The sequence below is a fragment of the Mustela putorius genome, unplaced genomic scaffold (assembly GCF_011764305.1).
Source record: "Mustela putorius furo isolate JIRA1106 unplaced genomic scaffold, ASM1176430v1.1 tig00000127_pilon_pilon_pilon, whole genome shotgun sequence".
Taxonomy (NCBI): domain Eukaryota; kingdom Metazoa; phylum Chordata; class Mammalia; order Carnivora; family Mustelidae; genus Mustela; species Mustela putorius.
The window spans coordinates 2245148-2317236 of NW_025421288.1; the positions used below are offsets into that span (position 1 = coordinate 2245148).

A 72089-nucleotide genomic window follows, 5' to 3' on the forward strand; every position below is an offset into this window, starting at 1 on the left:
CCAAAGATACAGATGTCGTGAAAAGAAGGGCCATCTGTACCCCAATGTTCATAGCAGCAATGGCCACGGTCGCCAAACTGTGGAAAGAACCAAGATGCCCTTCAACGGACGAATGGATAAGGAAGATGTGGTCCATATACACTATGGAGTATTATGCCGCCATCAGAAAGGATGAATACCCAACTTTTGTAGCAATATGGACAGGACTGGAAGAGATTCTGCTGAGTGAAATAAGTCAAGCAGAGAGAGTCAATTACCATATGGTTTCACTTATTTGTGGAGCATAACAAATAGCATGGAGGACATGGGGAGATGGAGATGAGAAGGGAGTGAGGGAAATTGGAAGGGGAGGTGAACCATGAGAGACTATGGACTCTGAAAAACAATCTGAGGGGTTTGAAGTGGCGGGGGGGAGGTGTGAGGTTGGGGTACCAGGTGGTGGGTATTATAGAGGGCACGGATTGCATAGAGCACCAGGTGTGGTGCAAAAATAATGAATACTGTTATGCTGAAAATAAATAATTTTTTTAAAAAGAGGCCTTTAAAATGAATTTATTATGTAAATATCTGAACTTCCACTTTCATTTTCAGAGTCAGCTTTCTTTGATCCCACTAAGTAGTGAGACAGGTAGAACATGCCTGGGAGAAAATGTTTACTCTCACAACAGTTTTGCTTCTTTGTGTATAACTGCTATGACAATCTGCCCACTCCATCTCTGCTCTAACAGTTCCGGTAAGTTTCACCATCTTCATTATTTTTTTTCTGCTCTTTATACCTGTTTGGATGGTAACCCCAGACTGACTGCAGCTCTTGCATTTTACTTACATATTCTAAAAACACTTTCCATGCTTTTACCATCTTCCTTTAAATAAAATCTTGATATCTAACATCTTCTCTATAGTGACGTTTGCTGTGTTTCTTAAGCAACCTTTCTTTGAATCCTATGAAGCACGCAAAAAGGCCTTTCCTACATTTTTTTCTGTGGAAAATCTTTTTCAGATGTCTCTTTCCTTCCACTTACAAGCTTTGATATATCTGCCCATAACATAGTGTATATTTTTAATCAATAAAATTTATTTCTTTACAGCACCTTTAGGTTCACAACAAAACTGAGCAGAAAGTACAAAGATTTCCCATAATGCACCTCTCCCCACACACAGACAGCCTCTCTCACCAGAGTAATACATCCATTTCCATCAAGGAACCTATACTCACATGTCATTATCTCCCCAAATATTCTTTTCATTAGGCTTCACACTTGATGTAGTACATTTTATGGTTTTTCAATATACATAAAGACATGTATCCACAACTGTACTAAGATACAGATGTGCTTCTTGCTCTAAAAAATCCTCTGAGCTCTGTCTATTCATTCTACCCTCCACACCGACCTTTGGCAAACACTGATGTCGATGTCTCCATTGTTTTGCCTTTTCCAGGATTCATATTGTTGCAATCACATCATAGGTAGCCTTTTCGAATTGGTTTCTTACACTTAATCATACACATTTAAGTTTCCTACTTATCATGTCATGCTTGATAGTTCATTTGGTTTTAGCTCTGAATAACAATGCATTGACCAGAAAATCACAATTTATTTCTTTGTTCACCAATGGAGACCTCTTGGTTGCTTCTAACGTTTGACAGTTATAAAAAAAAAAAAAAAAAAAAAAAACAACAAAAAAAACCCAGCTATAAACATCCATATGCAACCAAAATATGCTTGGAAAATGACATATGGCTTGCTTTTAGTGTTAGACCAAGTCTTAATCTGTCTTTTGCTGGGCTTTTGTTTCCACTTACTTATCAATTTTTACTTTATCAATTTTTTTTTCAGTCCCTTAAGATTTGGAAAAATGTTTTATATTCTGTTAAATAGGTGCAATAAGAAGCAATTATGATTTTACCATCCTCAGTTCTTGGTTCTTAGTCTCTCTTGACTCTTAGTCTCTCTATTTTTAATATGAATTCAGGAGAATTAACACCAGGAGCCACTTTAAGAGAGGTTTTGAAGAAAAAAAAAAAAAAAGAAAGAAAGAAGAAAGAAAGAAAGAAAGAGATTAAGCTGGTTCTATACAGTTTTTTTTTTTTTTTTGTTTTTTTAATTGCACAGCTGATTTCTGAATGCCACTACTGGAACAAGTGAATCTTCTATCATAAAGGTGCTCATGATGATTGGTATTATATGTAAGTAAGGAATTGTAGAACACTAATGAAAAACTAATTGTTGCACTGTATGTTGGCTAATGGAAAATGATGATAAAAAATAAGTAAGAAAAATAAAGTCATGGTTTTAATTTTAGATTTAAACTTCATCACTAGTGCAGAACGTGTATCACTATGTGGACTATAAGTCCAGGATGTTTATTAGAATTATCATTAAAATTGTCTTGACTTGATAATTTATTGATCAAATAATTTATTGATCAAAAGCAAATTACCTTGTTTGCTTTGGACAGGAGAGTTTTGTTTGTTGGTTTTGTTTGTTTGTTTATTTGTTTGTTTCCTGCAAATGACCCTATCCACATCTCATGAATACTCCATAAAATTAAGTTTTCAGTTAATTCTGGTATGGGGGAGTTAGGATTCACTTAGCTATTGCATTAAGTTTCTTTCTCATACCACTTCCTTTCATGCATTCCATTCATGTCAGTGATGGAATATAAAGACCATGAAATATTTCTTACCTCTCTTAGTCACACAAAGCCCATTTTTATATAAATGTGCTTAGTTATACGTTTCTTCACTATTCTTAATATTTGAAAATAATGTTTGACACCAAACTTTTCTCATGGCACTTTTCATCTCTGTATTTCTCAGCGTATAGATTAAGGGATTGAACATAGGAGCAACGATGGTATAAAATAGAGCAAATATTTTGTCCTCAGGGAAAGTGGTTGGAGGTCGAAGGTAGACAAAGATTGAAGGCCCAAAAAATAAGCTGACCACAGTGATATGAGACCCACAGGTGGAGAGAGCTTTGCGTCTTCCCTCAGCTGAGCGATGTCTTAGACTAAATAAAATAATGACATAAGAAATAAACAAGACAACAAAGGTAACTAAGGTGACCATACCTGAATTGGCAACCACAAGGATCCCAGTGATATAGGTGTCAGTGCAGGCAACTTTCAGCAGAGGGAAGATATCACAAAAGTAGTGATCGATTTCATTAGGACCACAAAAGGGCAACTGGATTGCCATCAATAATTGAGGAAAAGAATGGAGAGCCCCACCAGCCCACGCAGCCAAGACTAGGAGATGGCACCTTGTCCTGTCCATGATAATCACATAGTGGAGAGGTTTGCAGATCGCAACATAGCGATCAAAGGCCATGACTGTGAGGATAAAGACCTCAATACTCCCAAAGAAGTGCACAGCAAAAAAACCTGTAACATACAATTACCATAAGAGATGGTTTTTGTTCCCCTTAGTAAGTCACCAATGAATTTGGGTGTGACGGTAGAGGTGTAACAGATGTCCATAGAGGATAAGTGGCTGAGGAAGTAGTACATGGGTTGGTGCAAAAGAGGGCTGCATCGAATGGAGACAAGGATCAGAAGGTTTCCTGCCAACAAGGCAACATAACAGAATAAGAAGAGCACACAGCAAAATATTTGCATGTTCTGGTCATATGAAAGTCCTAAAAGTATGAATTCTGAGATGTTTCTCTGCTTCTCCATATACTTGAGTTTTCTCTATGTTACACACAAATGAGTTATATATCTGAAGGAAATAAACAGAAATTTGGTTTAAACTTAACATTATGAACACAATGATATACAATTTACAAAAACTAGATTGTCATGAATATCACATTAGTATAATCATTCTGGATTTCTTTCATCAGGCTGTTTTATTTTGTTTTAATTCTATAGAAGTATTGAGGAATAATTTTATAATGGGAATAATGGGAAAGATCATGTATGTTACTCAGTTTTACTGATAATGATTTCTAAATATTTAAAAGAAGATGTGGTCCATATACATGATGGAGTATTATGCCTCTATCAGAAAGGATGAATATCCAACTTTTGTAACAACATGGATGGGACTGGAAGAGATTGTGCTGAGTGAAATAAGTCAAGCAGAGAGAGTCAATTATCATATGGTTTCACTTATTTGTGGAGCATAACAAATAGCATGGAGGACATGGGGAGTTAGAGAGGAGAAGGGAGTTGGGGGAAATTGGAAGGGGAGGTGAACCATGAGAAACTATGGTCTCTAAAAAACAATCTGAGGGGTTTGAAGTGGCGGAGGGGGAGGTTGGGGTACCAGGGTATTATAGAGGGCACAGATTGCATGGAGCACTGGGTGTGGTGAAAAAATAATGAATACTGTTATGCCAAAAATAAATAAAAAATAAATTAAAAAAAATACTTGATAGAATTCATAGTGAAGGTATCTGGGCCTAGGTCTTTCTTTTTTGAGAAGTTTTCAATTACTATTTGAATTTCTTTCTTTAGGCTTATTCATGTTTAAAATACTAAATATCAATAGTTTATAACTCTCAGTGTGTCTATTTTATGTAACTTGTCTAATTATTTGACAGTTTATAATATCCCCTTAATTTATATATGTTTATAAAAAATAAAAAATTTAAAATAAAGATTACTCCTGTTTTGAAAAGAAATAAATGATGTTTTAAAATTAAAAACCATTCATTATTATAAATTATATTATTTAGGTAAAAAAAGAAGATTTTTAAAAATTGTCCCAAGTCAAAAAATGTTTTGCTGCCTATATCTTAAATCTGTGTGGGTAACACATGAGGTCAGCTTTCCTATTTTCACCATTTTCTGTTCAAATTCCGTGGATTATCTGGCAGGGAATCCTTGAGAAATGGACATATATCAGCCTGAATAGCTAATGGTTAATTTGTATATAGCACCCTCTTTTTTTGCTATGTGACCAAATATTGCAAATGGGTCACGCTAAACCAATGAATTCATTGTTATTTTTTTTTTTTTTAAAGTGAAGAACAGTGGAAAAGTATATGGAAAATAATGATGAGCTACAGAGTATTCAGCAGTTAATCTTAGCTAAAGACTATTGAAAAGCTTTCCGGAGATTGAATTCATTGATCTATTCCTACTCATTGCAAGTGATGCTGAAACTTTGTTAATGAGGTGGAAATATCGTTAATTTTCAGATACAGTTATTGACCTAAAACAATTTGGTTTAAAAAGAATTCTTATGCAAGAAAACTGCAAACAATTTAAAAGCAGAATTCACTTGACTAATCCAAAGCTTTGATTTTAAAAAGAGGAAACTCAGATCAAGAGATCTAAGGATTTTTTTTTCAAGATGAGGATATTATACACTGTGAATTATGGGACACAGAAATCCTGATTTCCCCCTCAATTTTGAATGAATTTTATGGGGGAGAGAGCTGAGAGGGATGATGATGAGTGTCATGAAGAAAACATGAAAAGTCTATTCTGAGCCCTCCTCTGAGTAGAAAATTACATGCAAGATAAGATGATGAATGGACACCCATTCTGTCTTCCTGAATATTTATGGAAATAAAGATATATGGACTATTTAACATTAATGTTGTCTGGAATTTTCTCATCCTAAAACATTTCAAATAATTTTCCTTCAGTTTTACCAACATGTATATAGCTTAAATAAAGATTCTTCCTTGTTTCTATACCATCATTGGCCTTGAATCCACAATAGTGCTACTTATCCTTCTCACCCTGCAACCTGAAGGGTCATTACACATGATCGGGGCAGGGAGCAGATGTAAATGGGAAAAAGAAAAGAATTCTTGTCATAGAAATAAGATTTTGATGGGAAAGATAGTATGGACCCCTCTTAGGTAGAAACTGAAGTCACAGTTGACTCATAAAAACATCAGGCAACCACTGAACCAGTGGTTAGAAGAGCACAGCACAGGAAGAGGGAGAAACATTGAGGTGTCTAAAGGAAACTGACCAATGCCATCCTTGAGTGAATTCCTTCATCTCTCTAAACTTCATTTTAATCCTTTTACAATGAAGATATCCTTACAAAATTCAGAATTTTAATGAGGAATACATGAGGTAATATGAAAAAGCCAGAGATGTGTGTGGTTCAAAACTGTCATTTTCCTTTTATAGTCTTTACTTTCTGAGTGATTCCTTTAGGACCACAGACTGTCATGTGTGTACACACCCACAATCAATGGGGAAATGAAGGAAATAAGAACATTCATAACAGGGATTTAGCAAATGTGATCATGGGAAACTCCAATTTAAAATCTGTTACAGAAACTCTTTTAATATCATCAATAATTGGTTATCTTAGCATGTTTTTAACACTGATCACTAATCTAATAATTTCTTCTCTAAAAAAGGCACTCAAATGATTACTTATTTTTTGCATTATTGAATAAAATTATGTGTATCTTTTGGATTATGCTGTTCATAAAAGAGTAGAAGCTCTTTTTATATATAATTGAAACACTTGGAAGCTAAAGACCACCCTGCTTAAGAATGTTTGTGGAACATAATCAATAACATGGAGGATATGGGGAGAAGGAGAGGAGAAGGGAGTTGAGGGAACCTGGAGGGGAGATGAACCATGAGAGACTGTGGACTCTGAAAAACAATCTGAGGGTTTTTGAAGGAGTGGGAGGTGGGAAGTTAGGTGAACCCAGTGGTGGGTATCATGGAGGGCACGTATTTGCATGGAGCACTGGGTGTGGTGCATAAACAATGAATTCAGGTACACTGAAAATAAATTAAAACAATAAAAAATTTAAAAAAAAAAGAATGTTTAGATCAACCAGAAAATCAAAGAAGAACTTAAAGAATTCATGAAAACCAATGAGAATGAAGACACTTTGGTCCAAAACCTATGGGATATGGCAAAGGTGTTTTAAGGGGGAAATACCTAGGCATCCAAGCCTCACTCAGAAAAAAATGCAAAAATCCGGTATACAACAGCTCTCTTTTCACCTTAAGCAACTGGTAAATCAACAATGAATTAAGCCAACCCCACACACAGAAAGGGAAATAATCAAGATTTGAACAGAGGTCAATGAGATAGAAACTAGAGATACAGTAGAACACATCAATGAAACCAGAAGCTGTTTTCTTGAAGGAATCAATAAGATCGATAAACCACTGGCCAAATGAAGAAAAAAGAGAGAGGACCCAAATTAATAAAATTATGAATGGAAAGGGAGAGATCACAGCTAACATCAAGGAAATAGAAACAATCATCAGAAATTATTATCAATACTTATATGCCAATAAGTTAAGCAATCTAGAAGAAATGAATGCATACCTGGAAAACTATAAACTTCCAAAACTGAAACAGGAAGAAACTGAAAACCTGAATAGACCAATATCTAGTAACTAGATTGAAGCAGTGATCAAAAATCTCCCAAAAAACAGGATGCCACAACCTAGAAGCTTTTACATGTAGATAGAAGTTTCTACCACAATTTCAAACTTTCAGTGTAACACAATATTCATGCATCAGAAAGTAAAAACACTTAGTGTAACAGAATGTAGGATTCTCAGATAAAAACTAGTCTATTTTTAAGATGCAGATGTTTTGAAATAGGAGAAAGTCTACATTATTGTACATATTCAAGCTTAAACTAGCCTGTTTCAAAATAGTTATATGGAAGACTGCCTGTATTCAACATCTGCGGTCACAGTGAAATTCAGTACCAACTTAAATATGGTTTATCTATCTCTACTATTTTTCTCTCCCCAAAAGGGAATTGTGTTTATAAATAATGTGCCATTAGTCTAAAGTATGGTAAAACACTTCTGTAGTAATTAAATTGTCATATGCTGCAAAAGAAGTTATAAGCTTTAGAATGAAATTACATAGAATACATATAAAGAACACACAAGCAGCCTAGCACATGTGTGGTGGGACCCTTCCCAAACCAAGGTGACAAGGGTAATTCACTAACCATAAGGTCTGAGTGGCTGTCTGGTTAGATTTGGGGCTGCATCAGGAAGCATTCCGTCTGCACATACTCACTCTGCCAGTTTGTGTCTAGTACCAAAACCTGGAGTCAAATGCAGAGAGGTACAATCCCAGAATTCAAACACACCCGGATGAATTCTCTGCAAATATTTTGACAATCTCAACACATCCTAAGCCTTCTACAGGTTATAAGGTTAGTGGCCTTCCAATATTCAGTAAGTCTTAGTGATGCAAGAAGTGGATCTTCATCCCTCAGGGAAGTAGCCTGGGAATTTCAAAAGTTGATTTAGCTTCTTAATAATAGTTCAGAAGAGGGGCACCTGGGTGGCTTAGTCAGTTAAGCCTCTACCTTCAGCTCAGGTCATGATCTCAGGGTCCTGGGATTGAGTCCCATATGGGGCTCTCTGCTCAGCAGGGAATCTGCTTCCCCCCCTTACCCTCTGCCCATCCCCACTGCTTATGCTCACTTGCTCTCTCTCTCAAGTAAGAAAATAAGATATTAAATAATAATAATAATAGTTCAGAAGAAAAAGTGAGAAAAGCATTTTTATATTCCTACAAATGCTTACACAGTTTTGAGTTCATTGGAAAGATCCATTTATATTATGCCTATCATTGACTCAGAGGAACAGAATAATACTTAATTGGTAATGATAGGAATTAATAGGTCTGTGAAATATATCTGTAATTATTTTCCCAAAGGCATTTCTAGACAGGCCATGGTCCAAGTGTTGCAAATTCACCAACAACAGTAATGTGCTTGATGATCTTGGGTATAAACTTTCCACATTCGCCTAACTGGAAAAAAAAAAAAATGACTCTTTTTTCCTAAAGGTGAAAAGGCTGTAGTGTGACTGTCATGTGCTCTTCCAGCTTTGGAATTGGAAGGAAATTGTAGCCTATAGTAGTATCAGGTTTGGGTTCAGGAACTCTAAGATGAAGCAGTAGAGGAAACACAAAAGATGACCACATAGAGTCCTTTTTTCTTTCTTTCTTTTCTTTTTCTTTTTTTTTTTTTGAAATTTTCAAGATCTTTGGTGTGCATGGTAGGTAGATAAATAAAATCAATGACTTGTGATACCATAATTAGAATGACCTCATTATTGATTAATGGCCTGTTGGAAAATGGGAGACAAGAAAAGAAAGGAATAAAGAACTCTCTCTCATTATGTGGGAGAGAGGAAAAGCAAATATTATAAGGGAAAATCAGAAGAAGGAAACAAAGTAGAGCAAGGCTTTTTTTTTTTTTAATTTTTATCTATTACATTAAAAAATACAACATATTCAGGAACTTAAAAAATGTAATCGCTCTATTCGATTACTTAGAAGCAATTATTTATGTATATTTTACAGATGTATCTGGTCAATATTTAGTGTTTTTCAGAGAGGATGATATATATTCTGCTTTATTGTGTCTCCACAATAAAACTGACAATATAATGAAAGATATATTGTTGTTTACAGTGGTTTACCCTCACACAGTACTTTCCAGTCTTCTTTTAAAATTTAAATTCAATTAGCCATGGTATAGTACATCATTAGTTCTTGATGTAATGTTCAATGATTCATTAGTTGAATATAACACCCAGTGCTCATCACATCATTTGCCTTCTTAACCTGTTTCCCATCTAATTTGTTCTCTGCTCACTGACTATTCACAGGTGATTTAGACTCAGCCTCATCTGCCTGATGATAAGCTGACCACAGTGATATGAGACCCACAGGTGGAGAGAGGGCTTTGTGTCTTTGCTCAGCTGAGCGATGTCATAGACTAAAGATAACAACATAAGAAACAAACAAGACAACAAAGGTAACTAAGATGACTGTACCTGAATTGGCAACCACAAGGACACCAGTGATGTAGGTATCAATGCAGGCAACTTTCAGTAGAAGTAAGATATCACAAAAGTAGTGATCAATTTCATTAGGACCACAAAAGGGTAACTGGATTGCCATCAATAATTGAGGAAACGAATGGAGAGCCCCACCAGCCCAAGCAGCCAAGACTAGGAGATGGCACCTTGTCCTATCCATGATAATCACATAGTAGAAAGGCAACAATCAAAGTCCATGACTATGGGAATAAAGACCTCGATACTCCCAAAGAAGTGCATGGCAAATAGTTGTAACATGTAATTATCATAGGAGATGGATTTTGTCTCCCCTAGTAGGTCACCAATGAATTTGGGTGTGACAGTAGAGGTATAACAGATATCCATAGAGGATAAGTGGTTGAGAGAATAGTAAATGGGTTGGTGAAAAAGAGGGCTGCATCGAATGGAGACAAGGAACAGAAGGTTTCCTGCCAACAAGGCAACATAATAGAATAAGAAGAGGGGATATAATATTAATCAGCCATTGAATTGTACCAATGTAATGGAAAGTTAGCAAAATGTGAAGAGAGAAATACACTTATTAAGTCAATGTACTTATCCATTAAAATTTAATTTATATATAAACTTATTTTAATTAAAATTTAATTTATATATAGATAGATATAAATCCACGTGTGTGTGTATATATGAGCTTTTTAAATTTGAAAGTCATGTTTGTTCAGTATATGTTGGTTGGATTTTTACTTACCAGGTGATGATCTCATTAGAAAAATTTCATTATCTCTGTGTAAACTCTGAGTAAATGGTGGCATCTGGTGTTTTCAATAGAGTCAAAATAAATGCTTAATTTTGTTACAGAAGATTAATGAATTACACCATTAAAGCAGTCATGTAAGTCCTGGTTCTGGGACTTTTCCTTATATCCCTTATAAAGAAAAGCTTTCTCTCTTGATTTTTGAAAATAAAAGGAAATAAAATCATCATTAGCATTTATTTTGAAAAATGCTTTTGTTTGTTTTCTACCCAAAAGTTGTATATTCATTGGTTTTAGTGTTGGAAATATATACAAGTGTTCTTTTTAATTTCCAGGTGTCATTTAAAGTACATGACCAGGGAGAATATAACCCCAAACCTCCCTCTCACTCTTTCTAAGGGATGAGACATTTCCCAAAAGAAAAGTTGGCCAATGTACAGCCACACAAGGCTTAGTTCCTTTCCAGTTCTTAAAAACATAGCTACGCCATGGTTAATAACTTTTATAGTCTGAGGAGTTGGAGCACAAACAAAGAGTTCACTTCTCTTAAATACTGATAGGTCATAAATCATGTGCTTCCTGTTGAAACAGATTCTGAGGAACAGTAAGGAACAATGTCTCAGCAGAGGTTAAACTATAAAATGCCAAAGATGCCTAAGGCCAGCTTTTGAAGTCTGTTTTAGCACAGAATAAATTAATCGAAGAGTGGGTGGCAAACTTCTATGTGCAACTTCATACCCCATTGGCCCTACTTCTTCCTCCAGCCCCCCACATCGGCAACCGGTTTCACAGACTTAACTCTGAGAGTGGTGTAAATTTATACACTCCCTCCTACAAACACCACAGTGAGGATTTTGTTCAATAAAATGAAGAAAATGTTCCCCTAAAAGAAATAAGATGTTTTTGTAATCCAGGCAAACCAATTACAAAGAGATATACAGTGGTAAACATGGTTAAAATAGCTAGATAGGGGCACATAAATGAGGGAAGCTATGAGTAGCACATGATAATACCATTGACCCTGGAACAGAATGGGCTATTCAAGGTGAATTGTGTTACATGTGGAATTTTTTCAATAAATACAGTACAGTACTACATTTTCACTTCCTTATGAGTTTCCTACTAACTAGTTTATTTTGTTATAAAAATACAGTATATAACACATATATCATGCACAACGTACAAAATATGTGTTAATCAACTGCTCATGTTATTGGTAGGGCTTCCAGTGAACAGTAGACGATTAGTAATGAGGTTTGGAGCAGGGCTCAAAAGTTATACATGCCCCTAATCCCCACATTGTTCAAGGATCACCTGCAGATTATAAAAGGTGCAACTGAGAGACTTTCTGACCTGAGTGAACAATATGAACAAAGACTTGAGGCAGACTGAGAATGTCTGAAAATGATGCGTCGGTTATGATCAGGACCAGATAAGGACAGAATGCGGACTCATTTGGGAGAGAAGTGAGGAATTTGGTTGTTACTAGGGCAACCATGGTCTAAATAGCATTGGAAACCATAGAGCTAGTTATTCCTCTATGCAGGAAAAATAAAAAAATTGTTATATGGAAAAATACGTAAGTTAGTAATTTGAGAGAAAACTCTTATAATGCTTGTCTATAAATATGTTGACCTTATTTTTGAAAGAACGCTTTTTTTTTCTATTTTCCACACAAAAAAATGTAATGATTTTCCACAAACAACATTGATGTGTTGGGATTTACAATGACTGTGGACCCTGAATGGTGCGTGGGCAACACACGGTTTTAAGGATTGTGAAGTGACTTTCTTCTGTTGGTGGCATCAATAAGCTAACATAAAGGATAAGGTAGTTACTACTTTGTCTACACAACTTCATGTAGACCATGAGGATGAGAGCCTTTCTACTGCAGTTCAGTTTCCAGAAGCCCAAACACAGACCCTGATGAAAATGAAGTCATGGGTTTGATCATAGACATGGGAGTACTGTAAAAGGAACAGAAAACACAGCCGCTGTGGTCTCTTATGGCAACAACAGAAACACACACACACACACAAAAGAAAGAAACAAATCCAAGATGATGAGGTTTAGGGTTGAATCTGAGAATTTTGAGAAGCCAAGTGCCATGAAGCCTCTGCACAAACAGAATCCCTTCCTCCATATTTCTAGAGAACAGATTTTCATGGTCTGGGGATGATATAATAGCATCACCTGAGTTATTTCCTTGCAAAACCATGCTTATTTTCTAAGGTCTGATAGGCTCAAGAAATTTTGATAAAATTCCTGCAAAACTATCTCCTTCCTCTCAGTCAACTCCTGTTGCTCTATAGGAAATTCGCTGAAGAGGAAATATATGATTGTATCTGTTTCTATTTAGTTCTTTCTGGCACCAACTGAAATAGAATGTTGTAGCATTAAAGCCCCAAATACGAAAGGACTAAAAAGGATGGGGCTTAAGGAAACTCTTTTTAACAAGCCTGGTAGGGGTATTAAGGAGGGCATGTATTGCATGGAGCACTGGGTGTGGTGCATAAACAATGAGTCTTGGTTCACTGAGAGAAAAAAAAAAAGTTTTTAAGATGTTGATAGACGTACAGAAATTAAATGGATGTCAACTTCAGAGAAATATATATATATATATCCATAATATTACATCAGGGCTATAACACTGCAGAAGTATTGAATCACTCACTAATAACTCTCACGAGATAAAGTAAAAAAAACCTCAAGCTTATCTATAGGACCTTATAAAAATATGGGCTTTATTTTTCAATTTATAACCACATATGCACTGGCCACTGTAAAATGCCTGTGGGAGATTTTCCCTCAGGTCCTTCTTATGCTTTTAATTCAAGGTATTCCCACTAACACTTTCCTGAAAGCTTCTTTAGTATGGAAGATTCACAGGAGAGTCAGGGACATTCCACATGTGTTTGCTATATTAGAGCACAGGCACAGAAATTAAAATAAAAACAACACAGTCTGAGAATCACCCTGACATTCCAAAAAGATTCAAAATCTCACAGAAGTGAGCATCCTGATTACTATGTATGTATGTGTGCATGTGTATAATGTAATGTATGTTTATATATTATGTATGTATATATACATAAGTATGTATGTTTAAATTGGGAGGAAATAACTAGGATATTTAACAATTTATTTTACATAAAAATCCGATCTTATTGAATCCTTATCTTTAAGTTTAAATTCTTCTGGAATAAATTTTCTTGTTGGTTATTTTCAAAAGAGGTCATTCAGGATATTCATGATAAAATCTTGATAATTTGAGAGCAAAGGGAAGGTTTAAAGCTTTTATTTATGAGAGGGTATTTAAGCAAAATGAATAAAGTATGAGCTTCCAAATAACATTGAAAAGGTTTAGATACAGACTGCCCCCTCATACTTGTGTAACCTTGGGTTCAAATTTCCTTATTTGCAAAACAGGGGCAATAGTACAACAATATACCTCATCAGGTCATAATGTAGACAAAATGGTTGCTAAATGAAAAGCATTTATTAAAATGCTTAAATATACTTAAATGCCTAAAATATATTATTATTTCCCATTCGGATTTTAAACATTTTAGTGTAAATGTGTCACATAACTGAGCCCATAAATTTCAATTTTACATTTTTCTTTATTATAGATTGATAAAGTTAATTTTATTTATTTGACAGAGAGAGACACAGCGAGAGAGGGAACACAAGCAGGGGGAGTGGGAGAGGGAGGAGCAGGCTGTCCACTGAGCAGGGAGGGAGACCAGTATGGGGCTCAATCCCAGGACTCTGGGATCATGACCTGAACCAAAGACAGATGCTTAAGAACTGAGCCACCCAGGTGCCCTGGATATAATAAATAGTTTTAAAAAGCCAGAAGGATCAGGACATCTGGGTGGCTCAGTCAGTTCAGGATCTGACTCTTACTTTCTATTCAAGTCACAATTTCAGGGCCTTGAAATCAAGCTCCGGGGCAGGCTCTGCATTCAGTGTGGAGTCTGCTTAAGATTCTCTTTCTCTTCTCCCTCTGCCCCTTCCCCTGCCTCTGCTTGCTTGTTCTCTCTCTCTCCCTCTCCCTAAAATAAATAAATAAATGAATGAATGAATGATTGAATATTTTTAAAAAGCCAGAAAAATCGTGTCAAATTGTCCTTGATGGATTTTTACACTATCCATAGATTCTCGTCTCCTCAGTCATAATTTCCATTTCCAAATAAGCTAATGAAACTTCTTTTCCTTTTAACCTGTAGTTAACCACGTTAGTGTGTATGCAAAGAATTCCTCATAAATTTTTCTCAAGTGATTTAAAATCTAAGGAGGTGTTCTTAAGAGAAATTCTTTAAATAAAAAAAGTATGTAAAAAGGTGAACTCTATATTTACTACAAAACCCCTGTTCATACATATATACAGTATGTGTGTGTATTTGTGTGTGTATGTGAGAGAGAGAGAGGGAGAGAAGAGAAACAGGATTTTTATTTAATGAATTAAATAATGACCAAAAAGAAAATGATTCAAATATGAACAGAGGATATTTATGCATAAAGCAACATTCCCAGAGAATTCTATGGTCACTGCTTTGCTACTTTGTAGAAAGTCATTTTTTTTTTTCCTATATGGGCTTATGTTTTCCCAACTAATGTTCAGTAACTGTAAACTGAGCAATACTGGATCAAATGTTGAGAGATGTTTAGTCTTACTCAGGATTTGAACTTGTTATACACTTTTGTTCTACAATTTTATTAAAAGTTGTCTGTAAGTTCATATATATCCTTTAACTTATCATAGTCTGCCACAGTTATCAAAACTGCTAAGTTTTGGGGTGCCTGGGTGGCTCAGTGGGTTAAACCACTGCCTTCGGCTCAGGTCATGATCTCAGGGTCCTGGGATCGAGTCCCGCATCGGGCTCTCTGCTCAGCGGGAGCCTGCTTCCTCCTCTCTCTCTGCCTGCCTCTCTGCCTACTTGTGGTCTCTCTCTGTCAAATAAATAAATAAAATCTTAAAAAAAAAAAAAAAAAAAAACTTAGCAGTTTATTTTTTTTTATTTTTTATTTTTTTAATTTTTTTTTAAAGATTTTATTTATTTATTTGACAGAGAGAGATCACAAGTAGGCAGAGAGGCAGGCAGAGAGAGAGGAGAAAGCCGGCTCCCCGCTGAGCAGAGAGCCCGGTGCGGGACTCGATCCCAGGACCCTGAGATCATGACCTGAGCCGAAGGCAGTGGCTTAACCCATTGAGCCACCCAGGTGCCCAAAACTGCTAAGTTTTGATAGTCTCAATTTATACATAAATAAATACATTGCTAAGCTTTGTTTTATTAATCCAGAACAAATTTATACTAACATCATTTTTTTTCTTTGCATTCAATGTATGTCTAACATGAGTTCTTCAACTATGCCATTGTGGAAGAACATAAAATCCATAGGTAAAGGCAACAAACTAATGTAAGTACTGATAACTATCTTCTTATACAACAACTTGTTCTTTCCATTTTGGGAAGCACTCTTCTTCAAACTTAATTATATCAGAATGATAAGTGTCTATGGTTTAATTCCCTAAAGGAACTTTATTTATTTTGACCTCAAAACAGGACAGACAGATCCAGTATGATTGGTTCCAATATCAGCTGAAGAAAGAAGATCAGGGAGAATGAATTACTCCATACTAGCAAGAGAAAGGTAACAAGACATAGGAGCTTGGACGCTCACCTTCATGATCATTAGACTAGAAATTTGTCCATTACATCATACTGTTCCTTCAGTGGCACCATTAAAGTAATTCATTGACATTAAGTCTTTTGGGCAAATTATGTCCACTTTGGCACACATTTTTTTACAGGTAAAAGGTGATGGCTCAACATAATCACTCTCTGCTCTGAGGTCTACTGCATCTTAGTGGCTATGCTGCTTAACTGCATGGTTAAACATGCAGGACATTCTTAAATTACCTTGGGTTCTTCAATATGTCAGTAGAAGGTAACTACGTCTCCACAGTGCTTCAAGCATTTTAAACAGCAACCTCAAAATTTTGTCTTTAAAATGATTAGAAAAAAGGGAAAGCTTGTATATAATAATAAGCTGCTATAATAGACTGGGGAACTTATATTCAGATTCCAGATTGTGTCCCAGTTCCTTTTACCCTGCCTCCCCGCATTCTGAATCGTGACCAAACCTGTCAAAAAGAAGACTCACTGAAACTATTATCAACTAATTATCGATTAATCTCTGCTAAGATTCAGAGCCTTGGTTTTGTCCTTATTTCAAGAATATATCATAAGTTCTACTGGATATGGATATATGGAAAATTTTGTGTGATTGGGATATTTTATATAAATTCCAAAATGTCCATTAACTGATGAATAGATAAAGAAGATGTGGCCTCTATGTTCAGTGGAATATTAGTCATTAGAAATAATAAAATCTTGGGACGCCTGGGTGGCTCAGTTGGTTGAGCAGCTGCCTTTGGCTCAGGTCATGATCCTAGGGTCCTGGGATCGAGTCCCACATCGGGCTCCTTGCTCAGCAAGGGAGCCTGCTTCTCACTCTGCCTCTGCCTGACTCTTTGTCTGCCTGTGCTCTCTCGCGCTCTCTCTCCCTCTATCTCTGGCAAATAAATAAATAAAAATCTTTAAAAAAATAAAATTAAATTAAATTAAAAAAAAAGAAATAATAAAATCTTGCCATTTGTAACAATGTGGATGAAGCTAGAGTGTATTATGGTAAGTGAAATAAGTCAGCCAGAAAAAGACAAATGCCATATGATCTCACTCCTTTGTGGAATTTAAGAAACAAAACAGATGAACATAGGAGAAGGGAAAAAAGAGAGAAGGAAGCAAGCCATAAGAGACTTTTTCCTACTGAGAACAAAATGAGGGCTGATGGTGGGAAGTTGGAGGGAGATGATCTAGATGGATGGGTAATTAGTATTAAGGAGCACACTAGTGATGAGCACTGAATGTTGTATGATAAGTAATGAATCACTAGATTCTGTACCTGAAACCAATTTTATCATATATGTCAATCAACTAGAGTTGGTGGGTATTATGGAGGCCATGTATTGCATGGAGCACTGGGGATGGTGCATAAATGATGAATTCTGGAACACTGAAAAGAATTTAAAAGATTGAAATAAAAAGGAAATATGACAACCACACGCAACAAACACAAATAAATGATATGTAGCATTGAGAAGGGATGGGACTTGTTTAAAGTCATATAGGTAGTTAATGGTAGGTAGAGATGGAGTAAGACCCTATTTTCTAAGATGGTGGAAAACAGCTGCAAGTCCATTGTTCAGTAGGTAATGTGGCATCAGTATTAATAGAATGGAAATAGCATCTGATACAGGTTCATATCTTAGGTTGCTACTTAATACCTTAATGATTTGGTGGAATTAACTGAAGCAATCTTTCAGTTTCCCCATATGTAAGGTGAGTATCAGAATAGTAACCATTGGGTTGCTATGAATTAACCATTTAGTATGAATTAACCCAATAGTAACCATTGGGTTGCTATGAATTAACTGCATGTAAAATGTTTATGATAGTTTCAGACATAAAACATGTTTTTATGAAATATAATTTGAAATATAATTGAAATATAATTTAAAATATTTTTTGATCTGAAAGGATTTTTTTTTTTAATTTTATTTATTTGATAGATACCCAGCCAGAGAGGGAACACAAGCAGGGCAAGTGTGAGAGGGAGAAGCAGGCTTTCTACTGAGTGGGGAACTAGATGTGGGACTCAATACCAGGACTCTGGGATCATGACTTAAGCTGAAGGCAGATGCATAATGACTGAGCCACGCAGGCACCCTCGATCTGAAAGGATTTAAAAGATTGTAACAAAGTCTCTATAATCTACATTTTTTTTTCAATATATAAATATTACACTTTAAAAAGCTATTGAAATGTCATGTTCTGTATTATTTCAGATAAATTAATTTTCTCTGGTGTCTCTGGAATTACCTCAACCTCATGGAATATCAGAACAATGTCACAGAATTTGTCTTCATGGGTCCATGGGGAAATAAGCAAATGGAGCTACTGTTCTTTTTCTTCTTCCTGCTTTGTTATTTGGTAATCTTAATGGGAAATTTTCTCATCTTACTCACGATCACCTGCAGCCATCTAATTGAACAACCAATGTACTATTTTCTCTGTCACCTTTCCCTCATGGATCTCTGCTACACATCCACGGTGGTCCCCAGGCTAATCAGGGACTTGGTCACAGCAAGAAAAAACATTTCCTATAACAACTGCATGACCCAGCTTTTCACTGTCCACTTGCTGGCGGGTGTGGAGATATTCATCTTGGTGTCCATGGCTTTAGACCGCTACGTTGCCATTGCCAAGCCCCTGCACTACTTGGTCCTCATGAACCGGCAGAGGTCTAACACGTTGGTCTTCATGGCCTGGGGTGTGGGTTTTTGGCACTCTGTCGCTCTACTGCTGGTTGTACTGCATTTACCTTTCTGTGGTCCTAATCAGATCGATCACTACATATGTGATGTGAAGCCTCTCTTAAAACTGGTGTGCAAAGACATTCATGTTGTTAATATCTTAATGATTGCAAACTCAGGAATGGTGGTGGTTGCTGTCTTTCTTGTCCTGGTGGCTTCTTACATTCTCATATTATATAATCTTAGGACACACTCCTCTGTAGGGAGGCGCAAAGCTCTTTCAACCTGCAGCTCTCATGTAATGGTTGCATTTTATTCTTTGTGCCTTGTATCTATATTATGTTCTACCTGCCGGGAGTGAGAACAAGGATAAGGAAGTCTCTGTGTTTTACACTGTGATTGCCCCCATGCTGAATCCTCTCATCTATACCCTGAGAAACATGGAGATGAAAATCGCCATGGGGAAGGTGTGGTCTAAAATGGCACATTCAAAATTCCTGTAGGGGTACCAGAGTGGCTCACTTGGCTCAGATCATGATCTCAGGGTTATGAGATCAAGCCCTGCATAGGACTTTCTACTCAGCAGGGAGTCTGCTACTCCCTCTGCCACTCCCCTTGCATGTACTCAGTGTGTCAAATAAAAAAATAAAATCTTTCATAGATTTGATGAGGTTCAGGAGTGTTCCCTCTATCCCTATACTTTGAAGCGTTTTAATCAAGAACGGATGCTGGATTTTGTCAAATGCTTTTTCTGCATCACTTGAGAGGACCATATGGTTCTTCTCTCTTCTCATATTAATTTGCTCTATCACATTGATTAATTTGCGAATGTTGAACCATCCTTGTAGCCCAGGAATGAATCCCACCTGGTCATGGTGGATAATCTTTTTAATGTGCTGTTGGATCCTGTTGGCTAGGATCTTGTCGAGAATCTTAGCATCCATATTCATCAGTGATATTGGTCTGAAATTCTCCTTTTTGGTAGGGTCTTAGCCTGGTTTGGGGATCAGGGTAATGCTGGCTTCATAAAAAGAGTCTGGAAGTTTTCCTTCTGCTTCAATTTTTTGAAACAGCTTCAGGAGAATAGGTGTTATTTCTTCTTTGAAGGTTTGGTAGAATTTCCCAGGCAATCCGTCAGGTCCTGGGCTCTTGTTTTTTGGTAGGTTTTTGATCACTGCTTCAATCTCATTATTAGATATCGGTCTATTCAGGTTGTCGATTTCTTCCTGGTTCAATTTTGGGAGTTTATATTTTTCCAGGAATGCATCCATTTCATCTAGGTTGCTAAGCTTATTGGCATATAACTGTTGATAACTTCTGATGAAATTCAGGTAATGATGATTTTTATTTACTTTTTACATTGTGTTCCCAGAGCATTTATTATTTGAGATGTTGTAGAAAATATATAGCTTTCTTTGGGGAGTTGGACTAAATGATCTCTAACATTTTAAGAAACAAAGAAGAAAGTTTCTGTAGTTCAGATTGCAATCTGCATGCTAAAGTTTCCCACTAGTGGCAGATGTGGTTGAATGGGTTTGAGGAATGCTAGAAATGTCTTTCTAAAACGCATGCCTAATCATAGTACAGCCCTCTCCAAAAATATAGATGGAACCCTATTTTCCTTGAATAAAATCTAAACTTCTCTCTTGCTTATCAAAATTGGTCCTGGCCAAATTTGCTAATCTCAGAAGGCATTACATTGGTGGAAATTATGGTGTTACAATGACAGGTTGGGGGGTCAGGGAGAACTGGGTGATTCTGACTCAGGTACATTTTCATTTTTGGGTCTTGGCTATTTACTTTAATTATATATTCATTCTCATTTTTCTAATATCTATGAAATGTGTAATATTGTACTTTATAAAGTTATAGCAGTACTTTGGCTAATACATGTGATGATTTTGCTAGGACATATGGCTACTGGAAACACGTTATATATCTTTCCTCTTTCCTTACCTTTCTTCATTTTTTTCCCCTTTGCTAGGATGCTTTCAACCAACTACCCCCAACTCCACATTCTTCAAACATACTCTAAAGTCTATCAGCTCTATGACTGTTTCTTCTAACTTTCCTGCTTATAATGCTATCCCCACTAAGCGTTAGAGTTCATGTCTTAAATGTAAGTTACACTCCTGATATTTTCTTTTTCCAAAAGTTTTTTTCCAATTCACAGATAGACCAGAAGCATTTCTGATTTTTCTCTGTTCTTTTGTTGTTATGAAACTGTACATTTACTCCATTTAAAATAATCCTCTGCCTCATATTAGTATTTTATCTTATGTTTTCCTGGTTTGAGACAACTCTGTCAAAGATGCACTATATCTTTATTTTTCTTTTATCCATTTTAAAGCAAAGAACCCACAGAAATTAAGAAATAAACAATTAATGAATTAAAGTCTATTACTCTATCTTCTCTTTTTATTAACTTTATAGTTTATTCTCACATATCCAGATATTCCCCTTACATTAAGAATTAAAATGAATTAGTAATAAAATATGCAGTGTCAGAAAGGTTAAAAACTCAACATATATTTCATGTAGCTATCAGGGAATGAATGAAAAGTGGCAGACTCGCAGCCACCTATTGCTTTTTTTTTTTACTTATTTTCTGCATTTGGAGGTGCTACTAGTTTATTTTTCATTTATCCCTTGTATTTTGAATCACATAATCCAGTCAGCTCTGTGTTTTGGTTCCCATTTGGGAAGACGTTTCTCTCTGCCAAAGCACTTGCCTTTTTTTTTTTTTTTTTTTTTTTTTTTTTTTTTTTTTAGCAGAATAATTGTATTGTCTCCACACACAGTTTTCTCAATTAAATTACTCTGCCCCACAACCAAGAGAAGTCTAGGTAAAACCATAAATGAGATAGTGCTTGTCTTTCATGTCAGAAAAGTTTCTTTTGGCATTTCTGATCTTAAAACTTTTTACAAATCTAGCTAATTACTTTTTTTTTCCTCCTTCATGGGTCTATGAAAACCTATGGAATATGAAGGGAAAACATTCTGCCTATTTCATAGGAAATTAAGTCTGTTTAGTATAGTTTGGTTTGACCTGGTTTAACCTATTAATTTTCCAAAAAATATTTGGATTATTTTAAAAGTATAGAATCACAATACTTGGTCCTTGTATGTGTGATCATTTTTGTCTTTGTCTGTGTGGTATGTGGGGTTTTGAGGGTTTTCAGGATGGGTCAAAGGAAATACTCTACCCATCAGAAACAATGCTACACAACAAATCCAAAATCTTTTTCTGATTTGTTTTCTTTTCCCAAGAATCTGTAAGATTTTTTTGGCAAAAAAATAAAAATATTATATAGTAAGCCCACCAAAAATATATTGAACCTGTATTAGTTATCCACTTGTAAGCTGTTCTCACTTTCCAGCCTATAGAACAATAACGAATATCTTCAAAAATACTTGAAATCTCAGTCTTGGAAGTAAGCTCATACAACCCATAAAACAAATGGTTTTAGAAGGGAATTAGAAAAGAATAAAAATATAACAAAATCGATTCTCAGAAGAGGAGTTAATATGAACTGAGAAAAATGCGGGATTGAGGTGATAAATGAGGTACTTGTACACATCTCTAAGGTGTATCCTGATATGTTTGTGTGTGTTATTGGTAGACTTATGACCAACTATTTCTGTGTATTGACACAAGGTCTGAATGAAGCTTGGTTAAAAGCACGCATTATGTTGAAATGAACAACCAGTAAAACAAGGAGTTCTGATATCCATCATTCTGAAGTACTAGAATCTCTTATTTCCTCAGGGTTGCTACACTTTCCAAGCTGGAGGCAAGTAGTAAATATATAAAAACCAACTTCTTTCACTCATAGAAGGCACACAGTTCTTTTCCTTATTCTCATTTAGTAGCTCTATGGGCAAATCTTTTTAACTTCTAGACGACTGTATTCTTATTGGAACCAGAGAACTAACATTACTTAACTCATAGGATGCACTATTGTGAGATGAAATGATACAATAAACTTAAAACACAAAATAATGTCTTGATAAATTTATCATTATTATTATTATTTTGCATCTATAAGATTCTATAAAAAATTGATCTCCTTAAGTTTAACATGTATAAAGGAAAGTTTTTAAAATATTTTATTTATTGAGTTAGCAGAGAGATCACAAGTAGGCAGAGAGGCAGGCAAAGAGAGAGGGGGAAGCAGGCTCCGCACTGAACAGGGAGCCCTACATGGGGCTCGATCCCAGGACCCTGAGATCATGACCTGAGCCGAAGGCAGAGGCCAAACCCACTGAGCCACCCAGGTGTCCCAAGGAAATTTTTTATATATCGATTTGTGTATGATGGAAAATCTGTTCCCTGAACGTCACTGTGTTACTTTTCTGGCTGAACCAAATAACCTGTACAAATGAACTTACATAGGGTCAGGACAAATGGTAAACAGAATTGCTGGGCACTGAGTGCTGATATCTCCTCAAATTCTATTATAGTCTCACTTACTGATATAACATTTTTACCCTAACACGTGTATCAAGAATGGATTATTTATTCTTTTATCTTTCCTTTTCTTCTGTCCTCCATTCCTCAGCCATCTATTTCATCACTGTTAGTCTCTAGCAATAAATAACTCAGGTTCCAGTCTTGATGGTGGGTCACTATTCTATTGTTCTATCTACTCTACCCATAAAGGTTACTTGAGATAATGATGCATATTGAACTGTATTGCAAGTGTTTGTTTCTTTTTGTATATTCTCATTTCAGAATTTTCTGAGGCTTATATAAAAGAAAATTTCCAAAATGGAGCAAGCAAGCCTTCTTAAGACAGTTTTTTTTTTTTTAATAGGATCAGGAGTTCATAAGTGAGAAATCATTTATGCATGGCCCCATTAGAGAACCCATGAAGATTTCTGAAACTTTCAGAGAACTGCAAGCCCCAGCCTGGACTTAACTTCCTCCTTGCCATGACAACTGAATCATTGCATCCTTCACTTATAAAGGAGCTCCAAACGCTCATTTGCATGTTACCCCAACCAATCCAATTAACCCTAATTCCAATCTCTGTTTTACATAGAGGGCCTGAATGAGAATTAGACTCATAGCCTTTCACCTGTATAACTCTGCTTCTCTTTGATTTCCTGGAAACACAATTTAGGTTTCTACCTGAACCTGTATCTCTCAAACAGTCATTTTAATTGCCCAAATAAATGTATGTTTTCAGTGAAGTAATTCTAAACCAGCACTACCCTAATGCTATTCCATGCTGTATTATTTTATTTATATATTTCTTTAATTTTTTTAAGTTTTTATAAACATATATTTTTATCCCCAGGGGTACAGGTCTGTGAATCACCAGGTTTACACACTTCACAGCACTCACCAAAGCACACACCCTCCCCAATGTCCATAATCCCACCCCGTTCTCCCAAACCCCCTCCCCCCAGCAACCCTCAGTTTGTTTTGTGAGATTAAGAGTCACTTATGGTTTGTCTCGCTCCCAATTCCATCTTGTTTCATTGATTCTTATTCTACCCACTTAAGCCCCCATGTTGCATCACCACTTCCTCATATCAGGGAGATCATATGATAGTTGTCTTTCTCTGCTTGACTTATTTCGCTAAGCATGCTGTATTATTTTAATTCAGAAAGCAAGATGAGTGCAAGTCAGGCAGAGTTTCTGAATTGCTCTTTCTGACTAGAGCATTATGGAGCCTCCTGAGAAAGTGCTTGACACAAGCCGACACAAACATGAAAAGTAAAGTTATATCTAGAAATTGCCCACAGGCACCCGAGTCAATACCATGGAGAGCAACACAAAGGCATTTGATGAAGATCTGTTCAGAAATGCCTCTGGGAATATAATTTCTTAGAGTTTCAAAGACCTATTAATTCTCGTATTGTCATATGTTATATTCTGCTCTTCTGAGTCAACTTTCCTCCAGCATTGGTATAAAATAAGTGACTCCTAGGAGTTAAAATGTATATCTGTTTTCGTAAGAATTTCAAAATACTTAATTTTTTCCTTCCTTTCTTCCTTTTCTTTTTCTTTCTTTCTTTCTCTCTCTGTCTCTCTCTTTCTTAAAACCCACTTCTTACATCCCTGATGGTTCAATGGATATTTAAGTTCTACTCCCCTTGCAAATATGTAAAGTGTTCTAAGATATGTTGAAATTTTCAAATTAATTTTTGAGAATTAACCTAAAATATGCTTGAATATTTGGTTTGTAAATCTCTGCATTTTATTTTATCTTTAGATACCGGAGAAGAATCAGCAGAGTGAGTACCTCAGGAGGGAGCTCCTCTGATTTCACCTAAAGCAATCTTACAGCCACTGAGATCTAATGATCCATGAATTAACCATGCCACTTTCATTCGAGAATGCTCCACCAACTGTGCTTTGGGGTGGTTATATGCTATTTAAATTTATTCCACTTAATTCCATCCTTAAACCATATTTTCTCTAGCAGCATAAGATAATGTGATTACACAAAATAATTTCATGAACTATAGTCTTATTGTGCATTATTCATGAGCAGAATTCCACTTGAGAACAAAAACAATTGAGTTGAACTTAATGAAATTTTTTAAGTTTCAGTGAAATTTATTGAGTCTCTTTTTGGTGCTTTTATATTTTCCATTATATTCTTAGGAAGGAATAGCCCAATTTATGATTGCATGTCCCAATGATGAGTAATTTTCTAACATTCAAAAAACTTGTCATTCTAAAATGGACTAGATTTATCTGATTGAATTAATGGAACTATCATGGGCCATATTCTGATATCATTAGGAGACAATCTGAACTTATGGTGGAAACTCTAACTATAAGAGCAATTATTCTTATTATCTAAATAGCATAATTAATACATAATGAAGAATATTTATACAATGCAACCAAAGAAATAAAATTATAATTTGATTTTATTTTTATAGTGCAGGGAAATTACAGGCCAGTGATTAGTATTAAAAAGTCCCCAACAACAAACAATTTTATAGATTAATTTTTACTTCTTTTTACTAACAGATTGCTCCAAACTGAAATTTATCATGGTCAACCCCATTAATATATATTGTGACATTTTGATTTTTTGTTTTGTTTAGATTTTTTCCATGTTGACTTGGTGACAGATGTGTACATGGCAATCTCAGAGACTGTTAACTTGAAAAAGTAAAAGGAAGCTAATATGTGGCTTTGAACTATGTACAACACTGGGGCATTTCACATTATTTTTGATATTCTTCAATATAGTCTGAATTATGTAATAATTTATGGATTCTATAAATGTGGACAATGAAGCTTTAAGCAGTTAGCGATAATCTCAACATTTATAAATGGTCTGGAAAGGGAGACAGTTAACTTTGTTTACTGAGTTCTTTTTAAATGTTATTGGTGTATGGGAAAAGAAGATGTTAAACAACGTTAAAGTGAAAAATGGGTATTGTTTTTGCTTAAACTGGGTAACTAACTTCTTATAGAACATTGGCCAGATTATTCAGATTTTAAACTTTATACATCTATTTTAAATAACCATAATTAAAGGGGAAGAAAGCATCTATAAGGACACATTTTACTTAATATCAAACCTCTGACCACTGGAAGTATTTAGGTGAATTGTTTTCCTTTTATATTTAGATTGTTACTGCTATCAAAAACAACTTGAAGCAAAACAGTTCACCGTTCAGTTATTATACTTCATGTTTCTATGTCTTTCTTGTTCCATGATTCCAACTAGAAAATGCATAAATCTCTTCATCACTTACAATTTCAATTACTTGACAAACTGAGAAAATATGGCCAAGGATATATTACATGTTTCAATCACAATAAATCTGTCATGGACTGCACTCACATTCACTTTTACTCAAGCTAACAGCAGTAATTATAATAGCATTTCCCACTCAGATATCAGGATGAGAGTATAAGAACTGCTATGGGTGAAACATTGGTGATAATCTAGAAAATGAGTCAGAATCTTACCAAAAGGAAGGCACATTGCTATAACCGATGAAAAATTATTTCAAAATTATTTGGAATCAAGAATGCTGGACCACATATTTATATTAACTGCAAAATATATTCCTTAAAATATTAATAAATGTAGATTAGGTGATCTGTAATCTGTTATCTTGTACACTTTTTTTTTTTTAATAATTGTGATGAGAATTCAAAATGCATCTTCTCACTGCTTGTCTGCAGGACACCCTATCATCTTGTACTGCCCACAAACATGGACTGAAGCTCTGGACTGAGTGGGAATGAAGATATCTCTCCTCCACATGATATTACATATTGATGCTAAATTACCTAGATTATCTTGATCTGCATCTCTTTTATTGGAAACCCAGGGTTTAGATATATAAGTGACGTCCACTTTAAGTTGTTTAACAATTAACTTTGAGTCCATTTGTTTTAGGCAAACACATCTCTCTGCAAAAAAGTATGCCATCTCCGAAATTAGGAATCATCACTGGCTGTAAAAAGGTAAGGAGAAAATTGATCATGAATCATAAAAGTACTAACCTCTATTTAATTACCATTCACTCTTGAACAGTGTGAACTGATAATTATGTTTGCTTTGTTAAAAACAAGAAAGAGGCCAGGAAGCCTGATAGCAGTATGAAAGTCATACTAGAAACAGATGGACTTTTGTTCTTCATGAAATTAGAGTTGAATGATAAATTAAAACAGAATGAGTTTCTTATAATATACCTGTTCAAAAATGTTACACTAGTTACCTCTAAAATGATCTTAAAGTCATAGGTTTTGAGTTTTTGGTGGATTTTATAACATCTAAATACCTTTGCTGTAGTAGCATTCTGTGTTTTTAAAATATACACACAGGGTGGCCAGAAATGGTAGTTACATCAGGTTACATAAAGGTGGAAGCTGTGCTGTAGTGTCTGCATCTCACTGAGTGACATTTAATTCTTAAGTGTTGGCTAAAACAGCTCCCAGATTATATTCTATCTATCCTAACCTCTGTCTCTATATATAAATAAAGTCTCAAGATTCTGTGAAAGTGCAAATTTGTGAATCTTTGATCCTTTCATTGATGTAGCATCTAGTTGCTGAGTATTGGAACAAATCTCTCTTGGAACTACATTCTGTATCATCTTCTTTTGTTGAATTTTATTCACTAGGTCATGTATAAAATACTGAAGTTCTAAGGAAAAGTCATGAAATATAAACAGTGTAACTGTACTTGGGAGATTTCTATCTTTCATTTTTCACTTGCCATCACAAATTTAGATTAATTTAAAACAATTTTTGTTTAGCTTGTAAAATGTACATAGGAGAAATGGAAAAATTTATTTTTAATAAATAATTTTAACAATTTTACAAATTGAATCCAGTGACAGCTTTTAAAGTGCCTGATAATATTTTGGTTTAAAATGTGCAATTGATAGTTTGTCCACAGGGCAAGGAAGATAATCCTTTATTTTTTTTAATTTTTTTTTTTTTTAAGAGAAGGAGAGAGATAGAGGTGGGAGCAGAGGCAGAGGGAGAGGGAGAGAATCTTAAGCAGCTCCACACCCAGCACAAAGCTTGTATCTGCCTAATACAGGGCTCTATCTCATGACCCTGAGATCATGACCTGAGCCAACATCAAGAGTTGGACATTTAACCAACTGAGGCATCCTGGCACCCCACAAACTGATATATTTTTAATAAATTTTCATTCCTCATGATACACTCCGAAATAAAACAGAATTTGTCCAGATCATCCTGAAAGAAAACGTTTCACCTATGCATAAACATGTACATTTTAAAATGTGCAAATTTTTAACTATGTAAATTAGTTATTTTCTTATCTAATAAAACTAATAATAATAAAATTATTTCAACCTAACATTTGATTATTCCAACATCATAAACAGTAATGCTGAAATTTACATCATTTTTCCTGTTATAGAATTATTTACAATAGATTTGTAAAATAGGAGAAATAAAAAAGAAACATAAATCTAGGGCTCAGGAATATATAATATGTACTTGATGATATCAATTTGCTTTTGGTAAATTTTATGGTATTGTTACCATGCTGCTAATTTTTTTATGCAGATTCCTATTTTTCTTTTCAGATATTTAACCCATAATTGGGATGAGAATTCAAAATGTATCTTCTCACTGCTGGTCTGCAGGACACCCCATCATCTTGCACTGCTCACAAGCATGTGCTGAAGCTCTCTGGACTGAGTGGGAATGAAGATATCTGTCCTCCACATGATTATTACATATTGATGCTAAATTACCTAGATTATCTTGATCTGCATCTCTTTTATTGGAAACCCGGGGTTTGGATATTTAAGTGACGTCCACTTAAGTTGTTTATCTACCAATTAATTTTGAGTCAATTTGTTTTAGGCAAACACATCTCTCTGTAAACAGTATACCATCTCCTAAATTAGGAATCAGCACTGGCTGTAATAAGGTAAGGAGAAAATTGATCCAAGAATCATAAAATTATTAACATCTACTTAAGTACCATTCTCTATTGAACACAGTGAACTGATAATTGAGTTTGTTTTATTAAAAACAAGAGAGAGGTTAGGAAGCCTGACAGAGGTATCAAAGTCATAGTAGAAATAGATAGACTCTTTTTCTTCTTAATGAAATTAAAGTTGAATGATAAATTAAATGAGTTTCTTATAGTATACATTATTCAAAAATGCTACATCAGTTACCTAAAATGATCTTAGAATCATAGGTTTTGAGTTTTTGGTGGATTTGATGACTTCTAAATACCTTTGCTATAGTAGCATTCTGTGTTTTAAAATATTCACCCAGGGTGGCCAGAAATGGTAGTTACATCAGGTTAGATAAAGAGAAAAGCTGTGCTGTAGTGTCTGCATCTCACTGAGTGACATTTATTTCCTCAGTGTTGGTTAAAAGAGCTCCCAGAGTATATTCTGTCTATCCAACGCTCTTTCTCTGTATATAAATAAAGTCTCAAGATTCTGCGAAAGATGCAAATTTGTGAATCTTTGATCCATTCACTGATGTAAAATCTAGTTGCTGAGCGTTGAAACAACTCTCTTTGAGCTACATTCTTTATCATATTCTTTGTTTAATTTTATTCCCTAGATCACGCATAAAATACTGAAGTTCCTAGGAAAAGTTATGAAATATAAACAGTGTAAATATAATTCTTTACATATTTCATTTTTCACTTGCAATCACAAATTTAGATTAATTTAAAACAAATTTTATTTAGCTTGTAAAATGTAAATAGGAGAAATGAAAAAACTGGTTCTTTATTTTTTACAAATTGAATCGCTTTTAATGTGCCTGATAGTATTTTAGTATTTTTTCTTATTTTTATTTTTTTAAGATTTTCTTTATTTATTTGACAGAGTGAGATCACAAGTATACAGAGAGGCAGGCAGAGAGAGGCAGGAGGAAGCAGTCTCCCCGCCAAGCAGAGAGCCCAATGCAGGACTCGATCCCATTACCCTGAGATCATGACCTGAGCCGAAGGCAGAGGCTTAACCCACTGAGCCACCCAAGTGCCCCGGTATTTTAGTTTAAAATATGCTATTGATAGTGTCTGTCCAAAGGCAAGGAAGATAATCTTATTTATTTATTTATTTATTCATTTAGAGAAGGAGAGATGGAGATAGAGAGATGTGCGGGCAGAGGCAGAGGAAGATGGAGAAAATCTTAAGCAGCTCCACACCCAGCACAAAGCTTGTGTCTGTCTAATACAAAGCTCTATCTCATGACCCTGAGATCATGACCTGAGCCAACATTAAGAGTTGGACACTTAACCAACTGAGGCACCCTGGCACTTCACAAACTGATATAATTTTAATAAATTTTCATTCCTGAGGATATTTTCCCAAATAAAAGAGAATTTGTCCAGAACATCCTGAAAGAAAAAGAGTTTCACCTATGCATAAACATGTACATTTTAAAATGTGCAAATTTTTAACTATGTAAATTATAGTCCTTTAGTTATCTAATTAATACAACTAATAATAATAAAATTATTGCTTTAACATAAACCTAATATTTGATTATTCCATCATCATGGACGGTACTGTTGAAAATTACATCATTTTTCCTGTAATGGAATTTTCCAAAAGATTTCTAAAATTAGAAAAATAAAAAAAGAAGCATAAATCTAGGTATCAGGAATAAATAATATGTACTCGATGATATCAATTTCCTCTGGGTAAATTTGATAGTATTGTTGCCATGCTGCTAATTTTGTATGCAGATTCCTATTTTTCTTTTCAGATATTTAACCCATCTGTTTACAATCTATGCCAGTCTGAAATACATGGAGAGCCAGAGGAATGTCTCAGAATTCATTCTCTTGGGACTTTCATATGACCAGAACATGCAAATATTTTGCTTTGTGCTCTTCTTATTCTGTTATGCTGTCCTGTTGGCAGGAAACCTTCTGATCCTTGTCTCCATTCAATGCAGTCCTCTTTTGCACCAACCCATGTACTACTTCCTCAGCCACTTATCCTCTATGGACATCTGCTACACCTCTACCATTGCACCTAAATTTATTGCTGACCTGCTAGTGGAAAGAAAAACCATCTCCTATGGTAGTTGCATGTTACAGGTCTTCATAATGCACTTCTTTGGAATGATTGAAGTTTTAATCCTTACAGTCATGGCCTTTGATCGCTACACTGCCATCTGCAAACCTCTCCACTACCTGCTTATCATGAACAGGACAAGGTGCCATCTCCTAGTCTTGGCTGCGTGGGCTGGTGGGGCTGTCCACTCCTTTCCTCAATTTCTTATGGTAATCAGGTTGCCCTTCTGTGGTCCTAATGAGATTGATCACTACTTTTGTGATATTTTTCCTTTGCTAAAGGTGGCCTGTACCGATACCTACATCACTGGTGTCCTTATGGTTGTCAATTCAGGACTGGTTACCTTAGTGACATTTGCGGTTTTGTTTTTTTCTTATATTATTATATTATTCAGTTTAAGGCATCACTCAGCTGAAGGAAGACGCAAAGCCCTCTCTACCTGTGGGTCTCATATCACTGTGATAGCTTTATTTTTTGGGCCTTCAATCTTTGCCTACCTTCGACCTCCAACCACTTTCTCTGAAGATAAAATATTTGCTCTATTTTACACCATCATTGCTCCTATGTTCAATCCCTTAATCTATACGCTGAGAAATACAGAGATGAAACAGGCCATGAGAAAAACGTGGTGTCAAACATCAGGGCTCAACATCTTTTTAACTAAACAAAGGGCCAGCTAGACGTGCACAGGAGAGAGAGGAAACCATCACAAAGTTTACTTGTTCAACTGGTATCATGTTTATGAGTGACGGAACTTAGGACTTAAGAGTTTAATAATAACTATTATTAATAATAACTTAATACTAACTAGACAGAAATATTAATTTAATCATACAAAAATAAGATTAAAACATAGTTAATTTTTTAGGCTTTGAGACGGTAAGAACAAGTGTACAGGCACAAAATCAGTTATATGTACAGTTAAGACAATGTTATATAAGTTGTGAACTGTGATGGAAAAAGAAAATTTTAATAATTTTGTATTAGAAAATTCAGGTTTGGTGGCTAGACCACATGAGAAAGCATTCTGTATAGCAAAGGAGTTGTTAAAGTCCATGGTTTTGGAGGCACCTGGGTGGCTCAATGAGTTAAAGCCTCTGCCTTCAGTTCAGGTCATGATCCCAGGGTTCTGGGATCGAGCCCCACATTGGGATCTCTGCTCAGCAGGGAGCCTGCTTCCCCATCTCTCTCTCTCTGCCTGCCTCTCTGCCTACTTGTGATCTCTGTCAAATAAATAAAATCTTAAAAAAAAAAAACACAATTTTAAGACCAAGTTTTGTTCATGATAGCATCTTCACCTAAATGAACTCAACTTGTATTTAGAAATTAATCACAGATCAATAAGTTCGCATAATCAAATCTGATTTAAAGTGATTCTCTGACTTTATCTCTCTTGTCTTCATATTGTAAATAAAAATAAATTAGTAAAGATAAAGTCAGTTACTCAAAGTATTTAAAATATACTCACTGCTCTTCTACATATTGATCCATTTTTTAAAAATCCATAAAGGAACTGAATCATAAAATGCCAGAAATTAGTAAGCAAGTCACTATTTATCAGATCCAGTCTTTCTTATGTACACAAGTAAAACATAAACTAAAGACAAATAAGAGCTCAAACTTCAATCAAAACACCCTGTGACACAAATCACGGAAATGAATGGAAACGGCAGATCATCCGGGCGCCCGGGTGGCTAAGTAGGTTAAGCCTCTGCCTTTGGCTCAGGTCATGATCTCAGGGTTTTGGGATCAAGCCCCACATCAGTCTCTTGACTCAGTGGGGATCCTGCTTCCCACGCCCCCCCCCACTTGTGGTCTCTATCTGTCAAATAAGTAAATTTAAAAAAAAAAGAAAAAGAAAAAGAAATAAAGAAATGGCAAATCATCTTAGTAAGTAACATGAAGAGGAGATGCATGAAAAATAATTCCTAGAAGAATCTGAAAAAATTTAATCCAATCTCAGCTTCATGTTTTGGTTCCCATTTGCCTGGACATTTCTCTCTGCCCAAACACTTGTGTTTTCTCAGCAGAATGATTGGATTGCTTCCAGAGTTTGATTGATTTTGGTATTCCTGCCCCAGTGCCAAGGCAAAATCCAAGAACACACATAGAGGCAGTAGTGTCTGTCTGGGGATGCCAGAATCCTCTTTGGATGTTTCAACTCTGAGAACTTTATATATATATATATATATATAACTAATACTTTTTTTTCCTCTTTCTTTTCTTTTTTCTTTTCTTTTCTTTTCTTTTTTTTTTTTTTTAAAGCCATGAAAACCTCTGAAATACTAGGGGAAAGATTATGTCCATTTCACAGAATTTCCTCTGACTGGTTATTTATTCATAGGTCTGTTTGCTCTGGTTAAATGTAACTATATTTCCAAAAAGTATTTGGATTATTTTTAAGTGTAAAGATCTAACATGTATATGTGTACCTTTGTGTGTGTGTGATTGAATCTGTGTGTGTGTGGGGGGGGGACTTGAGGGTCTCAAGGATAAGGAATAAGCACTGCAAAGAACGTTATGCAACAAAACCAAAAACCTTTTATCATTTATTTTGTCTCATGATCCACAATATTTTGAGAGAAAAGTTATAAACATATGATATAATAAGCCCACAAAAAATGTTCTGAACTAAGATTATTTATCTACTTGCCAGATGTTCTTTCTAGGTTTCATTTTCCAGCCTACTGTATATTTTTTTAATTTTTTGTTTGTTTGTTTGTTTGTTTGTTTTTTATTCATTTGAGAGAGATGGAAAGAGAACACAAGCAGGAGGAAAGTTAAAGGGAGAAAGGGAAGCAGGCTGCCTGCTGAGCATGGTGCCTGACTTGGGGCTTGATCCCAGGACCCCAGGACCATGACCTGAGCCTAAGGCATACACTCCCAATCAAGCTATGTGGTGCCCCACAATGTCTTCTATCTTCAAAAATATCTGTCAGTTAAATACATAGAAGTATTTCATAGGATGTTTTGCTCTGTATGTGAGCATAGAATATTTCAGAAATATTTAAGGTTGCAAATGTGTAGTTTAAGAAATCCTAACCATTTCTACTGGGATTTATTCCTAATTTAAAAATATATCATCACAAAAGGAAAAAAGATGGCGGGGAAGTAGGAGGAGGCACTGTTTCAACCTGTACGCTAAAGTGAGCTGATTACCTACCAAAGAACTTAGATCACCCATGAAATCAACCTGAGATTAGAATTATGCACTTCTGCATCTCTACAGGGGCAGAAGATTCCAGTGGGCAGGAAAAGCAGAGTGGGAACACCGTACTGATATCAGAAGATAAAAAAAGGGAGAGGGAGCCACCAGAAGCGACCCATTGGATAGTAATATCCCAAAATGAAAGTGCCCTTTGTTTGGGGACCAACATTAACTTGGAGTCTGGTTGAAAGCACTCAAAAAGAGCAAAGAATTGTGGGGGGAAATTGTGGGAATCAGGGCAGTTATGGACAGGGGCTTAAGTCCCCTGACCCAGGACAGCCACCGCTGGTGCTGAGCCAGAGAGAGTGAGGCGAAGAATCTACGTCTTAGTCCCTGAGCGGCCAGTGCCCCTGAGAGTGTCTGGGTGGCTGCTGCTGTGAGGGTGAGGGAGCTTTGTCAGCTTGCACAACTACAGCCTTTTGCACTCTCTGTGCACACCATGCCACTAGAGTCTGAGTCGCGTCCAACACCCTCCTGTGAGAGAGGTGGATGCAGGCACCAGCCAGGGGCTCAATTTCAGGACCCTGGGATCATGATATGGCTTAAGGCAGAGGCCTAACCCACTTAGCCACCCAGGTGCCCCTTATATTTCCATTCTTATAACATGAAACCCTTGTCAAAGTTGTCATACCAATAAACACAGAAGTGGAGATATTTTGGAAATAGCTTAAGTCTTAAATAATAACAAATACGCATGGGTTTTCCTATTAGTCCTAGATTCTGACATGGGGTAATTCTATAATCTACGTCTTCAAATCTTCAGGCAGGATTTTGTGCAACAAAAATGAGAACGTCTGGTATCCAAAAAGTTCTTGTCACAAGAAGATAATTTTCAATTATGTGCAGTGATGGATGTTAGCTACACTTACTGCAGTGACTATTCTCAATACATTATGTTAAAGAAACTAATATAACATTATACATCATTTATATCTCAATTCAAAAAAACGATGTTCTCAACTTATTAAACATGAAAGCCATAGTAAGAAGTCTGAAGTCATTTCTGTGAAAGCTGTTGATTTTATAGAATGCTGAAGTCTCACTAACTTGGAATGTATGTCTAGATTTGTGGCAAAAATGTCATTAACCTGGATCAATATTATGTGCAAATAATTTTGATCATTAATAGTGTTCTGAAAGAGAAATTTAGAATATTAAGACAGCATGATAATGAAAACAAATGATATCCACTAATTAAAGAGCCCTTTAAAATGAATTTGTTGTGTAAATATCTGAACTTCTACTTCATTTTCAGAGACAGCTTTCTTTGATCCAGCTAGGTTATGAAACAGGTAGAACACACCTGGGAGAAAAGGTTTACTCTCATGACAGCTTTGCTTCTTTGTGTATAACTGCTGAGACAATCTGCCCACTCCCTCTCTGCTCTAACAGCTCTGGTGAGTTTCACTGTCCTCATTATATTTTTCTGCTTTTTATACTTGTTTGTACAGTGCCCCCAGACTGACTGCAGCTCTTGCATTTTACTTACGTATTCTAAAATACTTTCAACGCTTTTACCATCTTCCTTTAAATAAAATCTTGCTATCTAACATCTCTATAAGGACATTTGCTGTGTTTCTTAAGCAACCATTCTTTGAATCCTATCAAGCATGCAAAAAAGGCCTTCCCACATTTTTCCCCCCTTTGGAAAATCTTTTTCAGATGTCTCTTTCCTTCCACTTACAAGCTTTGATATATCTGCCCATGACATAGTATATAGTTTTAATCAATAAACTTTATTTTTTTAAGCAGCTTTAGGCTCACAGCAAAACTGAGCAGACAGTACAAAGATTTCTCATAATACCCCTGTCCCCACACACAGACAGCCTCTCCCACCAGAGTGATACATCCATTTCCATCAAAGGAACCTACACTCACATGTAAATATCTCCCCAAATATTTTCATTAGGTTCACACTTGATGTAGTACATTTTATGGGTTTTGATATGCATAAGGACTTGTATCTGTACTAACATACAGATGTGCTCCCTGCTCTAAAAATCCTCTGAACTCTGTCTGTTCATTCTACCCTCCACACTGGTCTTTTGGCAAACACTGATATTGTCAATGTCTCCATTGTTTTGCCTTTTCCAGGATTCATATTGTTGCAATCACATAATAGGTAGCCTTTTCAGATTGGCTTCTTACACTTAGTCATACACATTGAAGTTTCCTATGTATCATGTCATGCTTGATAGTTCATTTGGTTTTAGTTCTGAATAACACTGATTGGCCAGAAAATCACAATTTATTTGTCTGTTCACCAATGGAGAGACCTCTTGGTTGTTTCTGACATTTGACAGTTATAAATAAAACAGCTATAAACATCCATATGCAATCAAAATATGCTTGGAAAATGACATATGGCTTGCTTTTAGTGTTAGACCATGTCTTAATCTGTCTTTTGCTGGGCTTTTGTTCCCACATACTTATCAATTTTTACTTTATCAATTTTATTTTTAAGTCCCTTAAGATTTGTGGAAAATGTTTCATATTCTGTTAAATAGGTGCAAAAACAAGCAATTATGATTTTAGCATCCTCAATTCTTGGTTCTTAGTCTCTCTTGACTCTTAGTCTCTCTATTTCTAATATGAATTCAGAAGAATTAATCACCAGGAGCCACTTTAAGAGAGGTTTGAAAGAAAAAAAAGAAAAAGAAAAAGAAAGGAAGATAAGAAAAAAGAAACAAAGAAACAAAGAAAGAAAAAATTAAGTTGGTTCTATACAGATTTTTTTATTGCACAGCTGATTTCTGAATGCCACTACTGGAACTACAAGTGAATGTTTTATCATAAAGATGTTCATGATGATTGGTGTTATATGCAAGTGAGGAATTGTTGAACACTAATGAAAAACTAATTGTTGCCCTGTATATTGGCTAACTAGAACATGATGATAAAAAATAAGTAAGAAAAATAAAGTCAAGATTTAGTTTTAGATTTAAACTTCATCACTAGTGCAGAATGTGTATCACTATGTGGACTTGCATATAAGTCCAGGATATTTAATAGAATTATCATTAAAATTGTCTTGACTTGATAATTCACTGATCAGATAGTGTTGCCTTGTCTGCTTTAGACCAGAGAGGTTTGGTTTATTGGTTTGTTTGTTTGCTTCCTGCAAATGACCCTATCCATACCACTGAATACTCCATAAAATTAAGTTTTCAGTTAATTCTGGTATGGGGGAGTTAGGATTCATTTAGCTATTGTGCTAAGTTTCTTTCTAGTACCACTTTCTTCCATGCATTCCATTCATGACAGTGATGGAATATAAAGACCTTGAAATATTTCTTACCTCACTTACTCACATGAAGTCCGTTTTTATATAAATGTGTTTAGTTATACGTTTCTTCACTATTCTTAATATTTGAAAATAATATTTGACACCAAACTTTTCTCATGGCACTCTTCATCTCTGTATTCCCCAGCATATAGATTAAGGGATTGAACATAGGAGCAATGATGGTATAAAACAGAGCAAATATTTTGTCCTCAGGGAAAGTGGTTGGAGGTCGAAGGTAGACAAAGATTGAAGGCCCAAAAAATAAGCTGACCACAGTGATATGAGACCCACAGGTGGAGAGGGCTTTGCATCTTCCCTCAGCTGAGTGATGTCTTAGACTAAATAAAATAATGACATAAGAAAACAAACAAGACAACAAAGGTAACTAAGGTGACCATACCTGAATTGGCAACCACAAGGATCCCAGTGATATAGGTGTCAGTGCAGGCAACTTTCAGCAGAGGGAAGATATCACAAAAGTAGTGATCAATTTCATTAGGACCACAAAAGGGCAACTGGATTGCCATCAATAATTGAGGAAAAGAATGGAGAGCCCCACCAGCCCACGCAGCCAAGACTAGGAGATGGCACCTTGTCCTGTCCATGATAATCACATAGTGGAGAGGTTTACAGCTGGCAATGTAGCGATCCAAGGCCGTGACTGTGAGAATAAAGACCTCACTACTCCCAAAGAAGTGCACAGCAAAAACCTGGAACATGCAATTACCATAAGAGATGGTTTTTGTTCCTCTTAGTAAGTCACCAATGAATTTGGGTGTGACGGTAGAGGTGTAGCAGATGTCCATAGAGGATAAGTGGCTGAGTTTCCTCAGGTGAAACTAGTCTATTTTAGGATGGCAGATGTTCTGAAATAGAAGAAAATCTTCATTTTTGTACATATTCAAAGTTAAACTACCCTGTTTCAAAATAGTTATATGGAAGACTGTCTGTATCTAAGATCTGCGGTCACAGTGAAATTCAGTGCCAACTTAAATACGGTTTATCTACCTCTACTATTTTGCTCTCCCCAAAAGGGAATTGTGTTTATAAATAATGTGCCATTAAGTCTAAAGTATGGTAAAACACTTCTATAGTAATCAAATTGTCATATGCTGCAAGAGAAGTTATATACTTTAGAATGAAATTACATAGAATACATATAAAGAACACACAAGCAGCCTAGCACATGTGTGGTGGGACCCTTCCCAAACCAATGTGACAAGGGTAATTCACTAACCATAAGGTCTGAGTGGCTTTCTGGTTAGATTTGGGGCTGCATCAGGAAGCATTCTCTGCACATACTCACTCTGCCAGTTTGTGTCTAGTACCAAAACCTGGAGTCAAATGCAGAGAGTTACAGTCCCGGAATTCAAACACATCCAGATGAATTCTCTGCAAATATTTTTACAATCTCAACACGTCCTAAGCCTTCTACAGGTTATAAGGTTAGTGGCCTTCCAATATTCACTAAGTCTTAGTGATGCAAAAAGTGGATCCTCATCCCTCAGGGAAGTAGCCTAGGAATTTGAAAGTGAATTAAACTGCTTAATAATAGTTCAGAAGAAAAAGTAAGAAAAGCGATTTTATATTCCTACAAATGCTTACACAGTTTTGAGTTCCTAGAAAGACCCATTTATTTTATGCTTATCATTGAACACAATTTGACTCAGAGGAACAGAATAAACTTAATTGGTAATGATAGGAATTAATAGGTCTGTGAAATCTTTCTGTAATTATATTCCCAAAGGCATTTCTAGACAGGTCATGGTCCAAGTGTTGCAAATCCACCATCAACAGTAATGTGCTTGATTATCTTGGGTATAAACTTTCTACATTTGCCTATCTGAAAAAAAAAAAAAAAAGTCTCTTTTTCCCTAAAGGCGAAAAGACTATAGTGTGACTGCCATGTGCTCTTCCAGCTTTGGAATAGGAAGGAAATTGTATCTTATAGTAGTATCAGGTTTAGGTTCAGGAACTCTAAGGTGAAGTAGTAGAGGGAACACAAAATGTGGCCAGGTAGAGTCCTTTTTTTTTTTTTCTTTCTTTCTTTTTCTTTCTTTCTTTTTCTTTTTCTTTTTCTTTCTTTTTTATTTTTTTTTTAATTCGAGATCTTTGGTGTGCATCTTCAGTAGATAAATAAAATCAATGACTTGTGATACCATAATTGGAATGACCTTATTATTGATAAATGGGCTGTTGGAAAATGGAAGACAAGAAAAGAAAGGAATAAAAAACTCTCTTTCATTATGTGGGAGAGAGGAAAAGCAAAAATTACATGGGAAAATCAGAAGAAGGAAGCAATGTATAGCAAAGCCTTTTTATTTTTTTTTAATTTTTATCTTTTTTTTAATTTGTTTTTTATTTATTTTCAGCATAACAGTATTCATTATTTTTGCACCACACCCAGTGCTCCATGCAATCTGTGCCCTCTATAATACCCACCACCTGGTACCCCAACCTCCCATCCCCTGCCCCTTCAAAGCCCTCAGATTGTTTTTCAGAGTCTATAGTCTCTCATTGTTCACCTCCCCTTCCAATTTCCCTCAACTCCCTTCTCCTCTCTATCTCCCCATGTCCTCCATGCTATTTGTTATGCTCCACAAATAAGTGAAACCATATGATAATTGACTCTCTCTGCTTGACTTTTCACTCAGCATAATCTCTTCCAGTCCTGTCCATGTTACCACAAAAGTGGGTGTTCATTCTTTCTGATGGAAGCATCATACTCCATAGTGTATATGGACCACATCTTCCTTATCCATTTGTCCGTTGAAGGGCATCTTGGTTCTTTCCACAGTTTGGCAACCGTAGCCATTGCTGCTATAAACATTAGGGCACAGATGGCCCTTCTTTTCCCTATAGCTGTATCTTTGGGGTAAATACCCAGTAGTGCAATGGTAGGGTCATAGGGAAGGTCTATTTTTAATTTCTTGAGGAATCTCCACACTGTTCTCCAAAGAGGCTGCACCAACTTGCATTCCCACCAACAGTGTAAGAGGGTTCCCCTTTCTCCACATCCCCTCCAACACATGTTGTTTCCTGTCTTGCTAATTTTGGCCATTCTAACTGGTGTAAGGTGATATCTCAATGTGGTTTTAATTTGAATCTCCCTGAGGGCTAGTGATGATGAACATTTTTCCATGTGTCTGATAGCCATTTGTATTATTTTTATCTTTTACATTTAAAAAAACAATTGATTCAAGAACTTAAAAAATGTAATCTCACTATTTGATTACTTAGAAGCAATCACTATGTGTATCGTACGATGTGTCTGGTCAACATTTAGTGTTTATCAGAGAGGATGGTATATATTCTGCTTTTATTTGTGTCTCCATAATAAAACTGACAATGTAATGAAAGACATATTGTTGTTTACAGTGGTTTACCCTCACACAGTACTTTCCAGTCTTCTTTTAAAATTTAAATTCAATTAGCCATGGTATAGTACATCATTAGTTCTTGATGTAATGTTCAATGATTCATTAGTTGAATATAATACCAGGTGCTCACCTCATCATGTGCCTTCTTAACATGTTTCCCATCTTGTTTGTTATCTGCTCACTGACTATTCACAGGTGATTTAGACTCAGCCTCATCTGCCTGATGATAAGCTGACGACAGTGATACAAGACCCACAGGTGAAGAGGGCTTTGTGTCTTCACTCAGCTGAGTGATGTCATAGACTAAATATAATGACATAAGAAACAAACAGGACAACAAAGTTAATAAGGTGACCATACCTGAATTGGCAACCACAAGGACAACAGTTATGTAAGTATCAGTGCATGCAACTCTCAGAAAAGGGAAGATATCACAAAAGTAGTGATCAATTTCATTAGGACCACAAAACAGCAATTGAATTGCCATCAATAATTGAGGAAAAGAATGGAGAGCCCCACCAGCCCAAGCAGCCAACACTAGGAGATGGCACCTTGTCCTGTCCATGATAATCACATAGCGGAGAGGCAACGTAGCAATCAAAGGCCATGACTATGAGAATAAAGACCTCGGTACTCCCAAAGAAATGCATGGCAAATAGTTGTGACATGTAATTACCATAGGAGATGGATTTTGTCTCTCCTAGTAGGTCACCAATGAATTTGGGTGTGACAGTAGAGGTATAGCAGATGTCCATAGAGGATAAGTGGCTGTGGAAGTAGTACATGGCTTGGTGAAAAAGAGGACTCCATCAAATGGAGAAGAGGATCAATTTTCCTGCCAACAGTTCAATGTAACAGAAGAAGAAGAGGGGATGTAATATTGATCAGTATTGAATTGTATCAATGTAATGGAAAGTTAGCAAAACTTGAAGAGAGAAATACACCTATGAAATCAACATACTTATGGATTAAAATTTAATTTATATATATAAGCTTATTTTAGTTAAAATTTAATTTATATATAGATATAAATGTGTATATATATACATATGTGTGTGTGTGTGTGTGTGTGTGTGTGTGTGTAGCGAGAGAGTGAGAAGTTTTTTAAATTTGAAAGTCATGTTCGTTTAGAATATGTTGGTTGGATTTTTATTTACCAGGTGATCTCATTAGATAAATTTCATTATCTCTGAGTAAAAGGCGGTGTCTGGTGTTTTCAATAGAGTCAAAATAAATGCTTAATTTTGTTACAGAAGATTAATGAATTTCACCATGAAAGCAGCCGATGTAAGTCCTGGTTCTGGGACTTTCCTATTTCCTTTATAAAGAAAAGCTTTCTCTCTTGGTTTTTGAAAATAAAAGGAAATAAAATCATCATTAGCATTTATGGTGAAATGTAAGGGCTTACTTAATCAGAGGGAGCCAGTTTGTTGTTTATGAAGAAAAATTAGATTGACTCTGCCCCTCCCAGAGGAACTTACTTGCAAAGCCCAGATACAAGGGTGGGTCAGGCCAGGTAGAGACGGCCAATCAGTGGGCTATGCCATTATCTACTAGGAAGAATTGTAATTCAATTGGCCGCCCGTGTGTGACCTAACATGACTATGCAGTTTTCTCTTTGTATTACAATCTCATTGGCCACCTGTGTATAGCTCGGCTAACCTACCTCTATAAAAGTTAGTCTGTGAGGCTGGGAAGGGTTGCCTCTTTGCAAGAGACGGCCCTGACCCGTCAGTTTGATTCTCGATGCTTGGCGGGAAATTAAGCTTTGATTGACCTTCCCTATCTATCAGTCTCTCTCCATTTATTACAGACCCTAACAGAAAAATGCTTTTGTTTGTTTTCTACCCAAAAGTTGTATATTCATTGGTTTTAGTGTTGGAAATATATACACGTGTTCTCTCTAATTTCCAGGCGTTATTTAAAGTACATTACCTGGGAGAATATATCCCCAAACCTCCCTCTCACTCTATGGGATGAGACATTTCCCAATAGAAAAGTTGGCCAATGTACAGCTAAACAAGGCTTAGTTCCTTTCCAGTCTTAAAAAAATAGCTATGCCATGGTTAATAACTTTATACTCTGAGGAGTTGGACACAAACTAAGAGTTCTCTTCTCTTCATTATTGATAGGGGGTAAATCATGTGCTTCCTGTTGAAACAGATTCTGAGGTACAGTACAGAACAAAGTCTCAGCAGAGGTTAAACTAGAAAATGCCAAAGACGCCTAAGGTCTGCTTTAGCACAGAATAAATGAATTGAACAGTGGGTGGCAAACTTCTGTGTGGGACTTCATACCCCAATGGCCCTACTTCTTCCTCCAGCCCCCACATTGGCAACCGGTTTCACAGACTTAACTCTGAGAGCTGGTGTAAATTTATACACTTCCTCCTACAAATACCACAATGAGGACTTTGTTCAAAAAAATGAAGAAAATGTTCCTCTAAAACAAATAAGATGTGTTTGTAATTCAGGGAAACCAATTACAAAGAGATATACATGATATACATATAAACATGATTAAAATAGCAAGAAAGGGGCACATAACTGAGGGAAGCTTGAGTAGCACATGATAATACCATTGACCCTTGAATAGCATGGGCTTGAACTGTGAGTTGTGTTACATGTGGAATTTTCTCAGTAAATACAGTACAGTACTATATTTACTCTTCCTTATGAGTTTTCTACTAACTAGTTTATTTGTTATAAAAAATGCAGTATATAACACATATATCTTGCACAACATATAAAATATGTGTTAATCAACTGCTCATGTTATTGGTAGGACTTCCAGTCAACAGTAGATGATTAGTAGTTAAGTTTGGGCCAGAGCTCAAAAAATTATACATGCCACTAATCCCCACATTGTTCAAGGATCACCTGCAGATTATAAAAGGTACAATTGAGAGACTTTCTGACCTGAGTGAACAATATGAACAAAGACTTGAGGCAGAGTGAAAATGATGCATCAGTTACAATCAGGACCAGATAAGGACAGTATGCAGACTCATTTAGGAGAGAAGTGAGGAATTTGGTTGTTACTAGGGCAACCATAGTCTAAATAACATTGGAAACCATAGACCTGGTTATCCCTCTATGCAGGAAAAAAAAAAATTGTTATATGGAAAAACATATAAGTTAGTAATTTGAGAAAAAAAAAAAAAAACTCTTGTAATGTTTGTCTATAAAAATGTTGACCTTATGTTTGAAAGAACATTTTTTCCTATTTTCTACACAAAAAATTTACTGACTTTCCACAAACAACATTGATGGGCTGGGATTTACAATGACTGTGGAACTTGAATGGTGTGTGGACAAGACACAGTTATAAGGATTGTGAAGCAACTGCCTTCTGTTGGTGGTGTCGGTAGGCTAACATAAAGGATGAGGTAGTTACTACTTGGTCTACACAACTTCAGGTAAACCATCAGAATGAGAGCTTTTCTGTTGCAGTTAGGTCTCCAGAAGCCCAAACACAGACCCTGATGAAAATAAGGTCATGGGTTTGATCATAGACATGGGAGTACTATAAAGGGAACAGAAAGCACAGCCTCTACGGTCTCTTATGTCAACAACAGAACCACAAAAAGAAAAAAAAAATTGAAACAAATCTAAGATGATGTGTTTTGGGGTTGAATCTGAGAATTTTGAGAAAACAATTGCCGTGAAGCCTCTCCACAAACAGAATCCCCTCCTCCATATTTCTAGAGAACAGATTCTCATGGCCTGGGGATGATATAATAACATCACCTGAGTTATTTTCTTGCAAAACCATGCTTATATTCTTAAGGTCTGATAGGCTTAATATATTTTGATAAAATTCCTGCAAAATCATCTCATTCCTCTCAGTCATCTCCTATTGCTTTAGAAGAAGTTGGCTGAAAAGGAAATATATGATTGTATCTGTTTATATTTAGTTCTTTCTGGCACCAACTGAAATGGAATGCTGTAATATTAAAAATCCAAATACAAAACCACTAAAAAAGATGGGGGTTAAGGAAAATCTTGTTAACAAATCCTCAACCAGTACATGGATTGTCTGCTTTGCACAGACCAAGAGATAACTAGAGCCTAGATCTATTCCAATTTGTGACAGTTGCTAAAGATTTTACTTGTGTTTAGGGACTTTGTGTGGGTAGAAAGTGTGACTATATGGGTAGACCTTATAAGCAAAATATAAGTCATACAAATGCTCACTACATGTTGTACACTGAAGAGGAAATTCTCAGTGGTGGTAGATGAAATGTTTCGTGGATATCAGCCACCCTCTTTTCCCAGCTACCCAAGTTCTAACTAATTTAGTCTAGGGCTAAAGCAGACATGGATGGGGCACCTGGGTGGCTCAGGAATTTAAGCATCTGACTCTTGGTTTCAGCTGAGGTCATGATCTCAGCATTGTGAGATTGAACCTGGCATTTGACTCCTCTGTCGGTACGGAGTCTGCTTGAAAGTCTCTTGCCCTCTCCCCCCGACCCTCGCCCTGCTTTCTCTAAAATAAATAACATAAATAATCTTAACCAAAAATTAAAGAGGTCAAGGTGGTTTAGGAAGCTTCTCTATGAAGGCTATTGTTAGGGTTGAACAATATGAATTTTCCCTCTAAAATTTCATCTGGCTTCTGTGACTACCAAGTACCAAATGTTTGTAGTTATTATGACTACAAGAGATAACCCCAAGTTTCATGTGTAAAACAACTAATTTACTATAAACTTGGGCTCAATGAATCAGGAATTTAGACATAGTGAGGATGGCTTGTCTATGCCACATGACATCTGAGGTCTCAACGGAGTAAACACAAGGACTGGGAATGCCCACTAGCTAGCAACTGAAGACTCTGGTGTCATCTTGAATTACATGTCTGGCAGTTGCCACTGGTTGTAGGCCCAGACATCAGATGAACTATTGGCCATACAATTCTAAGTCTGGCCTCTACACATGGTATCTCTATATGGACCAGTTAGGAAATATTGCTATGGCCTTGTTTGGAAGCTGTCACACCAGCATTGAATGCCCAACATATTCACTCCTCAGGAAGTCCACTCACTGCTGAGATAGCAAGTTGATTACACTGAAAACCTTCCATCATGGAGGAAACCAAAGTTGTCTTCACTGAAATAGACACTTATTCTGGATATAGATTTATCTTTCCTGCTTATAATGCTTGTACCAACAACACAAAGCATTGACTTATGGAATGCCTTATTCACCATCATACTATTTCACTTTGGATTGATTCTGATCCAGTAATGTATTTCTTCCAGTAAAGATGATTAGTAATGGACATACACACTGAAATTCATAGATTCTACCACACACTCTGTTGAGTTCCTGAAATTTTATATATTGAATACCTAGATCCAAGTAACTCAGAAGGTGACTATTTAGAGACAGGGCCATTAAAGGGGCAATCAATTTACAATGAGGACTTTAGGGTAGGCCCTAACCCAATGTGGTAGGCATCCTTATAGGAGAAAATTTGGACACACAGAAAAAACACCAGGAATGTGTGTTCACAGATAAGACCATGTGAGGACATATGGAGAAGGCAGCCTTCTGTTAAGCCAAAGAGATAGACTTTTGAAGAAAGTAAATCTGTCAGTAGTTTAACCATGGTCTTTCAGACCCCAGAAGTGATAGAAAATATATTTTTTGTTGTCCAAGCCATCCTATCTATGGTATTATTTTATGGCAGCCTCAGGGAACTCATTTATACCCCATTTATCTAGGTAACTGATGAGATACAATGAAAAAATGGTTTACCAAACACACCGCCAATCAAGAAACAGCACCCTGAAAAGCTTGAGTTATATTTTCAAGGATGTGTTGACCAACAGATGGTTATATTTCTCCCAAAGCCATCATAAAGAGTTATAGAATCCTATGGAATTGAAGGATGTATTTGCAAGTGCCTCTTTTATTATTACACTAAAGTACTTTATAGTTCTGTTTTTGTACCAAAAGTTTTCAGCTCATCTGGCCTTTAGGTTTTAGTTATAGATGTTTGGTTTCATGAGGGACCACAACAATTACTTTATTGAACTGGAAACTGAAGTTGCCACCTAGACACCATTTGGGGTCTTCATGCCTTTACTAAACCAAAAGATAAAAAGGGGTTGGAGGAATTGGTATTGATGATGAGATGACATCTGTTTGTTTGACACAATGGAACATGAATGATCACTATTTGGAACACAGCCCATCTCTTAAAATTTCTATAACTAATAGTAAATGTTAATTTAAAAAATGGCAGGACCATTAAAGATTCAGAATGTCAAGAATAAAACTTTGGCACACATTATTAGATAATGAACCCCAATAATAAAAGTTAACCTTAAATCAAAGGGAAGAGTGAGTAGGCAGTGCAAGGAAGAAAGGTATCAATGTTAACTTAAATCTAATGACCAATCATAGAAACAAGGACCCTTGTAGCAATGTAACAGTGTATTGAGTAATTTTAAAGCCTGTTCTTAATGTTACAGATCTTTCAGGAAGTATTATAACCTGAACTAGAAGAGAAACTTACACAAACTTAACTTTGTCCAAATGTTGAGAATATTATGTTTCATTTCTGGAAGGGAGAGAGGGAGACTAGGCTCAAATATCATATAGAAGAGTGTTTATGAATGCTGAATAGCTCATGTACCTATTGCCCTCAGCTCAAAAACCTACTATATATGCTCTCCTCTGAGATCATGGAAGTAAAATCTACCTGTATTTCTAATCTACCAGATAGTTTCCTATTGTTTCTACCAACAGGATTCACACTGTAGTGATAATGGAGTCAAGAGAAGGGGAAAAAAGACGTCATACATGTTCAAGATAAAAGTATCAAATTAAGGAGTACTTGGGACTGGCGTGTGAGGAGATTAGATCTGGTTCTAACCAGAATGAAATGAAAAAATAACTGAAAATTGTCCAATCATCAATAATAATATAATAACTTTGTGTGGTGACAGATGATAATTAGACTCATTGTGAGGATAATTTCAAAGTGTACAAAATATTGAATCACTGTGATGTATACCTGAAGTTGACAGGATGTCATATGTCAATAATACTTCAATAAAAAATACAAAAAAATCCTTAAAAATAATAAATTTATACAGTCAGTAGAGGTCTGAGGAAATGCTAAAGATTCTGAGCTCCAACCTGTGGTTGGCTTTTGCAATCATGATATACTCTGTGTATATCATTTCTTCTTACTTCTAAGGCTCAAGATAGTATCCTAAAATGAAATTCTAGAATGTTCTTAATATAAGTTACTTCCCTTCCCCAAACAAATGATGATACCACATTTTCTTCACAACATTCTTCATTTCCATGTTTCTCAGTGTGTAGATCAGAGGGTTAAACATGGGGGCAATGATGGTGTAGAAAAGAGCAAACGCTTTGTCTTCTGGGAAAGTTGTGGCGGGCCGAATGTAAACGAAGAGAACAGGCACAAAGAACAGAACCACAACTGTGACATGGGAACTGCAAGTGGAAAGAGCTTTGGAGCGGCTCTCTGCAGGGTAAGCCCTAAGGGTGTATAATATCAGAAAATAGGACACCATCAAAATCACAAAAGTCACCAGAGCAATCAGTCCTGAATTAACAACGACCAAGAGACCAATTCTGTCCGTGTCCCTGCAGGCCAGCTTCAGTAAAGGATACACGTCGCAGAAGTAGTGATCTATCTCATTGGGGCCACAGAAGGGTAGGAAGATGGTGAGGAGGAACTGACTGGCAGAGTGGATTAAGGCCCCAGTACAGCAGGCTGTGATGATTGCGTGACACCTCTCTCTGCTCATGATGACAGTGTAGTGCAGGGGCTTACAGATGGCCACGTAGCGGTCATAGGCCATCCCTGTGAGGATGAAGACCTCCACGCCTCCAAATAAATGTGTGGTAAAAAGCTGTGTCATGCAGTTACTGTAGGAAATGGTCTTCCTTTCTGCCAGTAAATCAGCCATTAGTTTAGGTGTCACTGTTGAGGTGTAGCAAAGGTCGGAGAGTGAGAGGCAATTAAGGAAGAAATACATGGGTTGGTTCATTAGTGGACTGCACGTGATAGAAATTATTATGAGCAAGTTTCCCACCCAAATGGCAATGTAGCAAAATAAAAATAATACAAAGCAGAGGATTTCAATGTTCTTGTTTTGAGAGAGTCCCAAGAGAATAAACACAGTGACGTTATTCTTAGTTTCCATGATCCAGTGCTCTAAAAATTCTTAACGGTCTCCTGAAAAGACATATTGCACAAGTCAGTGTCAGACATGTGCATGAAGAATATAGATGATGACACTGACATCATGAAATTCTATTTAATGGATATGATATGATATGATATGATATATTTTTCTTTTCTGGTTAGTCTCATGAAGATTTCCATAAGTCAATTTTTCAGGACATTATGTTCAATCCTGACATTATGTTTTATAAATCAATTCAATCAGTAAATTTTAAAAAAATGTTTAAAAATTATTATTAGTTGCCAAATGTTTTTCAATTATAAAGGAATATACAACAAAGTTCTCATAAAGAATATTTTTCTGGGTCCTTCCAAACACACATTTGTTAAAGAGGCAAGTATAAGTCATTAAAGTTGCTGTTAAATGATATAGAAGCAAATGTTAAGCTTGACTGTGGTCACTAGCAGACTATGTACAAACAAAATAGTTTCAGGAGGAGGTAGAAAATGAAACTAAACATTTATACAATACAAACATATTTACAAAGTGGAAGATAAAAAGCCTCTGTAGGAGGACTCTGAGTTTCAATAATTTTTTTTTATTAATTTTTTTATTTTTTATAAACATATATTTTTATCCCCAGGGGTACAGGTCTGTGAATCACCAGGTTTACACACTTCACAGCACTCACCAAAGCACATACCCTCCCCAATGTCCATAATCCCACCCCCTTCTCCCAAACCCCCTCCTCCCAGCAACCCTCAGTTTGTTTTGTGAGATTAAGATTTTTTGATGGCTTGTTCATCTTTACTTCCTGATTTAGGACAGTAAGATGCTGATCTTTTGTATGAAATGTTTATTTTTATATAGGATATCAATACAAATCCTATACTTAAATGAACCACAGAATAAAGAGAGAGTTAAAACTAAAATGATGAGGCACCTGGGTGGCTCAGTGGGTTAAGCCTCTGCCTTCAGCTCAGGTCATGGTCTCAGGGTCCTGGGATCTAATCCCCTGTTGGGCTCTGTTCAGTGGGGAGCCTGCTTCTCTCTCCACCTCTGCCTTTCTCTCAGCCTACTTGTGCTCTCTTTCTCTCTGTCAGATCAAATCTTCACAAAAAAATAAAACTAAAAGGAAGAACTCAAGGCAGTTTACCTTTGTGGTTTTTCTCTGACTCAATGTAGCATAATTTACAAGTCAATTTCTTCCCAATGGTATGAATTATAGTATGAATTTCTATTCGATATTCATCCAAAGCATGTCTTTTGCCAAACCCTTAAAGAATATTGGCACTTCAGAATTCAAAGAAAAAATGTATAGGAAAATGTTTATATGAAGACAAACATTTGGGACCAAGCCTCCACTACTAATTATACCAGTGTGTGACTTTGGATACCAATTTTTTTTTTATTTAAATCATCTTCTTTTTAAAATAAAAAAAATCTGACTGAACGTTGACACAAAATGGTTGAGAAACTGTAAAAAATGAAGAAATGACTCTTGCTTTATTGACCATAAGAGTATAAGTGCTAGAATTACCAAATCAGTGAGGCTATCAATAATGAAGTCTAGTAAATATGACTCCTTGTAGAAAATAAAATTTTAATGCCATAATTTTTTTTTTTGCCATAAAATTATTTTGAGCAGGAAGGTAACTTTGAGATTGGCACTAACCTAATCTCCTTGTTCCAAATAGAAGGGATTCTAATAGAAAGTATGTAGAAAATACAGGGACACCTGGCTGGCTTAGTGGAGGGAGAAACTCTTAATCATGATATTGTAAGTTTGAGCCCCATTTAGGGTATAGAGATTACTTAAAAAGAATCAATTAAAAAAAAAAAAAGGAAAGAAAATATTGAAAATTTCCTGATAAAGTATACATAGATCACCTAACTAATATTTAACAAAACAGAATTTGAAATTAGAGTTTTCTTAATCTAGAGCCTGAGTCCATACCTGGAACAGAAGAAATTTAATGTTAAAGTCCCCTTTCCTCCAATTACCTAATTATTTCATGCAAACCCAGACAACCTCCAAAATCGTGATCCTTAAACTATTTCAGCCATTCTAATCTTGATATGCAGATGACAAAATGAGATAATAAATTATGACAAACTATCTTAGTCTAAAAAATGCAGAAAATATTCAAACAAAACTGCAATCTCAATCTGTTCCTCTCTCCTGCATATGTAGCCCAATTACAAAGAGTAAGAATAGAGAATAAAAATCTCTGTTATTTTAGAGAATGCAATTTATTCTTAGAGAATACAATGCACTGAATGTTGTCATGTCCTTGGATACGCTTCTCCAGCCACAAATAGCTCCTCTGTAAGAGCAGTGGTTAGAAGAAAGAGGTCATCATTTACTCCCTGCTGTAGTTCTTCCCTCACTGTAGGAACTTGTGTTCACTTGTCCTAGAGGCCCCTTCTTAAAAAAGGTAAATCTAGTCTTGAAAATTTATATGTTTCAGTTAAGATTTTGCTTAAACTTTGGGCTTTCTGCTATTGTCAAAATTTTGAAAAACCTTGATCATAATGTACATAATAAATTCGGGGTTTCCCATGAATCATTATGGCCTCATTTCATTACTTTACTACACTATCAGTAGGTTTAATAATTTGTATATAAGCTTGCAATTTGAGCATCCCACATGCATAACATAAACATTTTAAATTCTCCCAATAATTCTGAGAAGTATTTCTAATTAGCTCACTTATAAAAAGTAACCTACCCATAGAGAAAATAAGTAATTAGCCCAAACCCATAGACATAATTAATAGAGTCTGGCAATCTGAAACAACAAATCTCATTTAGTAATATACTTAGCAAAACATTATGTGCTTACCATACTTACTGATGCTTAGTGTATACTCAATAGGTATTGTATACTCTAATGACTTAAAAGAGTACCTCACTGACCCCAATATTTCCATATTTAACTTATGTCAAACTAAACCCAATATAGTCTTAAGTTTTGTTATCCTAAATTCCCAAAGGACAGAAAGAAAGTCTTATATTCTGTCTTCAAATACTGAGTGTTTGCACAAATTTCTTTTTAATTTCTTTTTAGCGTAACAGTATTCATTGTATTTGCACCGCACCCAGTGCTCCATGCAATCAGTGCCCCCCTTAATACCCACAACCTGGTTCCCCCAAACTACCAACCCCCGCCCCTTCAAAACCCTCAGATTGTTTTTCGAAGTCCATAGTCCCCCAATACCCTTCTCCTCTCTAACTCCCCTTGTCCTCCATGCCATTTGTTATGCTCCACAAATAAGTTGAAACCATATGATAATTGACTCTCTCTGCTTGACTTATTTCACTCAGCATAATCTCTTCCAATCCCGTTCATGTTGCTACACAAATTTAGCTTTCAGTTCTCGCCAGGTATCCGTGATCTGTACAATCTTTGGCATGTACTGTTTTTTTTTCTCAGATCATCACATTGGCAATGGATAAGTACATCATTGGTGGGTACATCTATCTCCTGAGACTGTTGTGAGATAAAATGTGGAAGTCACCCAGTACATTGTAGGGACTTCATAAATATTTCTAATTATTTTACCTTTGTTCTGTATCTTGTCAAATACAGGTTACCGATTATTTAACCAATAGTCAGCAAATATTTGTAAATAATTAAAAGAAATAGCTTCAATGATTTTAAATGATCTGTAAATAAAATACTCCATACTTGAAATTATTGTCCTAAGGCTTATTCCCAGAAACAAGGGTAGGCAACAAAATTAACAGAGATAAGATTAATAGAGACAAGTTTTGAGTTATTTTCAACTGATTTTTTTGGTGAGCTGTGTAGGGTCTTAGGTTAACTTAATTCTTGAATTCTTGGAGCTTCTTTGTTTGTTTGTTTGTTTGTTTATTTGTTTTGAGGAAGGAGATATCAATAATCATGAGAGGGTTAGTGCAGGGAGTATATTTGTCCTTTCAATTTGGGCTTTATCACTTTCCTAGCAACCTGTGAATCACTTTTTCTTAATCAATGCTTTTTCAGCTTCCCCACTCCCCCAAAAGTTCTAAAAATGTTTTGGGTTTCTTTTTAATTTGAAATTTCTTATCTAAGTATCACTTATCTAAGCATCTTATCTAAGCAAATTTCTTATCTAAGCATCACTCCCCATTGTTGTCTGCCTGTATCTTAGAATGTTGTATGGCACTTTCAATGAGCAGCACTTTGAATTTATCATCCCCTCAACCTCAAAACAAGCTAGTCTATAAAATTCAGAGAAGATGCCCGTATTCAACTTTAACTGAAAGTCAGTCAGCTAGCTGTACAATGGAGGCAAAATATACTTAGCGGATCTCACACAGTCAGGCAGGATAATGGGAAGGGAAGAGAAATAATTCACCTCATGTTCTTTCACTTTTTGTGGATCCATTCCTACTTCTTCCTTCTGGTGTCCCCCCTTTCTTCACTGAAATTCTGCGAAGCAGGCTCACTGAAAGCAGGCTCCCCATGGACCAGGGCTTGATACTGTCCAGAGCATTTCATGTCAGCTTCTTGAATTCATATTTCAGTCAGTGCAACCATCAGCCATTCACAGAAAGAAAGCTGGTATTATTTTAAAGACAACTGACATCGCTCAACCAACATTCTCACAGTGAGTCATATATTCAGAGTGACAGTTGGAAGTCAAATGGAATAATTTTATATCCAAAGGAATCAAATCACAATCTATATTTTCATCATTAAAATTACCCCTAGAGATGCCCAAGCCCACATGATTAATTAATACTTTATAGAGAGTGCATTATAAATTACTTTCTCTTATCCTAGAGCACTATTCTTTCCAAGAAGTTTGGGTTTACCTTCCCAAATAGAAGTTCACCAGGTTGATTTCCTTTAGATCTAAGTTGACAAAGTGCAGCTAGGATCAAATCCGGATTATAAACAGTGTGCAAACCACAATTAATATTGCATGCCATTTAGGAATTTGTCATTAGAAATTCCTCCAGGGCGCCAGGGACCATATTCTCCTGCACTTAAGGAATTCTGCTATGAAAACAAACTTGAGGTCCTAATCCTTTCTCTGATCTCCATAAACTGACAGAAGTTTAGACATCCTTGGCCCTCATGGTAACTAATGGTCTTCATTTCTGCTCAAAAACTGTCTTTAAGAGAATGACAATGAGTTATAGAGTACTTCCAAGTATATAGGAAAATTATAAACTAATAGAGCTTAGTATTATTTTTGGTTTAGAGAAAAATAAAGATTTATTTTTAGAGAAATACTGAAAAAGAGTAGGAGCAGGGATAGGGGCAGAGGGAGAGGGAGAGAAACCTCAAGCAGGCTCCCCACTGACCAGGGCTTGATCTCAGGACCGGGAGATCAGGAGCTGAGTAGAAATCAAGAGTTGGACGCTTAAGGGACTAAATCACTGAAGTGCCCCTGATTTAGAACATTTTTTAAAAGTTATTTGAAAAAGAAAATTTGCATTTGACAAAATCTGCATTTGAAAATCTTTAAATGAGCGTTTGCTGGGTGTCATACACTAAGTACTCCCGTTTAATCTTCACAAAGACTCACTTTGTTCTTATTTGAGCCACAACAAAACTCTGTAACAGCTAAGATAAATACTTGACTAAGGTCACTAGGCACAGAGGAGATTGCAGATCAATATCAAGAGAATAGTTAGTCCTTAGGAAGTTGAGCAGTGAGGACAGGATGGTTGACTCTGGAGATGATGGTAGTGTTCCAATTTTTTATTCATATGGAGATTACAGGGGTTTTTCCTGCCCAGTTCTCTACCCCAACCCCAGCGCTCTTCTCTCTCTCTCTCTCTCTCTCTCTATGTGTGTCTCTGTGTATTCTATTTCATAAGTTAAATATGAGAAAATACATAGCAAGACAACTCTAAAAACATATTCAAGGCAATAGCAACCCAGGGAGAGAGTGTGAAGTTGGATTTGCCTTCAGAGAATTAACTTGAAAGCAAGTCTAGGTGTTTCATTTTGGTCCAGTCTATTCCCACTCTCCTAAGGAGATCTGGTTTTTTGTTTGTTTGTTTTGTTTTGTTTAACCTTATTGAGGAATCATTGACAAATATATTGTATATATTCGAGGTAAACAGTATGATGATTTTATATGCATATACATTGTGGAATAATTACAAATACATTATTACCATCACTTTATATAGTTCACTACTATTTGTGTGTGTGGCAAGAAAGCTTAAAATGATCCACTCTCATCAGCTTTGAAGTAGACAAAACTGTATTATAAACTGTTATCACCATATTGTGGTTACGTCCTCAGAACTGACTCTGCTCCTAACTCAAAGTTTCTACCGTTTGACCTAGATCGCCCCACTGAAACGTGATTTAACACATTCACATTATAACACTTTATTCAAAGAAAACTTCCCCAGTCTAGGTCATGTTTTCACCATTATTCTTATTCTCAGCCCAGAACTTCTGTGGGTGCCCAATGAGCTCCCAGTCCTCTCCAAACCACGCCATCATCTCCAGGCTCTGCTCTGCAGCCCCTACCCCTGAATCTTTCTAGCTTTACTTCCTCACCAAGGAAGAGCATTTGCTCCCATCAACTCACCGTCCTCAAACGTGGAGGTGTCATTACAAAAGTCTTACAAAAGTCTTAACAGTTATGGTAGCACTTAAGAAGTCAATGTACCATAATGGGCTATGACTTAGAAATGATGAATGAGTTAATAGTCCCTCATAAGGCACAGCAGGAAGAAAGTTGTTGAAAGAAGACTATGCTCTTGATAAAGGCTGTTGTGATGTATTGTAAAAAGTCTAGCTGGGTTTATTCACGCAATATGTTTTCGATACATTAAGTTTGGATAGAATCTGGGAGATTCCAAAGGTAATTAAATCTGCATTTGCTAACTGCCTATCTTGTATAGTTAATCCTAGATTTTAGCAGTCTGGGAGAATTTATTATAAATTATGTTTTTCTAAATAAAATAGTATCTTTTCTGTGGGTTCCTTTCTTCTATAAGATGGGTGAGAAGAAAGCATCGTGAAGACAGCACCGTTGAGAAAAGAATATGGAAATAGTCATAGGACTTCTGTTGTAGATGGTTAATGTCTTTAAGTAATAGCTATCCCATGTGTCCTAGCCACTAATCAATTTCTCAAATGCCATTTCAATTTATCATTTCATATTTAAGTGACACTAATAACTTTACTTATCAGTTATATTTTATAAATGAATAATACAAGATGCTAGTTGTTTGCTGATTTGACCAAGAATCAGATCGTTAAAAAATGGTAGACTGACATGCAAATCAAAGTGTAGGACTCCTGGTTTGATGATCATTCTTCTCCCTAAGTGCTATTAAGGTGGCTCTTCAGGATGAAGACAAAATATACCAATTATTTATATTCTGACTTTAAGTTTTTTATACAGATTAATCACTTATGATGTTATGAAATTATTTAATAAAGTAAAACATTTGCTCAAATAGAACTTGTGGGTAGTAAATATTAGGCTGATATGAAAGTATCTTTTTATTTTTTGCATTAATGAAAAACAATAGGACTAAGAGTAAGACTTATCATTCACATTTTTTTTCTCTCAAAGCCTGTAGATATTCCTACACTGTCTTTTACTCTGAGGTACAAGTGATGTAGTTGAAGCCACCACAATATTCATTTTTTTCTTAATAATTTGTCTACATTTTATTTTATATGATTCTTTTTGCACATAAGTGTGCTATAATTTGCATTTCTTATCATTTTCTCTCCATTTCCTGCCTCTTCATTTTTTAAAAAGATTTATTGATTTATTGTAGAGAGAAAGAAAGCACAAGTGGAAGGGACCGAGGGAAAGGAGAGAGTTTCAAGCACACTCCAAGCTGAGTGTGGAGCCTGAAAGCAGGGTTGATTCCATGCCCCTGAGATGACGACCTGAGCCAAAATCAAGAGTTGGATGCTTAAGCCACTGTGCCACCCAAGTGCCCCCACTTTCCCCTTTATGTTGCTGTTGAAATTATTTTTTTTAATCTGATTGCATTTCATTGTCAAATATTCTTCATGTATTAGAAATACTCCCCCTTGATAGTGTTACACTATTACCAATCTTCTTATGAATGTCAAATCTTTTTCATAAAGATCTTAATTATCTGCATTCTACTGATGATAAAAAATATTTTCATACATTGTTTTCTGGTTTTCCTGGGAAATTTTTCTCCAAAATACCTATAGACAATATGTTCTATTCATGGATGACGGTAGTATATATTTTAATGTCAAAAAAACCTGTGTTTTATTACCTCTGTTCTCACTTTAGGATGAAAATATATATATATATATATATATATATATATATATATATATATATATATGAATAATGCTGAAGGAAAATTTCTATCTTGAAAAAGTTCAGTTGACCCTATTCCTTGTCCATAAGGATGATGAAAATGGAATGCATTTCTCAGGTCTACATGTCAAGTCAAGCTGACGTGCAGTTTCTCCCAAATGCACCATTTTGAGGTCATTCAACAAATCCTACTCTACTGGAAGGGATATGGTCTACTACTTTTCTCATCTTGTCTTTCCACATTGTGAGTATCTGTGATGTAATAACCATGACAACAGAAATGAAAATTCCCCCCTTTCCCTTTGTCCCTATCTATGACATGTTAAGGGAGGTGGGAGGGGGTGTGGCAGCTCCCACAGGGCAAGTATGAGCGCCTCTTTTTCTTTGCTTTTTCTTTGGTTTAGAATCAAGTTATCTGCATGGATTTTTTCATCACACAATTTATTTCAGATAAGATTTAGATGAATTTCCTAGAGAAAATAAAGCTCAATAACAAAAAAAATTTTCTTAATTTCTGAAAACCACTTTTAATCTCCATCTCTACAGAATGCCAAAATGTTGTCAAATCTTCATGTATAAATTTCATATTCAAATAAATATTAAAGTTCACAAGCAGCCTCAAAGCTTCAGAAATGCTTACTGTATGTGACATAGACACCATCATTCCTTTAGCCCAGAATATTTTTAATATACTTGTGTTCCTACCCAATTCCAGTTCCACTAGTAAAATACTTATCAAATAGTAAGTCTAATTACTAATTCTGCAGTTTATCATCTCTGACATTCATTAAGTGAATGTCATTGGTTTCATTGTCATTAAGTGAATTCATTGGTTTCAATGATCTAAGTGATCAGAGCTCTCTGATTTCAACTTCATTTTTGCTCCTGCATGAAGATTTCAGCATTTATTGAGTAGGACAAGTCAATTATGTTTTTCTTCTGAAAATATCCTTTGACACCAAACCCTTCTCATGGCTTTTTTCATCTCTGTATTTCTCAGGGTGTAGATTAGGGGATTGAACATAGGCGCAATGATGGTGTAAAATAGAGCAAATATTTTGTCCTCAGGGAAACTGGTAGGAGGTCGAAGGTAGACAAAGATTAAAGGTCCAAAACATAGGATCACCACAGTGATATGAGACCCACAGGTAGAGAGAGCTTTGCGTCTTCCCTCAGCTGAGCGATTTCCTAAACTGAATAATATAACAACATAAGACCCAAACAAGAGAACAAAGGTTACTAAAGTGACCATTCCTGAATTGGCAACCACAAGGACCCCAGTGATGTAGGTATCAGTGCAGGCAACTTTCAGCAGAGGGAAGATATCACAAAAGTAGTGATCGATTTCATTAGGACCACAAAAGGGCAATTGGATTGCCATCAATAATTGAGGAAAAGAATGGAGAGCCCCGCCAGCCCACGCAGCCAAGACTAAGAGATGGCACCTTGTCCTGTTCATGATAAGCAGGTAGTGGAGAGGTTTGCAGATGGCAGCGTAGCGATCAAAGGCCATGATGGTAAGGATGAGGATTTCAATCATTCCCAAGAAGTGCAAGGCAAAGACTTGTAACATGCAGTTATCATAAGAGATGGTTTTTCTAGCCAGTAGCAGATCACCAATCAGTTTGGGTGTCACACAGGAGGTGTAGCAAATGTCCATTAAGGCTAAGTGGCTGAGGAAATAGTACATCGGTTGGTAAAAAAGGTCACTACAGCGAACAGAGACGAGAATTAGGAGATTTCCCAGCAAGATGGAAACATAACAAAATAAGAAGAAAGCAAAGCAAAATTTTTGTATGTTCTGGTTATAGGAAAGTCCCAAAAGGATGAATTCTGAGATGTTTCTCTGACTTTCCATAAATTGTGCATTATGCACAAATAACTATCTGAAAAAGAAAAAAAATTGGATGAAAACATTGACAATGTAAACACAATCATATAAGATCTGTTAACAAAATATAAACCTAATTCAACAAATCACAATGGCTAATTTATAAACCAATATTATTACATGTTTTCCCTTTAGGAATCAAAACTGATTTTGCAATGATTTTTAAAATTTTTTTCAAGCATTCTCTCATTTTGAAATACTAAAAATACTTTTGATTTAATTTTGAAAATGTAATGACTTAAAAATTACTATTTTCTAACATGAAATTGTGCCACTGTAGTTATAACCTTTAGATAGTAGAGGCATTAATTTAATGCAGGAAATTTATTTTACTTATCATTTTCCATTGTGTTCTTTATTCACAGCAGGCTTTTGTTCTAGGTAATGTTCCTTTTCCCCACATGATATGGAACTTCCTCCTAAATGGGTTAGAGACAGAGGAGCAAGGATAGTGCATTGCATTTAAAAAAAGAGACACAAAAACACATCTGCTTAAATTGTGAGTTGGGTGATTAGGATTGCAAATAATATTATTTGAACCATAAGGGTGGGTGCGGGGTGTATATAATAGCTTGAGCTTGAGAAATCTATCTTGCTAGCTATGTTATAAGGCAAAAATACTTGAAAATCCAACAAAAAGTTGATTTCGTTTGTCAGTGAAATGTTGAAAAATAATTTCAAAAATACGTATATTTCTAACTTTTTAGTGTAAAAGAATGTTTGAAGGTAAACTCCATAACCATTAAATTTCATAATGTAAATAAAGAAAGAAAAAGACACTAATGGAAATTTAAGACATTCTAGTCTCCTTTTTTTTTTTTAAAGATTTTATTTATTTATTAGACAGAGACACAGTGAGAGGGAACACAAGTAGGGAGGGGGAGACGTAGAAGTAGACTTTTTGCCAAGCAGGGAGCCTGATGTGGGGCTTCATCCCAGGACCCTGGCATCATGAAGTGAGTCGAAGTCAGGCGCTTCAGGACTGAGCCACCTAGGAGCCCCACTAGTCTCCCTTTTTAACATGAAAGCATCAAGTTCTATCCTTAAAATTGTATACAAGTTATAGTTCTCCCATAATTTAATGTTTTTCTTATATCTTCATGTATATTGTTACCACTACAGTTGCAAACAATAACTAATTTATGAATCTATAATATTGCATTCATTTAGATAATTAAGCATAAAAACTGAAACTGAGATAAATTTGAAAATACTTATCAAATAGAAAGTCTAATTACGAGAATGATTTAAGTACTAAAATACTCATCTACTACCACCATATTCCTTTCAGTGTAGAAGAACAGATTAAGAGAATCTAAATGACTATCCCATATTAAAGAGCCAATAAACTGAAATATTTATATTTATAAAGTATATGTCCTAATTCTTATTCTTTCAGTGTAGCTTCCCCCAGGAAAGGGGCATGCATCAGAGAAGATAGCAGTGGAGGAATTACCATAATTTTCATCTCTTGAGAGATGACAGACTCCAAGATCACTATAAAATTTAAGCAGGGGAAATACATGACATTTTTTTTTTAATCTTCAAAACATTAAACATAAAAATGAAGAACATCATTTGTAACATCACTAAAGCAATGCAGACAGAATTAGAAATGATGGGGAAGAAAAAGTAAGGTAGAGGACAGACCACTTTTATTCAAGCTTCCTTTATACTACTGAGGAGGGAGCAGAAGGCTGGCTGAGGATAAAGCAAAAGGCTGACACCTGGCCATCTCCTCCTCACTCCCACTCCTGGGTGGGACCAATGTGACATTCTTTAAGTCCCAACTATGTTAATGATAATGGCTTGTTGCTGGCAAGACCTCAGGTATCAGGTACCTTGTGGATCCTCTTTAGCATATGAAAGTTTTATTGAAAACTCCCTTTCCCTTACCTTCCCCCAACCCCATGGTACATAACCTGCCATCCCTCACAAATCAGGGCAGCATCTCTTCTTGTCCATGGGTCCTATCCCTGTGGCCAAAAGAGGAGGCTTTAACCCATTGAGCCACCCAGGAGCCCCTGAACACTTAATTTTTAAGAAAATGGTCTTTTTCCATGCTACCAAAATTAAATTAAAAAGCCAGTCTGTAATTTTGTAGTCTGCCTAACAGTCCTGTACTCTCCTTATGAGTTACCACCAGCTTTGTAAAACCTCATTCTCCTATACCTTAACCCGGGTAAGTCTATACTAACTACATATATTTCTATTGATGTACTCAACATGTGCCTTACTACAAACTTACTTTACCTGATTCAGGTGAATCTAAAAAAATTGGAGAGATGCTAATTTCAGGGATGGGATTTTTCTTCAAAGATTGGAAGCTGGAAAGTCACTGGCAGTCTAAAGATTTCACTATGTTCACATGTATTTTTCAAAAACACAAATTCTGTTTGTAATATACAATAAAGACTAAATATTGCTTTTTCTTACTCTTGTTTAAATCTGAATATACCACACCAGAAAGTATCATGCTTAAGATAACAGAATAAGTGTCAAATAGATCTAATGAGCCTAAAATAGGAGGTTATAAGTGTGATTACCTGAGCATCAGTTGTGCATGTTCTTCAGGTTTTCAGTTAGTCAGGAAAATGTCTTGGTCACACATATGCCCCCTTTAGTTACATAGTTTGTTTGCCCTTCACTGGCATTTACATCTGAAAATGTGAGAATACAAAGCACTGATTCAAACAAATCTCAGTAAATTCTCTAAAAATATCTATTATTATCACTTTCCTTGAATTTGCAGGAAGGAAGTTCCTATCCTTTTGCAAAGAGGGTGAAAATATAAATATCACTGCAAACTATCCTGATTCACAGAGAAATATGTGTCCACTTCACAGGAAAGTGATCTAAGATTTTAAATACAGATATAATTCCCCTGACCCCCGTTCATACTTAGAAGTAAAACAAGAGCATTTTGGATTGTCTGCTAGGGCATCCTACATATCTTTGCCCTAGAAGTCAGGTCTTTCAGGTTTATGCCTGCAAGCCATTTGCTCTCCAAGGGCCAAATACAAACTGAGAAGAGAGATCATAAGAACTTTTTTATTTTGAAATTTACAGACATTGTGTTCCCAGGAGTAGTTCTTAAAAGATTCTCAGTAAAGAACACTGTCCAAGTTTATATTCCCTAGCCTCCTGGGAATTGTCAGGCTTTCAATTTATTTCCATTTTTACATTAGCCAAGCTCTGGGCACTGTGTCTCTAGAGGTCACTATTGTTATACAGATCCAGAGTAGTTAAAGAACTTCTGCCTGTTTGGGCTAATTTCTTCCTCTGAAAAGCCAGAGGGAAAAATTGGTAACACTATGAGAGCATTGGTTTGTTTTAGAGAAATCTCTATTTCTACAGTGGAGAAGGTAAAAGAAAATCAGAGAGATAATGTCCAGACAACAAGAGTCATTAACAAAAAAAACATGAGATGAATCACAGTGAACAAGTCAATGACTTGTCACACCACTTTTCTCCTGGACCAGCACCCACACCCAATAGTAATTAACTCTCACTGCTGCAATGGAGGGTTGGATTGTTAAGAAGAAGGGAAAAATAAATAAATAAAAAATAAAGAATAGATTAAAAATTAAAATAAATCCCCACTCTTATTTATCTATGAAAAGCACTCATAGGATTTGTTGAAAAATATTGGAGAGGATAACCAACCAAATAGGTACAGCTCTTATTCTCATTACTACCAGGCACTTTCCTTTGTGTGGTTGCAGTGCTGCAAGGTACACAGACTCAGAATCATGTGCACTGAAATTCAGGTGGCCTCCCTTCTTGGAAGGCAGCCATGCTCACCACTATATGACCAACGCAGGTGGCCTCCTTTCTTGAACAGAAAATCCATATATGTGTGTAGTCATATGACTTCAGATAATCAGTGTTTTATAGCATCCCATCTAGAACAACTCACATAGTAAACTAATCATAATATTTATAAGCATTTTTAAATTCCTATATGTTAATCACTGTATTAAGCATTTCAAATACATTATCTGATTTAATTATTAAAAAATTTTCATGGGACTTATTGCCCTTATTCCTCAAATGGGGGAAAAAAGGAATCTTCTAGAGATTAAATAGCTTGCTCAAGATAACAGAGCTGGTTTCCAAAATAATAACAATAAATCTGGTCTTCATAACTTTTGTTGCACTAAAAGGTATGGCAACATTACATAAAGGTTGGGAAGAGAGAAATGGAAGGATATTATTGTAATGCTATTATACTATACATAAAGTGGTATCATGAGAATGCTCAATTGATTCAAGGGAAGAGAAGCAAAAAAAAAAGAACAAATAGAATTAATAGAAATTTATTACAAGATGATAGACTTACACTCCAACTTATCAATAATCACATTATATGGGAATAGTCTAAGCAGTAAAGTTAAAAGGCCTCATAGGATATACAAACAAAACAAAGCAAAACAAAAACAAACAAAAAAGCCAGGCAACTTAACTATACTCTGGAAACAGAAAATTATGTATTTTACATAGGAAGATACAAATAATAGATTAGAGGTAAAAGGACGGAAAAGATAAATAATGCTAATGCCAATGAAAGAGGGAAAGGCTTTTCAATTATCAGAGAAAATTTAAGAGCAAAAAATATTATGAAAGATAAAAAAATTCATGTCATATGATAAAGGGGCCAACTAATCAAGGAGACATAACTACCTAAATATTTATGACCCTAATAACAGGGCTATCAATTCATAAAACAACAACTTACAGAATCTTTAGGAAAAATAAACAAATTCACAATATGGTTGAATATTTCAGAATACATCTATTAATAATTAATGGAACAAGTACACAGAAAATCAGCAAAGATATTAGTAGACTTGAGCAAAACCATCAACTAACTGGCTTGACTTGATTGTCTCTATGAAATACTTCATCTAACTCTAGCAGAATACATATTCTTGTCAAGTTAGCTAAAAGCTTTGACTAGGATACATCATTATTCTGGTCCATCAAGTAAGTCTCAGTAATAAAAGGACTCTAACCCTTCTTAGTATTTTCTCTGACCACAGTGGAATCAAATGAAAAATATTAAAAAGAAATCTAGAAAATATCTGGAAATTATATAAGGCACTTACTTCTAAGTAACTTCCTGGATCAAGAAGAAATCAAAGGGAAATTAGAAAGTAGCTTTATATGAATGAAATTGAAAATAAAATATATCAGAGTTTTGGGGTCCTGGTAATACAGAACTTGGAGGGAAATTTATTGCATTAAACATCTAAACTGGAGGGGCACCTGGGTGGCTCAGTTGGTTAAGCAGCTGCCTTCGGCTCAGGTCATGATCCCAGCGTCCTGGGATCGAGTCCCACATCAGGCTCCTTGCCCCTCAGGGAGCCTGCCTCTCCCTCTGACTCTGCCTGCCACTCTGCCTGTGCCCTCTCTCTCTTTCTCTCTCTCTCTCTGACAAATACATAAAATCTTTAAAAAAAAAAAATCTAGACTGGAAAAGAATAAAGGGTTCAGATTAATGTCCTCAGCCTCCAGGTTTAAATTAGAAAAAGAAGAGCAAATTAAGCCACGTGAAAAGAAGGGAATAATGAAGATCAAAGTAAAAAATCCATGAAAACAAAAGAGAAAAACAATAAAGGAAAATTGAAAGCAAAAAAATCTGTTTGAGAAATTCAATAATGTTGATAAACCTCTGTCCAGAGTGACGGAGAGCAAAGGGAAGAAGACACAAATTACCAATATCAAGAATGAGAGAAGTGATATTACTACAAATTTTGCAAATACTGAAAGATTAATCAGAGAACAATATAAGCAATTTTATGTCTAAAAATTCAACAATTTAAGGGTGCCTGGATGGCTCAGTCACATAAGCATCTGCCTATGGCTCAGGTAATGATCCCGGAGTCCTAGGATCAAGCCCCGCATCAGGCTTCTTGCTCAACAGAGAGTCTGCTTCTCTCTCTCCCTCTGCCTGCACTCTGCCTTCTTGTGCTCTCTCTCTCTCTCTCTGTCAAATAAATAAATGAAATCTTTAGAAACATAAAAATAAAAATAAAAATTCAACATCTTAGATGAAAATCTTTAAGATGGGCAAAAGATTGAAAAGACATATCCCCATAAAACACTGCACTCTTTTCACCATGTCAAGTAAGTGCATGAGAATCTGCTCAATATCACTAGCTATTTGTGAAACGCAAATTAAAACTGCAATGAAAAGCCAGTTCACACCTTGTAAGATGGCTAAAAATAAGAAAATTTGTATAGGAAGAGTGGAAGAGAAGTGGGAACACTCATAACCTTCCTCTGGGGATATAGCTTTGAAAAGACAGTTTTGTGGTTTCTTCACATGTGAAAGTTCACACAGAAACTTGTGCATAAATGTCTGCAAGCAGGTTTGTTTGGAATAGCCTAAACTTGGAATGAGCCAAATTCCAAAGAGCAGAACTGTGGAATTTGCAGGGTAGAATCCATGCAGCAATGAACATGGAATGCACATCTGATGTGTGTAATGATATGGATTAATCTCCAAATAACCATATGGAAAGAAGCTAGTGAACATAGATTATATACTGCATGATAAATTTATGTAAAAATCTAGAGAACACAAACTGATCTATAAAGACCCAAAGCAAATCACCAGGTATCAGGGAAAACTTTTCAGAGGGCTGGATACTCTCCCAGTCTTGATTATGGTGATGGAGTCACAGGTTTATGCTTGTGTCCCAACTTGATCAGATTGTACATTTTAAATATGTGCAGTGTATTGTAGAGCATTTATACTTCAATGAGAGTTTTAGAAGTAACCTAGGACTGAAGAAGAATACCCAAAGAATGAACTTGGAAAAGGGGTACCCTCCCCAAAATTGGGATTGGAAGAGTAGAGTTTGAAGCCATGGCCAGAACAGTCAGTCACCCAGCAAGTGGGAAGTGCTTTGGGAAAGCAAGAGCACAAACTGTTGTTTTTCTGATCATTTTCTTCCAACCACAACCCATGATGTTGTGGACAGGATCTTTCTTTTGTTTTTTCTAGGCTTTATCTCACATGTTAGATAAGATGGCCTAATTTAATGTAATTTTAGGCTTACAAATACGCCTACTACTTCTCTCATTCTCCCTTCTGCCTGGCATCTATCTTCCTTCTCAGACTTCCTCCCTTTTTAATGAAAACATTCTGCACAACTTCTTTTACTGAGCATAGATTTGTAGTCAGATCTTGGTTATTTTTCATTGTTGTTCCATTGTACTGAAAAATCCTAATTTTACTCTTCTTGAAAAATTCAGAAGTCAAGGATAACATTTTCCTTTTAGTGCTTTCATGAAGCAATTCCATTTTCTTCTGTTTTCTACTCATATTATGATTGAAATATTGACTGGACATAGTGTTTTCTATGATTCTTGTTAAGAGCAAATCTTTTTGTGGGTGCCTGGATGGCTCAGTTGGTTAAAACATCTTCCTTTGGCTCAGGTTCTTGGTCCCAGTGTCCTGAGATCAAGCCATGCATCAGGCTCTCCCTGCTCAGCAGATAGCCTGCCTCTCTTCTATCTTCCTCTGCTAACACTCTTGCTATCTCTCACTCTCTTTCTCTCAAATAAATGAATAAAATCTTTAAAAAGAGACAAATATATTTCTTTCCTGCAATTTTGTAAAGATTATTTTCATCAGTTTTCAGAAATTCCCAATTATTATATTTCAATTTTTTTTTTCCTGTTACCAAAATCCTGGAATCCGATAGATACATGTTGTTTTCTCTTACTTCATTCATAATGTATCTACTTTTTTCTATCATTTCTTCTTTTGAATTCAGTGTTCTGGTAAATTGTTAATATTAAACATTCCATTCACCCTATTTTTTCTTAAAATATAGCCGCTCCTTTTTATCCATCAAAGTACTAATTAGAATATCCTATATTTGTTTCTTACTTTGTCTTTTAACATGTTGGAGAACTTTCAGATTCCTGTTCCAATATCCTGCTTTTATTTGTTTATTTTTAAAATATTGTATGTATTTATTTGAGAAACAAATATAGGGAGAGAAAGCACAAGCAGGGGATGGGGCTAAGAGGGGAGAAGTTGGCTCCCCGCTGAGCTGGGAGACTGATGCAGGCTCCATCCCAGGACCTGAGATCATGACCTGAGCTGAAGGTAGATGCTTAACCATCTTAGCAAACCAGGCACACCTACAGCATACTTTTAAAATTATTTCTTACTTTTTCTAATAAATATACTCATATTCTGTCTGTGTCAGAACAACACGCAAAGTTGCCATTGTATGACATATTCTGCAAAGCTGTTTTCACAATATAACTTCCTCTTTGTAATTTTTGCTGTGTTATCATATGCTTTGCACAGAAATTAAATATTTTCTCCCTCTTTCTACATGGTCTACTCAAGTCTCTTTATTCTGATTTACAGGAGAGATAGAAACTCAAGGAAGATCTTATTTCCTATACTGTGTACTTCTGCACATGTGTGTGAATGTGTGGCAATCCAGTGTTGTATGTACAACATTCCTTCTTCACCTAAAACCACTGCCCTTATTTGAAGCCTACCAAAATGTATTTTTTTTTCTTCCTAGGAGCTAAGTAAAGAATTTTATTTGTTTTGCTTATTAGGACAAACAACTTCATATAGTGCAGTGAATACCCTATGTATTAAAATTTCCCAATTGTGATCACCAAAGTGTTCATCTTGCTAACCTAACCTAATGCCCTGTTCTGGGAAGTTTTTCTGAGCTGCGCTGTAGGGACTATCTTCTTTCATTTTTTTTTTTTAATATATAACTTTTTAACCTATTTACCATCACAGTGAGATGTCCAGTGCATTAAATTCCATAATAACTTTTTAACCTGACCTTTTAATCATATACTGGTGTTTTGCTTTTGCTTTTCTATTTTTTTAATTTATTTTTTAAATTTTATTTTATTTCAGGTTAGCTTATTCTTTTTTTTTTTTAATATTCATATAGAGATAAGCCTCAAGGTAGTCCCCTTTCCCCAATCAATGCTACCCCTATAGGTAAACCAGTTTTTAATCCCCCTTTATCTTAGGAAAGTTGAGTCCTTTAACAAAGATATCAAGATACATCCAGGAAGAATCAAAACAACCTTCCTCGCACACACTGAGAATTTATAACAACTCTCCCATCTTCTTCTTCCACCAGTGTTTCTGTGTTTTTGTGTTTGTCCTAATAGCATATAAATCTTACACGTGGGGTTCTTTTTGACGAGGTTCTTCCTTTATTTGCATATTTTTTTTTCTCTTGTCATATACTTGTATCAGTCTTTCTGTTTGTCTGTTATTGTTTGTCTACTTCATAAATCATACCTTGGGGCCCATCTGGGCTGAACCTTCTCTTTCATTTTCCCTTTATTTCCTGTATCTCTCTCTCTCTCTCTTTTTTTTCTTTTTCTTTTTCTTTTCTTTTGTCTCTCATTTGGGTGGGGAATCCTGATTGCTCAGAAGTGTTCCAGGGTGCACCTTGACTGCACCACGGTTGATACATCCAGCTACATCTGTTCAGTCATCTCCCACCAAAATGACTAGGACGAGGAATACCCAACAGAAGAAAAATACAGAGGATAGACCTTTTGCAACAGAGCTAATGGCTATCAACATAGACAATATGTCAGAAAGAGAATTCAGGCTAACAATTATCCAGGCAATAGCTAGGTTGGAGAAAGCCATGGATGACCAAATGGAATTGATTAGGGTCGAACTGAAAGCGAACAGACAGGATGTTCACAATATTAGGGCGGAGCTTAAAGCTACCAGAAAGGAGGTTCACAATGCTCTCAATGAGTTCCAATCTAATCTAAACTCTCTCAAAGCTAGGGTAACTGAGACAGAAGATAGAATTTGTGATCTGGAAGACAAACAGATAGAGAGGATCAGGAGGAAGCCTGGAACAAACAGCTTAGAAAACCAAAAAACAGAATCAGGGAAATAAATGATGCCATGAAGCGTTCAAACATCAGAATTATTGGAATCCCTGAATGGGAGGAGAAAGAAAGAAGTCTAGAAGATATAGTGGAACAAGTCCTTCATGAAAATTTTCCCAATCTCGCAAATGGAACCAGCGTTCATGTACTAGAGGCTGAACATGCAGCCAAGAATGCTTCATCCAGCAAGACTGACATTCAAAATGGTTGGAGAGATAAAGAGTTTCCACGATCAGCAAGGCTTAAAAGACTATGCAACCACCATGCTGACACTGCAGGAAATATTAACAGGTGTTCTATTAAAGAGTAAAAATCCTAAAAATAGCATTGAACAGAAATATAGAGAAAGTCTACAGAAAGAAAGACTTCAAAGGTAACTCAATGTCTATAAAAACGTATCTATCAATAACCACTCTCAATGTGAATGGCCTAAATGCGCCCATAAAATGGCACAGGGTTGCAGATTGGATAAAATGACAGGACCCATCCATATGTTGTCTACAAGAGACCCATTTTGAACCTAAAGATACACCCAGACTGAAAGTGAAGGGATGGAGAAGCATCTGTCATGCCAATGGGTCTCAAAAGAAGGCTGGGGGGGTAGCGATTACCATATCATATAAATTAGACTTCAAACTAAAGACTGTAGTCAGAGACACAGAAGGACACTACATAATCCTTAAAGGGACTATACACCAAGATGATCTAACAATTGTAAATATCTATGCTTCCAATATGGGAGCAACCAATTACTTAAGAAAACTGTTAATCAAGATAAAGAGTCATATTGATATGAATACACTAATTGTAGGAGATCTTAACATGACTCTCACAGAAATAGACAGATCATTGAAACAGAAGATCAATAAACAAGAGCATTGAATGAAACATTGGACCAGATGGACCTCACAGATATATACAGAACATTCCACCCTAAAACAACAGAATACTCATTCTTCTCAAGTGCACAGGAAACCTCCAGAATAGACCACATACTGGGTCACAAATTAGGGCTCAACAAATTCCAAAAGACTGAGATTATTCCTTACATATTCTCAGATCACAATGCTTTGAAAAACTGGAGCTCAATCACAAGGAAAAGTTCAGAAGGGACTCAAACACCTGGAAGCTGAAGACCACCTTGCTTATGAATGCTTGGATCAACCAGGAGATCAAAGAAGAACTGAAACAATTCATGGAAACCAATGAGAATGAAGACACTTCGGTCCAAAACTTATGGGATACAGCAAAAAAAACGGTCCTAAGGGAGAAATACATAGCCATCCCAGCCTCCCTCAAAAAAAAAAATTGAAAAATCCAGAATATATCTGCTGTGTCTATACCTTAAAGAACTAGAGAATCAACAACAAATCAAACCAAGTCCATACATAAGAAGGGAAATCATCAAGATTAGAGCTGAGATAAATGAGGTAGAAACCAAAGATACAGTAGAACACATCAATGAAACTAGAAGGTGGTTTTTTGAAAGAATCAATAAGATCAATAAACCATTGGCCACACTAATCCAAAAGAAAAAGAGAGAAAGCCCAAATTCATAAAATTATGAATAAAAAGGGAGAGATCACAACTAACACCAAGAAAGTAGAAACAATCATCAGAAGTTACTATCAACAGTTATATGCCAATAAGCTTAGCAACCTAGATGAAATGGACAAATTCCTGGAAAACTATAAACTCCCAAAATTGAACCAGGAAGAAATTGACAACATGAATAGACTGATATCTAGTAATGAGATTGAAGCACTGATCAAAACCTCCCAAAAAACAAGAGCTCAGGACCTGACAGATTCCCTGGGGAATTCTACCAAACTTTCAAAGAACAAATAACACCTATTTTCCTGAAGCTATTTCAAAAAATTGAAGCAGAAGGAAAATTTCCAGACTCTTTCTATGAAGCCAGCATTACCCTGATCCCCAAACCAGGCAGACCCTAACAAAAAGGAGAATTTCAGACCAATATCACTGCTGAATATGGATACTAAGATTCTCACAAGATCCTAGCAAACAGGATCCAACAACACATTAAAAAGATAATCCACCATGACCAGGTGGGATTCATCCCTGGGCTACAAGGATGGTAAAACATTCACAAATCAATCAATGTGATACAACAAACTGATATGAGAAGAGAGAAGAATCACATTGTCCTCTCAATTGATACAGAAAAAGCATTTGACAAAATCCAGCATCCGTTCCTGATTAAAACGATTCAAAGTATAGGGACAGAGGGACCATTCCTGAACCTCATCAAATCTATCTATGAAAGACCCACAGCAAATATCATCTTCAATGGGAAAAAACTTGCAGCCTTGCCGTTGAGATCAGGAACAAGACAAGGATGCCCACTTTCACCACTCTTGTTCAATATAGTATTAGAAGTCCTAGCAATAACAATCAGACAACAAAGAGAAATAAAATGTATCCAAATTGGCAATGAAGAAGTCAAACTCTCTCTCTTGGCAGATGACATGATTCTTTAT

At 35.9% G+C, this 72089-nt stretch overlaps 3 protein-coding genes and 3 pseudogenes across 3 annotated transcripts; 2 read left to right on the forward strand and 4 right to left on the reverse strand.

Moving 5' to 3' along the window:
• Positions 1-2728: 2728 nt before the first annotated feature.
• LOC123388217 lies at positions 2729-3681 on the reverse strand (annotated as a pseudogene).
• Positions 3682-18480: 14799 nt separating this feature from the next.
• Positions 18481-19408, forward strand: LOC101687629 (annotated as a pseudogene).
• An 11752-nt stretch (positions 19409-31160) lies between these two features.
• LOC101688207 (olfactory receptor 4P4-like) lies at positions 31161-32111 on the forward strand. The gene has a single exon (XM_004782360.1). The coding sequence runs from the start codon at positions 31161-31163 to the stop codon at positions 32109-32111; it is 951 nt and encodes a 316-aa protein (XP_004782417.1).
• Positions 32112-37977: 5866 nt separating this feature from the next.
• Positions 37978-42090, reverse strand: LOC101687913 (annotated as a pseudogene).
• A 6473-nt stretch (positions 42091-48563) lies between these two features.
• Positions 48564-49493, reverse strand: LOC123388222 (olfactory receptor 4P4-like). The gene has a single exon (XM_045067506.1). It carries the CDS (start codon positions 49491-49493, stop codon positions 48564-48566), a length of 930 nt encoding a protein of 309 aa, XP_044923441.1.
• A 9205-nt stretch (positions 49494-58698) lies between these two features.
• On the reverse strand, positions 58699-59634 carry LOC123388473 (olfactory receptor 4P4-like). Its single transcript, XM_045068114.1, has one exon. It carries the CDS (start codon positions 59632-59634, stop codon positions 58699-58701), a length of 936 nt encoding a protein of 311 aa, XP_044924049.1.
• Positions 59635-72089: the final 12455 nt, after the last annotated feature.

Coding starts and splice junctions, on each gene's coding strand:
- LOC101688207 (XM_004782360.1), top strand. CDS start 31,161: ATGGAGAGCCAGAGGAATGTCTCAGAATTCATTCTCTTGGGACTTTCA.
- LOC123388222 (XM_045067506.1), bottom strand. CDS start 49,493: ATGGAAACTAAGAATAACGTCACTGTGTTTATTCTCTTGGGACTCTCT.
- LOC123388473 (XM_045068114.1), bottom strand. CDS start 59,634: ATGGAAAGTCAGAGAAACATCTCAGAATTCATCCTTTTGGGACTTTCC.